The sequence below is a fragment of the Struthio camelus genome, chromosome 6, assembly GCF_040807025.1.
Source record: "Struthio camelus isolate bStrCam1 chromosome 6, bStrCam1.hap1, whole genome shotgun sequence".
NCBI classification, from domain to species: domain Eukaryota; kingdom Metazoa; phylum Chordata; class Aves; order Struthioniformes; family Struthionidae; genus Struthio; species Struthio camelus.
This window is the reverse complement of record NC_090947.1, coordinates 48,998,984-49,064,297: the sequence shown is the minus strand read 5'-3', so window position 1 is coordinate 49,064,297 and position 65,314 is coordinate 48,998,984.

The window sequence follows — 65,314 nt, the reverse complement described above, 5'->3', positions numbered from 1 at the left end:
TGTCGGGGAGGCGTGAGGGGAGAAAAAGGGCGGTGAAAAGTGTGCGGGGAGGGCGCGGGAGGGGTTTTTGGGGGAAACCGGAAGTGGTCGGTCGGAAGCAGGAAGTGGGATTCTGCAACCGGAAGTGGGGTGGAAAGGAGCGGGGGGGTGTCGAGGAGGCGTGAGGGGAGAAAAAGGGCGGTGAAAAGTGTGCGGGGAGGGCGCGGGAGGGGTTTTTGGGGGAAACCGGAAGTGGTCGGTGGGAGGCCGGAAGTGGGAGTGGGCAACCGGAAGTGGGGTGGAAAGGAGCGGGAGGGTGGCGGGGAGGCGTGAGGGGAGAAAAAGGGCGGTGAAAAGTGTGCGGGGAGGTCGCGGGAGTCGGTTTTGGGGGAAACCGGAAGTGGTGGGTGGGAGGCCGGAAGTGGGATTCGGCAACCGGAAGTGGGGTGGAAAGGAGCGGGGGGGTGTCGGGGAGGCGTGAGGGGAGAAAAAGGGCGGTGAAAAGTGTGCGGGGAGGTCGCGGGAGGGGTTTTTGGGGGAAACCGGAAGTGGTCGGTGGGAGGCCGGAAGTGGGATTCGGAAACCGGAAGTGGGGTGGAAAGGAGCGGGGGGGTGTCGGGGAGGCGTGAGGGGAGAAAAAGGGCGGTGAAAAGTGTGCGGGGAGGTCGCGGGAGGGGTTTTTGGGGGAAACCGGAAGTGGTCGGTGGGAGGCCGGAAGTGGGATTCTGCAACCGGAAGTGGGGTGGAAAGGAGCGGGAGGGTGGCGGGGAGGCGTGAGGGGAGAAAAAGGGCGGTGAAAAGTGTGCGGGGAGGTCGCGGGAGTCGGTTTTGGGGGAAACCGGAAGTGGTGGGTGGGAGGCCGGAAGTGGGATTCGGCAACCGGAAGTGGGGTGGAAAGGAGCGGGGGGGTGTCGGGGAGGCGTGAGGGGAGAAAAAGGGCGGTGAAAAGTGTGCGGGGAGGTCGCGGGAGGGGTTTTTGGGGGAAACCGGAAGTGGTCGGTGGGAGGCCGGAAGTGGGATTCGGAAACTGGAAGTGGGGTGGAAAGGAGCGGGGGGGTGTCGGGGAGGCGTGAGGGGAGAAAAAGGGCGGTGAAAAGTGTGCGGGGAGGTCGCGGGAGGGGTTTTTGGGGGAAACCGGAAGTGGTCGGTGGGAGGCCGGAAGTGGGATTCGGCAACCGGAAGTGGGGTGGAAAGGAGCGGGGGGGTGGCGGGGAGGCGTGAGGGGAGAAAAAGGGCGGTGAAAAGTGTGCGGGGAGGTCGCGGGAGTCGGTTTTGGGGGAAACCGGAAGTGGTCGGTGGGAGGCCGGAAGTGGGATTCTGCAACCGGAAGTGGGGTGGAAAGGAGCGGGGGGGTGTCGAGGAGGCGTGAGGGGAGAAAAAGGGCGCTGAAAAGTGTGCGGGGAGGTCGCGGGAGGGGTTTTTGGGGGAAACCGGAAGTGGTGGGTGGGAGGCCGGAAGTGGGATTCGGCAACCGGAAGTGGGGTGGAAAGGAGCGGGGGGGTGTCGAGGAGGCGTGAGGGGAGAAAAAGGGCGCTGAAAAGTGTGCGGGGAGGTCGCGGGAGGGGTTTTTGGGGGAAACCGGAAGTGGTCGGTGGGAGGCCGGAAGTGGGATTCTGCAACCGGAAGTGGGGTGGAAAGGAGCGGGGGAGGCGCGGGGAGGCGTGAGGGGAGAAAAAGGGCGGTGAAAAGTGTGTGGGGAGGTCGCGGGAGTCGGTTTTGGGGGAAACCGGAAGTGGTCGGTCGGAAGCCGGAAGTGGGATTCGGCAACCGGAAGTGGGGTGGAAAGGAGCGGGGGGGTGTCGAGGAGGCGTGAGGGGAGAAAAAGGGCGGTGAAAAGTGTGCGGGGAGGTCGCGGGAGGGGTTTTTGGGGGAAACCGGAAGTGGTCGGTGGGAGGCCGGAAGTGGTATTCGGCAACCGGAAGTGGGGTGGAAAGGAGCGGGGGGGTGTCGGGGAGGCGTGAGGGGAGAAAAAGGGCGGTGAAAAGTGTGCGGGGAGGGCGCGGGAGGGGTTTTTGGGGGAAACCGGAAGTGGTCGGTGGGAGGCCGGAAGTGGGAGTGGGCAACCGGAAGTGGGGTGGAAAGGAGCGGGAGGGTGGCGGGGAGGCGTGAGGGGAGAAAAAGGGCGGTGAAAAGTGTGCGGGGAGGTCGCGGGAGTCGGTTTTGGGGGAAACCGGAAGTGGTCGGTCGGAAGCCGGAAGTGGGATTCTGCAACCGGAAGTGGGGTGGAAAGGAGCGGGGGGGTGTCGAGGAGGCGTGAGGGGAGAAAAAGGGCGGTGAAAAGTGTGCGGGGAGGTCGCGGGAGGGGTTTTTGGGGGAAACCGGAAGTGGTCGGTGGGAGGCCGGAAGTGGGATTCTGCAACCGGAAGTGGGGTGGAAAGGAGCGGGGGGGTGTCGGGGAGGCGTGAGGGGAGAAAAAGGGCGGTGAAAAGTGTGCGGGGAGGTCGCGGGAGGGGTTTTTGGGGGAAACCGGAAGTGGTCGGTGGGAGGCCGGAAGTGGTATTCGGCAACCGGAAGTGGGGTGGAAAGGAGCGTGGGGGTGTCGGGGAGGCGTGAGGGGAGAAAAAGGGCGGTGAAAAGTGTGCGGGGAGGTCGCGGGAGGGGTTTTTGGGGGAAACCGGAAGTGGTCGGTGGGAGGCCGGAAGTGGGATTCGTAAACCGGAAGTGGGGTGGAAAGGAGCGGGGGGGTGGCGGGGAGGCGTGAGGGGAGAAAAAGGGCGGTGAAAAGTGTGCGGGGAGGGCGCGGGAGGGGTTTTTGGGGGAAACCGGAAGTGGTGGGTGGGAAGCCGGAAGTGGGATTCGGAAACCGGAAGTGGGGTGGAAAGGAGCGGGGGGGTGGCGGGGAGGCGTGAGGGGAGAAAAAGGGCGGTGAAAAGTGTGCGGGGAGGTCGCGGGAGGGGTTTTTGGGGGAAACCGGAAGTGGTCGGTGGGAGGCCGGAAGTGGGATTCGTAAACCGGAAGTGGGGTGGAAAGGAGCGGGGGGGTGGCGGGGAGGCGTGAGGGGAGAAAAAGGGCGGTGAAAAGTGTGCGGGGAGGTCGCGGGAGGGGTTTTTGGGGGAAACCGGAAGTGGTCGGTGGGAGGCCGGAAGTGGGATTCGGAAACCGGAAGTGGGGTGGAAAGGAGCGGGGGGGTGTCGGGGAGGCGTGAGGGGAGAAAAAGGGCGGTGAAAAGTGTGCGGGGAGGTCGCGGGAGGGGTTTTTGGGGGAAACCGGAAGTGGTGGGTGGGAGGCCGGAAGTGGGATTCGGAAACCGGAAGTGGGGTGGAAAGGAGCGGGGGGGTGTCGGGGAGGCGTGAGGGGAGAAAAAAGGCGGTGAAAAGTGTGCGGGGAGGTCGCGGGAGGGGTTTTTGGGGGAAACCGGAAGTGGTCGGTGGGAGGCCGGAAGTGGGATTCGTAAACCGGAAGTGGGGTGGAAAGGAGCGGGGGGGTGGCGGGGAGGCGTGAGGGGAGAAAAAAGGCGGTGAAAAGTGTGCGGGGAGGTCGCGGGAGGGGTTTTTGGGGGAAACCGGAAGTGGTCGGTGGGAGGCCGGAAGTGGGATTCGGAAACCGGAAGTGGGGTGGAAAGGAGCGGGGGGGTGACGGGGAGGCGTGAGGGGAGAAAAAGGGCGGTGAAAAGTGTGCGGGGAGGTCGCGGGAGGGGTTTTTGGGGGAAACCGGAAGTGGTCGGTGGGAGGCCGGAAGTGGGATTCGGAAACCGGAAGTGGGGTGGAAAGGAGCGGGGGGGTGTCGGGGAGGCGTGAGGGGAGAAAAAGGGCGGTGAAAAGTGTGCGGGGAGGGCGCGGGAGGGGTTTTTGGGGGAAACCGGAAGTGGTCGGTGGGAGGCCGGAAGTGGGATTCGTAAACCGGAAGTGGGGTGGAAAGGAGCGGGGGGGTGTCGGGGAGGCGTGAGGGGAGAAAAAGGGCGGTGAAAAGTGTGCGGGGAGGGCGCGGGAGGGGTTTTTGGGGGAAACCGGAAGTGGTCGGTGGGAGGCCGGAAGTGGGATTCTGCAACCGGAAGTGGGGTGGAAAGGAGCGGGGGGGTGTCGGGGAGGCGTGAGGGGAGAAAAAGGGCGGTGAAAAGTGTGCGGGGAGGTCGCGGGAGGGGTTTTTGGGGGAAACCGGAAGTGGTGGGTGGGAGGCCGGAAGTGGGATTCGTAAACCGGAAGTGGGGTGGAAAGGAGCGGGGGGGTGTCGGGGAGGCGTGAGGGGAGAAAAAGGGCGGTGAAAAGTGTGCGGGGAGGTCGCGGGAGGGGTTTTTGGGGGAAACCGGAAGTGGTCGGTGGGAGGCCGGAAGTGGGATTCTGCAACCGGAAGTGGGGTGGAAAGGAGCGGGGGGGTGTCGGGGAGGCGTGAGGGGAGAAAAAGGGCGGTGAAAAGTGTGCGGGGAGGGCGCGGGAGGGGTTTTTTGGGGAAACCGGAAGTGGTCGGTGGGAGGCCGGAAGTGGGATTCGGCAACCGGAAGTGGGGTGGAAAGGAGCGGGGGGGTGTCGGGGAGGCGTGAGGGGAGAAAAAGGGCGGTGAAAAGTGTGCGGGGAGGTCGCGGGAGGGGTTTTTGGGGGAAACCGGAAGTGGTCGGTGGGAGGCCGGAAGTGGGATTCTGCAACCGGAAGTGGGGTGGAAAGGAGCGGGGGGGTGTCGAGGAGGCGTGAGGGGAGAAAAAGGGCGGTGAAAAGTGTGCGGGGAGGTCGCGGGAGGGGTTTTTGGGGGAAACCGGAAGTGGTCGGTGGGAGGCCGGAAGTGGGATTCGGCAACCGGAAGTGGGGTGGAAAGGAGCGGGGGGGTGTCGAGGAGGCGTGAGGGGAGAAAAAGGGCGCTGAAAAGTGTGCGGGGAGGTCGCGGGAGGGGTTTTTGGGGGAAACCGGAAGTGGTCGGTGGGAGGCCGGAAGTGGGATTCTGCAACCGGAAGTGGGGTGGAAAGGAGCGGGGGAGGCGCGGGGAGGCGTGAGGGGAGAAAAAGGGCGGTGAAAAGTGTGTGGGGAGGTCGCGGGAGTCGGTTTTGGGGGAAACCGGAAGTGGTCGGTCGGAAGCCGGAAGTGGGATTCGGCAACCGGAAGTGGGGTGGAAAGGAGCGGGGGGGTGTCGAGGAGGCGTGAGGGGAGAAAAAGGGCGGTGAAAAGTGTGCGGGGAGGTCGCGGGAGGGGTTTTTGGGGGAAACCGGAAGTGGTCGGTGGGAGGCCGGAAGTGGTATTCGGCAACCGGAAGTGGGGTGGAAAGGAGCGGGGGGGTGTCGGGGAGGCGTGAGGGGAGAAAAAGGGCGGTGAAAAGTGTGCGGGGAGGGCGCGGGAGGGGTTTTTGGGGGAAACCGGAAGTGGTCGGTGGGAGGCCGGAAGTGGGAGTGGGCAACCGGAAGTGGGGTGGAAAGGAGCGGGAGGGTGGCGGGGAGGCGTGAGGGGAGAAAAAGGGCGGTGAAAAGTGTGCGGGGAGGTCGCGGGAGTCGGTTTTGGGGGAAACCGGAAGTGGTCGGTCGGAAGCCGGAAGTGGGATTCTGCAACCGGAAGTGGGGTGGAAAGGAGCGGGGGGGTGTCGAGGAGGCGTGAGGGGAGAAAAAGGGCGGTGAAAAGTGTGCGGGGAGGTCGCGGGAGGGGTTTTTGGGGGAAACCGGAAGTGGTCGGTGGGAGGCCGGAAGTGGGATTCTGCAACCGGAAGTGGGGTGGAAAGGAGCGGGGGGGTGTCGGGGAGGCGTGAGGGGAGAAAAAAGGCGGTGAAAAGTGTGCGGGGAGGGCGCGGGAGGGGTTTTTGGGGGAAACCGGAAGTGGTCGGTGGGAGGCCGGAAGTGGTATTCGGCAACCGGAAGTGGGGTGGAAAGGAGCGTGGGGGTGTCGGGGAGGCGTGAGGGGAGAAAAAGGGCGGTGAAAAGTGTGCGGGGAGGTCGCGGGAGGGGTTTTTGGGGGAAACCGGAAGTGGTCGGTGGGAGGCCGGAAGTGGGATTCGTAAACCGGAAGTGGGGTGGAAAGGAGCGGGGGGGTGTCGGGGAGGCGTGAGGGGAGAAAAAGGGCGGTGAAAAGTGTGCGGGGAGGGCGCGGGAGGGGTTTTTGGGGGAAACCGGAAGTGGTGGGTGGGAAGCCGGAAGTGGGATTCGGAAACCGGAAGTGGGGTGGAAAGGAGCGGGGGGGTGGCGGGGAGGCGTGAGGGGAGAAAAAGGGCGGTGAAAAGTGTGCGGGGAGGTCGCGGGAGGGGTTTTTGGGGGAAACCGGAAGTGGTCGGTGGGAGGCCGGAAGTGGGATTCGTAAACCGGAAGTGGGGTGGAAAGGAGCGGGGGGGTGGCGGGGAGGCGTGAGGGGAGAAAAAGGGCGGTGAAAAGTGTGCGGGGAGGTCGCGGGAGGGGTTTTTGGGGGAAACCGGAAGTGGTCGGTGGGAGGCCGGAAGTGGGATTCGGAAACCGGAAGTGGGGTGGAAAGGAGCGGGGGGGTGTCGGGGAGGCGTGAGGGGAGAAAAAGGGCGGTGAAAAGTGTGCGGGGAGGTCGCGGGAGGGGTTTTTGGGGGAAACCGGAAGTGGTGGGTGGGAGGCCGGAAGTGGGATTCGGAAACCGGAAGTGGGGTGGAAAGGAGCGGGGGGGTGTCGGGGAGGCGTGAGGGGAGAAAAAAGGCGGTGAAAAGTGTGCGGGGAGGTCGCGGGAGGGGTTTTTGGGGGAAACCGGAAGTGGTCGGTGGGAGGCCGGAAGTGGGATTCGTAAACCGGAAGTGGGGTGGAAAGGAGCGGGGGGGTGGCGGGGAGGCGTGAGGGGAGAAAAAGGGCGGTGAAAAGTGTGCGGGGAGGTCGCGGGAGGGGTTTTTGGGGGAAACCGGAAGTGGTCGGTGGGAGGCCGGAAGTGGGATTCGTAAACCGGAAGTGGGGTGGAAAGGAGCGGGGGGGTGGCGGGGAGGCGTGAGGGGAGAAAAAGGGCGGTGAAAAGTGTGCGGGGAGGTCGCGGGAGGGGTTTTTGGGGGAAACCGGAAGTGGTGGGTGGGAGGCCGGAAGTGGGATTCGGAAACCGGAAGTGGGGTGGAAAGGAGCGGGGGGGTGTCGGGGAGGCGTGAGGGGAGAAAAAAGGCGGTGAAAAGTGTGCGGGGAGGTCGCGGGAGTCGGTTTTTGGGGGAAACCGGAAGTGGTCGGTGGGAGGCCGGAAGTGGGATTCGGAAACCGGAAGTGGGGTGGAAAGGAGCGGGGGGGTGACGGGGAGGCGTGAGGGGAGAAAAAGGGCGGTGAAAAGTGTGCGGGGAGGTCGCGGGAGGGGTTTTTGGGGGAAACCGGAAGTGGTCGGTGGGAGGCCGGAAGTGGGATTCGTAAACCGGAAGTGGGGTGGAAAGGAGCGGGGGGGTGTCGGGGAGGCGTGAGGGGAGAAAAAGGGCGGTGAAAAGTGTGCGGGGAGGGCGCGGGAGGGGTTTTTGGGGGAAACCGGAAGTGGTCGGTGGGAGGCCGGAAGTGGGATTCGTAAACCGGAAGTGGGGTGGAAAGGAGCGGGGGAGGCGCGGGGAGGCGTGAGGGGAGAAAAAGGGCGGTGAAAAGTGTGCGGGGAGGTCGCGGGAGTCGGTTTTGGGGGAAACCGGAAGTGGTCGGTCGGAAGCCGGAAGTGGGATTCTGCAACCGGAAGTGGGGTGGAAAGGAGCGGGGGGGTGTCGAGGAGGCGTGAGGGGAGAAAAAGGGCGGTGAAAAGTGTGCGGGGAGGTCGCGGGAGGGGTTTTTGGGGGAAACCGGAAGTGGTCGGTGGGAGGCCGGAAGTGGGATTCTGCAACCGGAAGTGGGGTGGAAAGGAGCGGGGGGGTGTCGGGGAGGCGTGAGGGGAGAAAAAGGGCGGTGAAAAGTGTGCGGGGAGGGCGCGGGAGGGGTTTTTGGGGGAAACCGGAAGTGGTCGGTGGGAGGCCGGAAGTGGTATTCGGCAACCGGAAGTGGGGTGGAAAGGAGCGTGGGGGTGTCGGGGAGGCGTGAGGGGAGAAAAAGGGCGGTGAAAAGTGTGCGGGGAGGTCGCGGGAGGGGTTTTTGGGGGAAACCGGAAGTGGTCGGTGGGAGGCCGGAAGTGGGATTCGGAAACCGGAAGTGGGGTGGAAAGGAGCGGGGGGGTGTCGGGGAGGCGTGAGGGGAGAAAAAGGGCGGTGAAAAGTGTGCGGGGAGGTCGCGGGAGGGGTTTTTGGGGGAAACCGGAAGTGGTGGGTGGGAGGCCGGAAGTGGGATTCGTAAACCGGAAGTGGGGTGGAAAGGAGCGGGGGGGTGTCGGGGAGGCGTGAGGGGAGAAAAAGGGCGGTGAAAAGTGTGCGGGGAGGGCGCGGGAGGGGTTTTTGGGGGAAACCGGAAGTGGCCGGTGGGAGGCCGGAAGTGGGATTCGTAAACCGGAAGTGGGGTGGAAAGGAGCGGGGGGGTGTCGGGGAGGCGTGAGGGGAGAAAAAGGGCGGTGAAAAGTGTGCGGGGAGGGCGCGGGAGGGGTTTTTGGGGGAAACCGGAAGTGGTCGGTGGGAGGCCGGAAGTGGGATTCGGAAACCGGAAGTGGGGTGGAAAGGAGCGGGGGGGTGTCGGGGAGGCGTGAGGGGAGAAAAAGGGCGGTGAAAAGTGTGCGGGGAGGTCGCGGGAGGGGTTTTTGGGGGAAACCGGAAGTGGTGGGTGGGAGGCCGGAAGTGGGATTCGTAAACCGGAAGTGGGGTGGAAAGGAGCGGGGGGGTGTCGGGGAGGCGTGAGGGGAGAAAAAGGGCGGTGAAAAGTGTGCGGGGAGGGCGCGGGAGGGGTTTTTGGGGGAAACCGGAAGTGGTCGGTGGGAGGCCGGAAGTGGGATTCGGCAACCGGAAGTGGGGTGGAAAGGAGCGGGGGGGTGTCGGGGAGGCGTGAGGGGAGAAAAAGGGCGGTGAAAAGTGTGCGGGGAGGTCGCGGGAGGGGTTTTTGGGGGAAACCGGAAGTGGTGGGTGGGAGGCCGGAAGTGGGATTCGTAAACCGGAAGTGGGGTGGAAAGGAGCGGGGGGGTGTCGGGGAGGCGTGAGGGGAGAAAAAGGGCGGTGAAAAGTGTGCGGGGAGGGCGCGGGAGGGGTTTTTGGGGGAAACCGGAAGTGGTCGGTGGGAGGCCGGAAGTGGGATTCGGCAACCGGAAGTGGGGTGGAAAGGAGCGGGGGGGTGTCGAGGAGGCGTGAGGGGAGAAAAAGGGCGGTGAAAAGTGTGCGGGGAGGTCGCGGGAGTCGGTTTTGGGGGAAACCGGAAGTGGTCGGTCGGAAGCCGGAAGTGGGATTCGGCAACCGGAAGTGGGGTGGAAAGGAGCGGGGGGGTGTCGAGGAGGCGTGAGGGGAGAAAAAGGGCGGTGAAAAGTGTGCGGGGAGGGCGCGGGAGGGGTTTTTGGGGGAAACCGGAAGTGGTCGGTGGGAGGCCGGAAGTGGGATTCGTAAACCGGAAGTGGGGTGGAAAGGAGCGGGGGGGTGTCGGGGAGGCGTGAGGGGAGAAAAAGGGCGGTGAAAAGTGTGCGGGGAGGTCGCGGGAGGGGTTTTTGGGGGAAACCGGAAGTGGTCGGTGGGAGGCCGGAAGTGGTATTCGGCAACCGGAAGTGGGGTGGAAAGGAGCGGGGGGGTGGCGGGGAGGCGTGAGGGGAGAAAAAGGGCGGTGAAAAGTGTGCGGGGAGGTCGCGGGAGGGGTTTTTGGGGGAAACCGGAAGTGGTCGGTGGGAGGCCGGAAGTGGGATTCGTAAACCGGAAGTGGGGTGGAAAGGAGCGGGGGGGTGTCGGGGAGGCGTGAGGGGAGAAAAAGGGCGGTGAAAAGTGTGCGGGGAGGTCGCGGGAGGGGTTTTTGGGGGAAACCGGAAGTGGTCGTTGGGAGGCCGGAAGTGGGATTCGGAAACCGGAAGTGGGGTGGAAAGGAGCGGGGGGGTGTCGGGGAGGCGTGAGGGGAGAAAAAGGGCGGTGAAAAGTGTGCGGGGAGGTCGCGGGAGGGGTTTTTGGGGGAAACCGGAAGTGGTCGGTGGGAGGCCGGAAGTGGGATTCGGCAACCGGAAGTGGGGTGGAAAGGAGCGGGGGGGTGGCGGGGAGGCGTGAGGGGAGAAAAAGGGCGGTGAAAAGTGTGCGGGGAGGTCGCGGGAGTCGGTTTTGGGGGAAACCGGAAGTGGTCGGTGGGAGGCCGGAAGTGGGATTCGGCAACCGGAAGTGGGGTGGAAAGGAGCGGGGGGGTGTCGAGGAGGCGTGAGGGGAGAAAAAGGGCGGTGAAAAGTGTGCGGGGAGGGCGCGGGAGGGGTTTTTGGGGGAAACCGGAAGTGGTCGGTGGGAGGCCGGAAGTGGGATTCTGCAACCGGAAGTGGGGTGGAAAGGAGCGTGGGGGTGTCGGGGAGGCGTGAGGGGAGAAAAAGGGCGGTGAAAAGTGTGCGGGGAGGGCGCGGGAGGGGTTTTTGGGGGAAACCGGAAGTGGTCGGTGGGAGGCCGGAAGTGGGATTCTGCAACCGGAAGTGGGGTGGAAAGGAGCGGGAGGGTGTCGGGGAGGCGTGAGGGGAGAAAAAGGGCGGTGAAAAGTGTGCGGGGAGGTCGCGGGAGTCGGTTTTGGGGGAAACCGGAAGTGGTGGGTGGGAGGCCGGAAGTGGGATTCGGCAACCGGAAGTGGGGTGGAAAGGAGCGGGGGGGTGTCGGGGAGGCGTGAGGGGAGAAAAAGGGCGGTGAAAAGTGTGCGGGGAGGTCGCGGGAGGGGTTTTTGGGGGAAACCGGAAGTGGTCGGTGGGAGGCCGGAAGTGGGATTCGGAAACCGGAAGTGGGGTGGAAAGGAGCGGGGGGGTGTCGGGGAGGCGTGAGGGGAGAAAAAGGGCGGTGAAAAGTGTGCGGGGAGGTCGCGGGAGGGGTTTTTGGGGGAAACCGGAAGTGGTCGGTGGGAGGCCGGAAGTGGGATTCGGCAACCGGAAGTGGGGTGGAAAGGAGCGGGGGGGTGGCGGGGAGGCGTGAGGGGAGAAAAAGGGCGGTGAAAAGTGTGCGGGGAGGTCGCGGGAGTCGGTTTTGGGGGAAACCGGAAGTGGTCGGTGGGAGGCCGGAAGTGGGATTCGGCAACCGGAAGTGGGGTGGAAAGGAGCGGGGGGGTGTCGGGGAGGCGTGAGGGGAGAAAAAGGGCGGTGAAAAGTGTGCGGGGAGGGCGCGGGAGGGGTTTTTGGGGGAAACCGGAAGTGGTCGGTGGGAGGCCGGAAGTGGGATTCGGCAACCGGAAGTGGGGTGGAAAGGAGCGGGGGAGGCGCGGGGAGGCGTGAGGGGAGAAAAAGGGCGGTGAAAAGTGTGCGGGGAGGTCGCGGGAGTCGGTTTTGGGGGAACCGGAAGTGGTCGGTCGGAAGCCGGAAGTGGGATTCGGCAACCGGAAGTGGGGTGGAAAGGAGCGGGGGGGTGTCGAGGAGGCGTGAGGGGAGAAAAAGGGCGGTGAAAAGTGTGCGGGGAGGTCGCGGGAGGGGTTTTTGGGGGAAACCGGAAGTGGTCGGTGGGAGGCCGGAAGTGGGATTCGTAAACCGGAAGTGGGGTGGAAAGGAGCGGGGGGGTGGCGGGGAGGCGTGAGGGGAGAAAAAGGGCGGTGAAAAGTGTGCGGGGAGGGCGCGGGAGGGGTTTTTGGGGGAAACCGGAAGTGGCCGGTGGGAGGCCGGAAGTGGGATTCGTAAACCGGAAGTGGGGTGGAAAGGAGCGGGGGGGTGTCGGGGAGGCGTGAGGGGAGAAAAAGGGCGGTGAAAAGTGTGCGGGGAGGGCGCGGGAGGGGTTTTTGGGGGAAACCGGAAGTGGTCGGTGGGAGGCCGGAAGTGGGATTCGGAAACCGGAAGTGGGGTGGAAAGGAGCGGGGGGGTGTCGGGGAGGCGTGAGGGGAGAAAAAGGGCGGTGAAAAGTGTGCGGGGAGGTCGCGGGAGGGGTTTTTGGGGGAAACCGGAAGTGGTGGGTGGGAGGCCGGAAGTGGGATTCGTAAACCGGAAGTGGGGTGGAAAGGAGCGGGGGGGTGTCGGGGAGGCGTGAGGGGAGAAAAAGGGCGGTGAAAAGTGTGCGGGGAGGGCGCGGGAGGGGTTTTTGGGGGAAACCGGAAGTGGTCGGTGGGAGGCCGGAAGTGGGATTCGGCAACCGGAAGTGGGGTGGAAAGGAGCGGGGGGGTGTCGGGGAGGCGTGAGGGGAGAAAAAGGGCGGTGAAAAGTGTGCGGGGAGGTCGCGGGAGGGGTTTTTGGGGGAAACCGGAAGTGGTGGGTGGGAGGCCGGAAGTGGGATTCGTAAACCGGAAGTGGGGTGGAAAGGAGCGGGGGGGTGTCGGGGAGGCGTGAGGGGAGAAAAAGGGCGGTGAAAAGTGTGCGGGGAGGGCGCGGGAGGGGTTTTTGGGGGAAACCGGAAGTGGTCGGTGGGAGGCCGGAAGTGGGATTCGGCAACCGGAAGTGGGGTGGAAAGGAGCGGGGGGGTGTCGAGGAGGCGTGAGGGGAGAAAAAGGGCGGTGAAAAGTGTGCGGGGAGGTCGCGGGAGTCGGTTTTGGGGGAAACCGGAAGTGGTCGGTCGGAAGCCGGAAGTGGGATTCGGCAACCGGAAGTGGGGTGGAAAGGAGCGGGGGGGTGTCGAGGAGGCGTGAGGGGAGAAAAAGGGCGGTGAAAAGTGTGCGGGGAGGGCGCGGGAGGGGTTTTTGGGGGAAACCGGAAGTGGTCGGTGGGAGGCCGGAAGTGGGATTCGTAAACCGGAAGTGGGGTGGAAAGGAGCGGGGGGGTGTCGGGGAGGCGTGAGGGGAGAAAAAGGGCGGTGAAAAGTGTGCGGGGAGGTCGCGGGAGGGGTTTTTGGGGGAAACCGGAAGTGGTCGGTGGGAGGCCGGAAGTGGTATTCGGCAACCGGAAGTGGGGTGGAAAGGAGCGGGGGGGTGGCGGGGAGGCGTGAGGGGAGAAAAAGGGCGGTGAAAAGTGTGCGGGGAGGTCGCGGGAGGGGTTTTTGGGGGAAACCGGAAGTGGTCGGTGGGAGGCCGGAAGTGGGATTCGTAAACCGGAAGTGGGGTGGAAAGGAGCGGGGGGGTGTCGGGGAGGCGTGAGGGGAGAAAAAGGGCGGTGAAAAGTGTGCGGGGAGGTCGCGGGAGGGGTTTTTGGGGGAAACCGGAAGTGGTCGTTGGGAGGCCGGAAGTGGGATTCGGAAACCGGAAGTGGGGTGGAAAGGAGCGGGGGGGTGTCGGGGAGGCGTGAGGGGAGAAAAAGGGCGGTGAAAAGTGTGCGGGGAGGTCGCGGGAGGGGTTTTTGGGGGAAACCGGAAGTGGTCGGTGGGAGGCCGGAAGTGGGATTCGGCAACCGGAAGTGGGGTGGAAAGGAGCGGGGGGGTGGCGGGGAGGCGTGAGGGGAGAAAAAGGGCGGTGAAAAGTGTGCGGGGAGGTCGCGGGAGTCGGTTTTGGGGGAAACCGGAAGTGGTCGGTGGGAGGCCGGAAGTGGGATTCGGCAACCGGAAGTGGGGTGGAAAGGAGCGGGGGGGTGTCGAGGAGGCGTGAGGGGAGAAAAAGGGCGGTGAAAAGTGTGCGGGGAGGGCGCGGGAGGGGTTTTTGGGGGAAACCGGAAGTGGTCGGTGGGAGGCCGGAAGTGGGATTCTGCAACCGGAAGTGGGGTGGAAAGGAGCGTGGGGGTGTCGGGGAGGCGTGAGGGGAGAAAAAGGGCGGTGAAAAGTGTGCGGGGAGGGCGCGGGAGGGGTTTTTGGGGGAAACCGGAAGTGGTCGGTGGGAGGCCGGAAGTGGGATTCTGCAACCGGAAGTGGGGTGGAAAGGAGCGGGAGGGTGTCGGGGAGGCGTGAGGGGAGAAAAAGGGCGGTGAAAAGTGTGCGGGGAGGTCGCGGGAGTCGGTTTTGGGGGAAACCGGAAGTGGTGGGTGGGAGGCCGGAAGTGGGATTCGGCAACCGGAAGTGGGGTGGAAAGGAGCGGGGGGGTGTCGGGGAGGCGTGAGGGGAGAAAAAGGGCGGTGAAAAGTGTGCGGGGAGGTCGCGGGAGGGGTTTTTGGGGGAAACCGGAAGTGGTCGGTGGGAGGCCGGAAGTGGGATTCGGAAACCGGAAGTGGGGTGGAAAGGAGCGGGGGGGTGTCGGGGAGGCGTGAGGGGAGAAAAAGGGCGGTGAAAAGTGTGCGGGGAGGTCGCGGGAGGGGTTTTTGGGGGAAACCGGAAGTGGTCGGTGGGAGGCCGGAAGTGGGATTCGGCAACCGGAAGTGGGGTGGAAAGGAGCGGGGGGGTGGCGGGGAGGCGTGAGGGGAGAAAAAGGGCGGTGAAAAGTGTGCGGGGAGGTCGCGGGAGTCGGTTTTGGGGGAAACCGGAAGTGGTCGGTGGGAGGCCGGAAGTGGGATTCGGCAACCGGAAGTGGGGTGGAAAGGAGCGGGGGGGTGTCGGGGAGGCGTGAGGGGAGAAAAAGGGCGGTGAAAAGTGTGCGGGGAGGGCGCGGGAGGGGTTTTTGGGGGAAACCGGAAGTGGTCGGTGGGAGGCCGGAAGTGGGATTCGGCAACCGGAAGTGGGGTGGAAAGGAGCGGGGGAGGCGCGGGGAGGCGTGAGGGGAGAAAAAGGGCGGTGAAAAGTGTGCGGGGAGGTCGCGGGAGTCGGTTTTGGGGGAACCGGAAGTGGTCGGTCGGAAGCCGGAAGTGGGATTCGGCAACCGGAAGTGGGGTGGAAAGGAGCGGGGGGGTGTCGAGGAGGCGTGAGGGGAGAAAAAGGGCGGTGAAAAGTGTGCGGGGAGGTCGCGGGAGGGGTTTTTGGGGGAAACCGGAAGTGGTCGGTGGGAGGCCGGAAGTGGGATTCGTAAACCGGAAGTGGGGTGGAAAGGAGCGGGGGGGTGGCGGGGAGGCGTGAGGGGAGAAAAAGGGCGGTGAAAAGTGTGCGGGGAGGGCGCGGGAGGGGTTTTTGGGGGAAACCGGAAGTGGTCGGTGGGAGGCCGGAAGTGGGATTCGTAAACCGGAAGTGGGGTGGAAAGGAGCGGGGGGGTGGCGGGGAGGCGTGAGGGGAGAAAAAGGGCGGTGAAAAGTGTGCGGGGAGGTCGCGGGAGGGGTTTTTGGGGGAAACCGGAAGTGGTCGTTGGGAGGCCGGAAGTGGGATTCGGAAACCGGAAGTGGGGTGGAAAGGAGCGGGGGGGTGTCGGGGAGGCGTGAGGGGAGAAAAAGGGCGGTGAAAAGTGTGCGGGGAGGTCGCGGGAGGGGTTTTTGGGGGAAACCGGAAGTGGTCGGTGGGAGGCCGGAAGTGGGATTCGGCAACCGGAAGTGGGGTGGAAAGGAGCGGGGGGGTGGCGGGGAGGCGTGAGGGGAGAAAAAGGGCGGTGAAAAGTGTGCGGGGAGGTCGCGGGAGTCGGTTTTGGGGGAAACCGGAAGTGGTCGGTGGGAGGCCGGAAGTGGGATTCGGCAACCGGAAGTGGGGTGGAAAGGAGCGGGGGGGTGTCGAGGAGGCGTGAGGGGAGAAAAAGGGCGGTGAAAAGTGTGCGGGGAGGGCGCGGGAGGGGTTTTTGGGGGAAACCGGAAGTGGTCGGTGGGAGGCCGGAAGTGGGATTCTGCAACCGGAAGTGGGGTGGAAAGGAGCGTGGGGGTGTCGGGGAGGCGTGAGGGGAGAAAAAGGGCGGTGAAAAGTGTGCGGGGAGGGCGCGGGAGGGGTTTTTGGGGGAAACCGGAAGTGGTCGGTGGGAGGCCGGAAGTGGGATTCTGCAACCGGAAGTGGGGTGGAAAGGAGCGGGAGGGTGGCGGGGAGGCGTGAGGGGAGAAAAAGGGCGGTGAAAAGTGTGCGGGGAGGTCGCGGGAGTCGGTTTTGGGGGAAACCGGAAGTGGTCGGTGGGAGGCCGGAAGTGGGATTCGGAAACCGGAAGTGGGGTGGAAAGGAGCGGGGGGGTGTCGGGGAGGCGTGAGGGGAGAAAAAGGGCGGTGAAAAGTGTGCGGGGAGGTCGCGGGAGGGGTTTTTGGGGGAAACCGGAAGTGGTCGGTGGGAGGCCGGAAGTGGGATTCGGAAACCGGAAGTGGGGTGGAAAGGAGCGGGGGGGTGTCGGGGAGGCGTGAGGGGAGAAAAAGGGCGGTGAAAAGTGTGCGGGGAGGTCGCGGGAGGGGTTTTTGGGGGAAACCGGAAGTGGTCGGTGGGAGGCCGGAAGTGGGATTCGGCAACCGGAAGTGGGGTGGAAAGGAGCGGGGGGGTGGCGGGGAGGCGTGAGGGGAGAAAAAGGGCGGTGAAAAGTGTGCGGGGAGGTCGCGGGAGTCGGTTTTGGGGGAAACCGGAAGTGGTCGGTGGGAGGCCGGAAGTGGGATTCTGCAACCGGAAGTGGGGTGGAAAGGAGCGGGGGGGTGTCGAGGAGGCGTGAGGGGAGAAAAAGGGCGCTGAAAAGTGTGCGGGGAGGTCGCGGGAGGGTTTTTTGGGGGAAACCGGAAGTGGTCGGTGGGAGGCCGGAAGTGGGATTCGGCAACCGGAAGTGGGGTGGAAAGGAGCGGGGGGGTGTCGAGGAGGCGTGAGGGGAGAAAAAGGGCGCTGAAAAGTGTGCGGGGAGGTCGCGGGAGGGGTTTTTGGGGGAAACCGGAAGTGGTCGGTGGGAGGCCGGAAGTGGGATTCGTAAACCGGAAGTGGGGTGGAAAGGAGCGGGGGAGGCGCGGGGAGGCGTGAGGGGAGAAAAAGGGCGGTGAAAAGTGTGTGGGGAGGTCGCGGGAGTCGGTTTTGGGGGAAACCGGAAGTGGTCGGTCGGAAGCCGGAAGTGGGATTCGGCAACCGGAAGTGGGGTGGAAAGGAGCGGGGGGGTGTCGAGGAGGCGTGAGGGGAGAAAAAGGGCGGTGAAAAGTGTGCGGGGAGGTCGCGGGAGGGGTTTTTGGGGGAAACCGGAAGTGGTCGGTCGGAAGCCGGAAGTGGGATTCTGCAACCGGAAGTGGGGTGGAAAGGAGCGGGGGGGTGTCGGGGAGGCGTGAGGGGAGAAAAAGGGCGGTGAAAAGTGTGCGGGGAGGGCGCGGGAGGGGTTTTTGGGGGAAACCGGAAGTGGTCGGTGGGAGGCCGGAAGTGGGATTCGGCAACCGGAAGTGGGGTGGAAAGGAGCGGGGGGGTGTCGGGGAGGCGTGAGGGGAGAAAAAGGGCGGTGAAAAGTGTGCGGGGAGGTCGCGGGAGGGGTTTTTGGGGGAAACCGGAAGTGGTGGGTGGGAGGCCGGAAGTGGGATTCGTAAACCGGAAGTGGGGTGGAAAGGAGCGGGGGGGTGTCGGGGAGGCGTGAGGGGAGAAAAAGGGCGGTGAAAAGTGTGCGGGGAGGGCGCGGGAGGGGTTTTTGGGGGAAACCGGAAGTGGTCGGTGGGAGGCCGGAAGTGGGATTCGGCAACCGGAAGTGGGGTGGAAAGGAGCGGGGGGGTGGCGGGGAGGCGTGAGGGGAGAAAAAGGGCGGTGAAAAGTGTGCGGGGAGGTCGCGGGAGTCGGTTTTGGGGGAAACCGGAAGTGGTCGGTCGGAAGCCGGAAGTGGGATTCGGCAACCGGAAGTGGGGTGGAAAGGAGCGGGGGGGTGTCGAGGAGGCGTGAGGGGAGAAAAAGGGCGGTGAAAAGTGTGCGGGGAGGTCGCGGGAGGGGTTTTTGGGGGAAACCGGAAGTGGTCGGTGGGAGGCCGGAAGTGGGATTCGGAAACCGGAAGTGGGGTGGAAAGGAGCGGGGGGGTGTCGGGGAGGCGTGAGGGGAGAAAAAAGGCGGTGAAAAGTGTGCGGGGAGGTCGCGGGAGGGGTTTTTGGGGGAAACCGGAAGTGGTCGGTGGGAGGCCGGAAGTGGGATTCGGAAACCGGAAGTGGGGTGGAAAGGAGCGGGGGGGTGACGGGGAGGCGTGAGGGGAGAAAAAGGGCGGTGAAAAGTGTGCGGGGAGTGCGCGGGAGGGGTTTTTGGGGGAAACCGGAAGTGGTGGGTGGGAGGCCGGAAGTGGTATTCGTAAACGGGAAGTGGTGTGGAAAGGAGCGGGGGGGTGTCGGGGAGGCGTGAGGGGAGAAAAAGGGCGGTGAAAAGTGTGCGGGGAGGTCGCGGGAGGGGTTTTTGGGGGAAACCGGAAGTGGTGGGTGGGAGGCCGGAAGTGGGATTCGGCAACCGGAAGTGGGGTGGAAAGGAGCGTGGGGGTGTCGGGGAGGCGTGAGGGGAGAAAAAGGGCGGTGAAAAGTGTGCGGGGAGGTCGCGGGAGGGGTTTTTGGGGGAAACCGGAAGTGGTCGGTGGGAGGCCGGAAGTGGGATTCTGCAACCGGAAGTGGGGTGGAAAGGAGCGGGAGGGTGGCGGGGAGGCGTGAGGGGAGAAAAAGGGCGGTGAAAAGTGTGCGGGGAGGTCGCGGGAGTCGGTTTTGGGGGAAACCGGAAGTGGTGGGTGGGAGGCCGGAAGTGGGATTCGGAAACCGGAAGTGGGGTGGAAAGGAGCGGGGGGGTGTCGGGGAGGCGTGAGGGGAGAAAAAGGGCGGTGAAAAGTGTGCGGGGAGGTCGCGGGAGGGGTTTTTGGGGGAAACCGGAAGTGGCCGGTGGGAGGCCGGAAGTGGGATTCGTAAACCGGAAGTGGGGTGGAAAGGAGCGGGGGGGTGTCGGGGAGGCGTGAGGGGAGAAAAAGGGCGGTGAAAAGTGTGCGGGGAGGGCGCGGGAGGGGTTTTTGGGGGAAACCGGAAGTGGTGGGTGGGAGGCCGGAAGTGGGATTCGGAAACCGGAAGTGGGGTGGAAAGGAGCGGGGGGGTGTCGGGGAGGCGTGAGGGGAGAAAAAGGGCGGTGAAAAGTGTGCGGGGAGGTCGCGGGAGGGGTTTTTGGGGGAAACCGGAAGTGGTGGGTGGGAGGCCGGAAGTGGGATTCGTAAACCGGAAGTGGGGTGGAAAGGAGCGGGGGGGTGTCGGGGAGGCGTGAGGGGAGAAAAAGGGCGGTGAAAAGTGTGCGGGGAGGGCGCGGGAGGGGTTTTTGGGGGAAACCGGAAGTGGTCGGTGGGAGGCCGGAAGTGGGATTCGGCAACCGGAAGTGGGGTGGAAAGGAGCGGGGGGGTGTCGGGGAGGCGTGAGGGGAGAAAAAGGGCGGTGAAAAGTGTGCGGGGAGGTCGCGGGAGGGGTTTTTGGGGGAAACCGGAAGTGGTGGGTGGGAGGCCGGAAGTGGGATTCGTAAACCGGAAGTGGGGTGGAAAGGAGCGGGGGGGTGTCGGGGAGGCGTGAGGGGAGAAAAAGGGCGGTGAAAAGTGTGCGGGGAGGGCGCGGGAGGGGTTTTTGGGGGAAACCGGAAGTGGTCGGTGGGAGGCCGGAAGTGGGATTCGGCAACCGGAAGTGGGGTGGAAAGGAGCGGGGGGGTGGCGGGGAGGCGTGAGGGGAGAAAAAGGGCGGTGAAAAGTGTGCGGGGAGGTCGCGGGAGTCGGTTTTGGGGGAAACCGGAAGTGGTCGGTCGGAAGCCGGAAGTGGGATTCGGCAACCGGAAGTGGGGTGGAAAGGAGCGGGGGGGTGTCGAGGAGGCGTGAGGGGAGAAAAAGGGCGGTGAAAAGTGTGCGGGGAGGTCGCGGGAGGGGTTTTTGGGGGAAACCGGAAGTGGTCGGTGGGAGGCCGGAAGTGGGATTCGTAAACCGGAAGTGGGGTGGAAAGGAGCGGGGGGGTGTCGGGGAGGCGTGAGGGGAGAAAAAGGGCGGTGAAAAGTGTGCGGGGAGGTCGCGGGAGGGGTTTTTGGGGGAAACCGGAAGTGGTCGGTGGGAGGCCGGAAGTGGTATTCGGCAACCGGAAGTGGGGTGGAAAGGAGCGGGGGGGTGGCGGGGAGGCGTGAGGGGAGAAAAAGGGCGGTGAAAAGTGTGCGGGGAGGTCGCGGGAGGGGTTTTTGGGGGAAACCGGAAGTGGTCGGTGGGAGGCCGGAAGTGGGATTCGTAAACCGGAAGTGGGGTGGAAAGGAGCGGGGGGGTGTCGGGGAGGCGTGAGGGGAGAAAAAGGGCGGTGAAAAGTGTGCGGGGAGGTCGCGGGAGGGGTTTTTGGGGGAAACCGGAAGTGGTCGTTGGGAGGCCGGAAGTGGGATTCGGAAACCGGAAGTGGGGTGGAAAGGAGCGGGGGGGTGTCGGGGAGGCGTGAGGGGAGAAAAAGGGCGGTGAAAAGTGTGCGGGGAGGTCGCGGGAGGGGTTTTTGGGGGAAACCGGAAGTGGTCGGTGGGAGGCCGGAAGTGGGATTCGGCAACCGGAAGTGGGGTGGAAAGGAGCGGGGGGGTGGCGGGGAGGCGTGAGGGGAGAAAAAGGGCGGTGAAAAGTGTGCGGGGAGGTCGCGGGAGTCGGTTTTGGGGGAAACCGGAAGTGGTCGGTGGGAGGCCGGAAGTGGGATTCGGCAACCGGAAGTGGGGTGGAAAGGAGCGGGGGGGTGTCGAGGAGGCGTGAGGGGAGAAAAAGGGCGGTGAAAAGTGTGCGGGGAGGTCGCGGGAGGGGTTTTTGGGGGAAACCGGAAGTGGTCGGTGGGAGGCCGGAAGTGGGATTCTGCAACCGGAAGTGGGGTGGAAAGGAGCGTGGGGGTGTCGGGGAGGCGTGAGGGGAGAAAAAGGGCGGTGAAAAGTGTGCGGGGAGGGCGCGGGAGGGGTTTTTGGGGGAAACCGGAAGTGGTCGGTGGGAGGCCGGAAGTGGGATTCTGCAACCGGAAGTGGGGTGGAAAGGAGCGGGGGGGTGTCGGGGAGGCGTGAGGGGAGAAAAAGGGCGGTGAAAAGTGTGCGGGGAGGGCGCGGGAGTCGGTTTTGGGGGAAACCGGAAGTGGTGGGTGGGAGGCCGGAAGTGGGATTCGGCAACCGGAAGTGGGGTGGAAAGGAGCGGGGGGGTGTCGGGGAGGCGTGAGGGGAGAAAAAGGGCGGTGAAAAGTGTGCGGGGAGGTCGCGGGAGGGGTTTTTGGGGGAAACCGGAAGTGGTCGGTGGGAGGCCGGAAGTGGGATTCGGAAACCGGAAGTGGGGTGGAAAGGAGCGGGGGGGTGTCGGGGAGGCGTGAGGGGAGAAAAAGGGCGGTGAAAAGTGTGCGGGGAGGTCGCGGGAGGGGTTTTTGGGGGAAACCGGAAGTGGTCGGTGGGAGGCCGGAAGTGGGATTCGGCAACCGGAAGTGGGGTGGAAAGGAGCGGGGGGGTGGCGGGGAGGCGTGAGGGGAGAAAAAGGGCGGTGAAAAGTGTGCGGGGAGGTCGCGGGAGTCGGTTTTGGGGGAAACCGGAAGTGGTCGGTGGGAGGCCGGAAGTGGGATTCTGCAACCGGAAGTGGGGTGGAAAGGAGCGGGGGGGTGTCGAGGAGGCGTGAGGGGAGAAAAAGGGCGGTGAAAAGTGTGCGGGGAGGTCGCGGGAGGGGTTTTTGGGGGAAACCGGAAGTGGTCGGTGGGAGGCCGGAAGTGGGATTCGGCAACCGGAAGTGGGGTGGAAAGGAGCGGGGGGGTGTCGAGGAGGCGTGAGGGGAGAAAAAGGGCGCTGAAAAGTGTGCGGGGAGGTCGCGGGAGGGGTTTTTGGGGGAAACCGGAAGTGGTCGGTGGGAGGCCGGAAGTGGGATTCTGCAACCGGAAGTGGGGTGGAAAGGAGCGGGGGAGGCGCGGGGAGGCGTGAGGGGAGAAAAAGGGCGGTGAAAAGTGTGTGGGGAGGTCGCGGGAGTCGGTTTTGGGGGAAACCGGAAGTGGTCGGTCGGAAGCCGGAAGTGGGATTCGGCAACCGGAAGTGGGGTGGAAAGGAGCGGGGGGGTGTCGAGGAGGCGTGAGGGGAGAAAAAGGGCGGTGAAAAGTGTGCGGGGAGGTCGCGGGAGGGGTTTTTGGGGGAAACCGGAAGTGGTCGGTGGGAGGCCGGAAGTGGTATTCGGCAACCGGAAGTGGGGTGGAAAGGAGCGGGGGGGTGTCGGGGAGGCGTGAGGGGAGAAAAAGGGCGGTGAAAAGTGTGCGGGGAGGGCGCGGGAGGGGTTTTTGGGGGAAACCGGAAGTGGTCGGTGGGAGGCCGGAAGTGGGAGTGGGCAACCGGAAGTGGGGTGGAAAGGAGCGGGAGGGTGGCGGGGAGGCGTGAGGGGAGAAAAAGGGCGGTGAAAAGTGTGCGGGGAGGTCGCGGGAGTCGGTTTTGGGGGAAACCGGAAGTGGTCGGTCGGAAGCCGGAAGTGGGATTCTGCAACCGGAAGTGGGGTGGAAAGGAGCGGGGGGGTGTCGAGGAGGCGTGAGGGGAGAAAAAGGGCGGTGAAAAGTGTGCGGGGAGGTCGCGGGAGGGGTTTTTGGGGGAAACCGGAAGTGGTCGGTGGGAGGCCGGAAGTGGGATTCTGCAACCGGAAGTGGGGTGGAAAGGAGCGGGGGGGTGTCGGGGAGGCGTGAGGGGAGAAAAAGGGCGGTGAAAAGTGTGCGGGGAGGGCGCGGGAGGGGTTTTTGGGGGAAACCGGAAGTGGTCGGTGGGAGGCCGGAAGTGGTATTCGGCAACCGGAAGTGGGGTGGAAAGGAGCGTGGGGGTGTCGGGGAGGCGTGAGGGGAGAAAAAGGGCGGTGAAAAGTGTGCGGGGAGGGCGCGGGAGGGGTTTTTGGGGGAAACCGGAAGTGGTCGGTGGGAGGCCGGAAGTGGGATTCGTAAACCGGAAGTGGGGTGGAAAGGAGCGGGGGGGTGGCGGGGAGGCGTGAGGGGAGAAAAAGGGCGGTGAAAAGTGTGCGGGGAGGGCGCGGGAGGGGTTTTTGGGGGAAACCGGAAGTGGTGGGTGGGAAGCCGGAAGTGGGATTCGGAAACCGGAAGTGGGGTGGAAAGGAGCGGGGGGGTGGCGGGGAGGCGTGAGGGGAGAAAAAGGGCGGTGAAAAGTGTGCGGGGAGGTCGCGGGAGGGGTTTTTGGGGGAAACCGGAAGTGGTCGGTGGGAGGCCGGAAGTGGGATTCGTAAACCGGAAGTGGGGTGGAAAGGAGCGGGGGGGTGGCGGGGAGGCGTGAGGGGAGAAAAAGGGCGGTGAAAAGTGTGCGGGGAGGTCGCGGGAGGGGTTTTTGGGGGAAACCGGAAGTGGTCGGTGGGAGGCCGGAAGTGGGATTCGGAAACCGGAAGTGGGGTGGAAAGGAGCGGGGGGGTGTCGGGGAGGCGTGAGGGGAGAAAAAGGGCGGTGAAAAGTGTGCGGGGAGGTCGCGGGAGGGGTTTTTGGGGGAAACCGGAAGTGGTGGGTGGGAGGCCGGAAGTGGGATTCGGAAACCGGAAGTGGGGTGGAAAGGAGCGGGGGGGTGTCGGGGAGGCGTGAGGGGAGAAAAAAGGCGGTGAAAAGTGTGCGGGGAGGTCGCGGGAGGGGTTTTTGGGGGAAACCGGAAGTGGTCGGTGGGAGGCCGGAAGTGGGATTCGTAAACCGGAAGTGGGGTGGAAAGGAGCGGGGGGGTGGCGGGGAGGCGTGAGGGGAGAAAAAGGGCGGTGAAAAGTGTGCGGGGAGGTCGCGGGAGGGGTTTTTGGGGGAAACCGGAAGTGGTCGGTGGGAGGCCGGAAGTGGGATTCGTAAACCGGAAGTGGGGTGGAAAGGAGCGGGGGGGTGTCGGGGAGGCGTGAGGGGAGAAAAAGGGCGGTGAAAAGTGTGCGGGGAGGTCGCGGGAGGGGTTTTTGGGGGAAACCGGAAGTGGTCGGTGGGAGGCCGGAAGTGGGATTCGGAAACCGGAAGTGGGGTGGAAAGGAGCGGGGGGGTGTCGGGGAGGCGTGAGGGGAGAAAAAAGGCGGTGAAAAGTGTGCGGGGAGGTCGCGGGAGTCGGTTTTTGGGGGAAACCGGAAGTGGTCGGTGGGAGGCCGGAAGTGGGATTCGGAAACCGGAAGTGGGGTGGAAAGGAGCGGGGGGGTGACGGGGAGGCGTGAGGGGAGAAAAAGGGCGGTGAAAAGTGTGCGGGGAGGTCGCGGGAGGGGTTTTTGGGGGAAACCGGAAGTGGTCGGTGGGAGGCCGGAAGTGGGATTCGTAAACCGGAAGTGGGGTGGAAAGGAGCGGGGGGGTGTCGGGGAGGCGTGAGGGGAGAAAAAGGGCGGTGAAAAGTGTGCGGGGAGGTCGCGGGAGGGGTTTTTGGGGGAAACCGGAAGTGGTCGGTGGGAGGCCGGAAGTGGGATTCGTAAACCGGAAGTGGGGTGGAAAGGAGCGGGGGAGGCGCGGGGAGGCGTGAGGGGAGAAAAAGGGCGGTGAAAAGTGTGCGGGGAGGTCGCGGGAGTCGGTTTTGGGGGAAACCGGAAGTGGTCGGTCGGAAGCCGGAAGTGGGATTCTGCAACCGGAAGTGGGGTGGAAAGGAGCGGGGGGGTGTCGAGGAGGCGTGAGGGGAGAAAAAGGGCGGTGAAAAGTGTGCGGGGAGGTCGCGGGAGGGGTTTTTGGGGGAAACCGGAAGTGGTCGGTGGGAGGCCGGAAGTGGGATTCTGCAACCGGAAGTGGGGTGGAAAGGAGCGGGGGGGTGTCGGGGAGGCGTGAGGGGAGAAAAAGGGCGGTGAAAAGTGTGCGGGGAGGGCGCGGGAGGGGTTTTTGGGGGAAACCGGAAGTGGTCGGTGGGAGGCCGGAAGTGGTATTCGGCAACCGGAAGTGGGGTGGAAAGGAGCGTGGGGGTGTCGGGGAGGCGTGAGGGGAGAAAAAGGGCGGTGAAAAGTGTGCGGGGAGGTCGCGGGAGGGGTTTTTGGGGGAAACCGGAAGTGGTCGGTGGGAGGCCGGAAGTGGGATTCTGCAACCGGAAGTGGGGTGGAAAGGAGCGGGGGGGTGTCGGGGAGGCGTGAGGGGAGAAAAAGGGCGGTGAAAAGTGTGCGGGGAGGGCGCGGGAGGGGTTTTTGGGGGAAACCGGAAGTGGTCGGTGGGAGGCCGGAAGTGGGATTCGGCAACCGGAAGTGGGGTGGAAAGGAGCGGGGGGGTGTCGGGGAGGCGTGAGGGGAGAAAAAGGGCGGTGAAAAGTGTGCGGGGAGGTCGCGGGAGGGGTTTTTGGGGGAAACCGGAAGTGGTCGGTGGGAGGCCGGAAGTGGGATTCGGCAACCGGAAGTGGGGTGGAAAGGAGCGGGGGGGTGTCGGGGAGGCGTGAGGGGAGAAAAAGGGCGGTGAAAAGTGTGCGGGGAGGGCGCGGGAGGGGTTTTTGGGGGAAACCGGAAGTGGTCGGTGGGAGGCCGGAAGTGGGATTCGGCAACCGGAAGTGGGGTGGAAAGGAGCGGGGGGGTGGCGGGGAGGCGTGAGGGGAGAAAAAGGGCGGTGAAAAGTGTGCGGGGAGGTCGCGGGAGTCGGTTTTGGGGGAACCGGAAGTGGTCGGTCGGAAGCCGGAAGTGGGATTCGGCAACCGGAAGTGGGGTGGAAAGGAGCGGGGGGGTGTCGAGGAGGCGTGAGGGGAGAAAAAGGGCGGTGAAAAGTGTGCGGGGAGGTCGCGGGAGGGGTTTTTGGGGGAAACCGGAAGTGGTCGGTGGGAGGCCGGAAGTGGGATTCGTAAACCGGAAGTGGGGTGGAAAGGAGCGGGGGGGTGTCGGGGAGGCGTGAGGGGAGAAAAAGGGCGGTGAAAAGTGTGCGGGGAGGGCGCGGGAGGGGTTTTTGGGGGAAACCGGAAGTGGTCGGTGGGAGGCCGGAAGTGGGATTCGTAAACCGGAAGTGGGGTGGAAAGGAGCGGGGGGGTGGCGGGGAGGCGTGAGGGGAGAAAAAGGGCGGTGAAAAGTGTGCGGGGAGGTCGCGGGAGGGGTTTTTGGGGGAAACCGGAAGTGGTCGTTGGGAGGCCGGAAGTGGGATTCTGCAACCGGAAGTGGGGTGGAAAGGAGCGTGGGGGTGTCGGGGAGGCGTGAGGGGAGAAAAAGGGCGGTGAAAAGTGTGCGGGGAGGGCGCGGGAGGGGTTTTTGGGGGAAACCGGAAGTGGTCGGTGGGAGGCCGGAAGTGGGATTCTGCAACCGGAAGTGGGGTGGAAAGGAGCGGGAGGGTGGCGGGGAGGCGTGAGGGGAGAAAAAGGGCGGTGAAAAGTGTGCGGGGAGGTCGCGGGAGTCGGTTTTGGGGGAAACCGGAAGTGGTGGGTGGGAGGCCGGAAGTGGGATTCGGAAACCGGAAGTGGGGTGGAAAGGAGCGGGGGGGTGTCGGGGAGGCGTGAGGGGAGAAAAAGGGCGGTGAAAAGTGTGCGGGGAGGTCGCGGGAGGGGTTTTTGGGGGAAACCGGAAGTGGTCGGTGGGAGGCCGGAAGTGGGATTCGGAAACCGGAAGTGGGGTGGAAAGGAGCGGGGGGGTGTCGGGGAGGCGTGAGGGGAGAAAAAGGGCGGTGAAAAGTGTGCGGGGAGGTCGCGGGAGGGGTTTTTGGGGGAAACCGGAAGTGGTCGGTGGGAGGCCGGAAGTGGGATTCGGCAACCGGAAGTGGGGTGGAAAGGAGCGGGGGGGTGTCGGGGAGGCGTGAGGGGAGAAAAAGGGCGGTGAAAAGTGTGCGGGGAGGTCGCGGGAGTCGGTTTTGGGGGAAACCGGAAGTGGTCGGTGGGAGGCCGGAAGTGGGATTCTGCAACCGGAAGTGGGGTGGAAAGGAGCGGGGGGGTGTCGAGGAGGCGTGAGGGGAGAAAAAGGGCGCTGAAAAGTGTGCGGGGAGGTCGCGGGAGGGGTTTTTGGGGGAAACCGGAAGTGGTCGGTGGGAGGCCGGAAGTGGGATTCGGCAACCGGAAGTGGGGTGGAAAGGAGCGGGGGGGTGTCGAGGAGGCGTGAGGGGAGAAAAAGGGCGCTGAAAAGTGTGCGGGGAGGTCGCGGGAGGGGTTTTTGGGGGAAACCGGAAGTGGTCGGTGGGAGGCCGGAAGTGGGATTCGTAAACCGGAAGTGGGGTGGAAAGGAGCGGGGGAGGCGCGGGGAGGCGTGAGGGGAGAAAAAGGGCGGTGAAAAGTGTGTGGGGAGGTCGCGGGAGTCGGTTTTGGGGGAAACCGGAAGTGGTCGGTCGGAAGCCGGAAGTGGGATTCGGCAACCGGAAGTGGGGTGGAAAGGAGCGGGGGGGTGTCGAGGAGGCGTGAGGGGAGAAAAAGGGCGGTGAAAAGTGTGCGGGGAGGTCGCGGGAGGGGTTTTTGGGGGAAACCGGAAGTGGTCGGTGGGAGGCCGGAAGTGGTATTCGGCAACCGGAAGTGGGGTGGAAAGGAGCGGGGGGGTGTCGGGGAGGCGTGAGGGGAGAAAAAGGGCGGTGAAAAGTGTGCGGGGAGGGCGCGGGAGGGGTTTTTGGGGGAAACCGGAAGTGGTCGGTGGGAGGCCGGAAGTGGGAGTGGGCAACCGGAAGTGGGGTGGAAAGGAGCGGGAGGGTGGCGGGGAGGCGTGAGGGGAGAAAAAGGGCGGTGAAAAGTGTGCGGGGAGGTCGCGGGAGTCGGTTTTGGGGGAAACCGGAAGTGGTCGGTCGGAAGCCGGAAGTGGGATTCTGCAACCGGAAGTGGGGTGGAAAGGAGCGGGGGGGTGTCGAGGAGGCGTGAGGGGAGAAAAAGGGCGGTGAAAAGTGTGCGGGGAGGTCGCGGGAGGGGTTTTTGGGGGAAACCGGAAGTGGTCGGTGGGAGGCCGGAAGTGGGATTCTGCAACCGGAAGTGGGGTGGAAAGGAGCGGGGGGGTGTCGGGGAGGCGTGAGGGGAGAAAAAGGGCGGTGAAAAGTGTGCGGGGAGGGCGCGGGAGGGGTTTTTGGGGGAAACCGGAAGTGGTCGGTGGGAGGCCGGAAGTGGGATTCGGCAACCGGAAGTGGGGTGGAAAGGAGCGGGGGGGTGGCGGGGAGGCGTGAGGGGAGAAAAAGGGCGGTGAAAAGTGTGCGGGGAGGTCGCGGGAGGGGTTTTTGGGGGAAACCGGAAGTGGTCGGTGGGAGGCCGGAAGTGGGATTCGTAAACCGGAAGTGGGGTGGAAAGGAGCGGGGGGGTGGCGGGGAGGCGTGAGGGGAGAAAAAGGGCGGTGAAAAGTGTGCGGGGAGGGCGCGGGAGGGGTTTTTGGGGGAAACCGGAAGTGGTGGGTGGGAAGCCGGAAGTGGGATTCGGAAACCGGAAGTGGGGTGGAAAGGAGCGGGGGGGTGGCGGGGAGGCGTGAGGGGAGAAAAAGGGCGGTGAAAAGTGTGCGGGGAGGTCGCGGGAGGGGTTTTTGGGGGAAACCGGAAGTGGTCGGTGGGAGGCCGGAAGTGGGATTCGTAAACCGGAAGTGGGGTGGAAAGGAGCGGGGGGGTGGCGGGGAGGCGTGAGGGGAGAAAAAGGGCGGTGAAAAGTGTGCGGGGAGGTCGCGGGAGGGGTTTTTGGGGGAAACCGGAAGTGGTCGGTGGGAGGCCGGAAGTGGGATTCGGAAACCGGAAGTGGGGTGGAAAGGAGCGGGGGGGTGGCGGGGAGGCGTGAGGGGAGAAAAAGGGCGGTGAAAAGTGTGCGGGGAGGTCGCGGGAGGGGTTTTTGGGGGAAACCGGAAGTGGTGGGTGGGAGGCCGGAAGTGGGATTCGGAAACCGGAAGTGGGGTGGAAAGGAGCGGGGGGGTGTCGGGGAGGCGTGAGGGGAGAAAAAAGGCGGTGAAAAGTGTGCGGGGAGGTCGCGGGAGGGGTTTTTGGGGGAAACCGGAAGTGGTCGGTGGGAGGCCGGAAGTGGGATTCGTAAACCGGAAGTGGGGTGGAAAGGAGCGGGGGGGTGGCGGGGAGGCGTGAGGGGAGAAAAAGGGCGGTGAAAAGTGTGCGGGGAGGTCGCGGGAGGGGTTTTTGGGGGAAACCGGAAGTGGTCGGTGGGAGGCCGGAAGTGGGATTCGTAAACCGGAAGTGGGGTGGAAAGGAGCGGGGGGGTGGCGGGGAGGCGTGAGGGGAGAAAAAGGGCGGTGAAAAGTGTGCGGGGAGGTCGCGGGAGGGGTTTTTGGGGGAAACCGGAAGTGGTGGGTGGGAGGCCGGAAGTGGTATTCGGAAACCGGAAGTGGGGTGGAAAGGAGCGGGGGGGTGTCGGGGAGGCGTGAGGGGAGAAAAAAGGCGGTGAAAAGTGTGCGGGGAGGTCGCGGGAGGGGTTTTTGGGGGAAACCGGAAGTGGTGGGTGGGAGGCCGGAAGTGGGATTCGGAAACCGGAAGTGGGGTGGAAAGGAGCGGGGGGGTGACGGGGAGGCGTGAGGGGAGAAAAAGGGCGGTGAAAAGTGTGCGGGGAGGTCGCGGGAGGGGTTTTTGGGGGAAACCGGAAGTGGTCGGTGGGAGGCCGGAAGTGGGATTCGTAAACCGGAAGTGGGGTGGAAAGGAGCGGGGGGGTGTCGGGGAGGCGTGAGGGGAGAAAAAGGGCGGTGAAAAGTGTGCGGGGAGGGCGCGGGAGGGGTTTTTGGGGGAAACCGGAAGTGGTCGGTGGGAGGCCGGAAGTGGGATTCGTAAACCGGAAGTGGGGTGGAAAGGAGCGGGGGGGTGTCGGGGAGGCGTGAGGGGAGAAAAAGGGCGGTGAAAAGTGTGCGGGGAGGGCGCGGGAGGGGTTTTTGGGGGAAACCGGAAGTGGTCGGTGGGAGGCCGGAAGTGGGATTCTGCAACCGGAAGTGGGGTGGAAAGGAGCGGGGGGGTGTCGGGGAGGCGTGAGGGGAGAAAAAGGGCGGTGAAAAGTGTGCGGGGAGGTCGCGGGAGGGGTTTTTGGGGGAAACCGGAAGTGGTGGGTGGGAGGCCGGAAGTGGGATTCGTAAACCGGAAGTGGGGTGGAAAGGAGCGGGGGGGTGTCGGGGAGGCGTGAGGGGAGAAAAAGGGCGGTGAAAAGTGTGCGGGGAGGTCGCGGGAGGGGTTTTTGGGGGAAACCGGAAGTGGTCGGTGGGAGGCCGGAAGTGGGATTCTGCAACCGGAAGTGGGGTGGAAAGGAGCGGGGGGGTGTCGGGGAGGCGTGAGGGGAGAAAAAGGGCGGTGAAAAGTGTGCGGGGAGGGCGCGGGAGGGGTTTTTGGGGGAAACCGGAAGTGGTCGGTGGGAGGCCGGAAGTGGGATTCGGCAACCGGAAGTGGGGTGGAAAGGAGCGGGGGGGTGTCGGGGAGGCGTGAGGGGAGAAAAAGGGCGGTGAAAAGTGTGCGGGGAGGTCGCGGGAGGGGTTTTTGGGGGAAACCGGAAGTGGTCGGTGGGAGGCCGGAAGTGGGATTCGGCAACCGGAAGTGGGGTGGAAAGGAGCGGGGGGGTGTCGGGGAGGCGTGAGGGGAGAAAAAGGGCGGTGAAAAGTGTGCGGGGAGGGCGCGGGAGGGGTTTTTGGGGGAAACCGGAAGTGGTCGGTGGGAGGCCGGAAGTGGGATTCGGCAACCGGAAGTGGGGTGGAAAGGAGCGGGGGGGTGGCGGGGAGGCGTGAGGGGAGAAAAAGGGCGGTGAAAAGTGTGCGGGGAGGTCGCGGGAGTCGGTTTTGGGGGAACCGGAAGTGGTCGGTCGGAAGCCGGAAGTGGGATTCGGCAACCGGAAGTGGGGTGGAAAGGAGCGGGGGGGTGTCGAGGAGGCGTGAGGGGAGAAAAAGGGCGGTGAAAAGTGTGCGGGGAGGTCGCGGGAGGGGTTTTTGGGGGAAACCGGAAGTGGTCGGTGGGAGGCCGGAAGTGGGATTCGTAAACCGGAAGTGGGGTGGAAAGGAGCGGGGGGGTGTCGGGGAGGCGTGAGGGGAGAAAAAGGGCGGTGAAAAGTGTGCGGGGAGGGCGCGGGAGGGGTTTTTGGGGGAAACCGGAAGTGGTCGGTGGGAGGCCGGAAGTGGGATTCGTAAACCGGAAGTGGGGTGGAAAGGAGCGGGGGGGTGTCGGGGAGGCGTGAGGGGAGAAAAAGGGCGGTGAAAAGTGTGCGGGGAGGTCGCGGGAGGGGTTTTTGGGGGAAACCGGAAGTGGTCGTTGGGAGGCCGGAAGTGGGATTCGGAAACCGGAAGTGGGGTGGAAAGGAGCGGGGGGGTGTCGGGGAGGCGTGAGGGGAGAAAAAGGGCGGTGAAAAGTGTGCGGGGAGGTCGCGGGAGGGGTTTTTGGGGGAAACCGGAAGTGGTCGGTGGGAGGCCGGAAGTGGGATTCGGCAACCGGAAGTGGGGTGGAAAGGAGCGGGGGGGTGGCGGGGAGGCGTGAGGGGAGAAAAAGGGCGGTGAAAAGTGTGCGGGGAGGTCGCGGGAGTCGGTTTTGGGGGAAACCGGAAGTGGTCGGTGGGAGGCCGGAAGTGGGATTCGGCAACCGGAAGTGGGGTGGAAAGGAGCGGGGGGGTGTCGAGGAGGCGTGAGGGGAGAAAAAGGGCGGTGAAAAGTGTGCGGGGAGGGCGCGGGAGGGGTTTTTGGGGGAAACCGGAAGTGGTCGGTGGGAGGCCGGAAGTGGGATTCTGCAACCGGAAGTGGGGTGGAAAGGAGCGTGGGGGTGTCGGGGAGGCGTGAGGGGAGAAAAAGGGCGGTGAAAAGTGTGCGGGGAGGGCGCGGGAGGGGTTTTTGGGGGAAACCGGAAGTGGTCGGTGGGAGGCCGGAAGTGGGATTCTGCAACCGGAAGTGGGGTGGAAAGGAGCGGGAGGGTGGCGGGGAGGCGTGAGGGGAGAAAAAGGGCGGTGAAAAGTGTGCGGGGAGGTCGCGGGAGTCGGTTTTGGGGGAAACCGGAAGTGGTGGGTGGGAGGCCGGAAGTGGGATTCGGAAACCGGAAGTGGGGTGGAAAGGAGCGGGGGGGTGTCGGGGAGGCGTGAGGGGAGAAAAAGGGCGGTGAAAAGTGTGCGGGGAGGGCGCGGGAGGGGTTTTTGGGGGAAACCGGAAGTGGTCGGTGGGAGGCCGGAAGTGGGATTCGGAAACCGGAAGTGGGGTGGAAAGGAGCGGGGGGGTGTCGGGGAGGCGTGAGGGGAGAAAAAGGGCGGTGAAAAGTGTGCGGGGAGGTCGCGGGAGGGGTTTTTGGGGGAAACCGGAAGTGGTCGGTGGGAGGCCGGAAGTGGGATTCGGCAACCGGAAGTGGGGTGGAAAGGAGCGGGGGGGTGGCGGGGAGGCGTGAGGGGAGAAAAAGGGCGGTGAAAAGTGTGCGGGGAGGTCGCGGGAGTCGGTTTTGGGGGAAACCGGAAGTGGTCGGTGGGAGGCCGGAAGTGGGATTCGGCAACCGGAAGTGGGGTGGAAAGGAGCGGGGGGGTGTCGAGGAGGCGTGAGGGGAGAAAAAGGGCGGTGAAAAGTGTGCGGGGAGGTCGCGGGAGGGGTTTTTGGGGGAAACCGGAAGTGGTCGGTGGGAGGCCGGAAGTGGGATTCGGCAACCGGAAGTGGGGTGGAAAGGAGCGGGGGGGTGTCGAGGAGGCGTGAGGGGAGAAAAAGGGCGCTGAAAAGTGTGCGGGGAGGTCGCGGGAGGGGTTTTTGGGGGAAACCGGAAGTGGTCGGTGGGAGGCCGGAAGTGGGATTCTGCAACCGGAAGTGGGGTGGAAAGGAGCGGGGGAGGCGCGGGGAGGCGTGAGGGGAGAAAAAGGGCGGTGAAAAGTGTGTGGGGAGGTCGCGGGAGTCGGTTTTGGGGGAAACCGGAAGTGGTCGGTCGGAAGCCGGAAGTGGGATTCGGCAACCGGAAGTGGGGTGGAAAGGAGCGGGGGGGTGTCGAGGAGGCGTGAGGGGAGAAAAAGGGCGGTGAAAAGTGTGCGGGGAGGTCGCGGGAGGGGTTTTGGGGGGAAACCGGAAGTGGTCGGTGGGAGGCCGGAAGTGGTATTCGGCAACCGGAAGTGGGGTGGAAAGGAGCGGGGGGGTGTCGGGGAGGCGTGAGGGGAGAAAAAGGGCGGTGAAAAGTGTGCGGGGAGGGCGCGGGAGGGGTTTTTGGGGGAAACCGGAAGTGGTCGGTGGGAGGCCGGAAGTGGGAGTGGGCAACCGGAAGTGGGGTGGAAAGGAGCGGGAGGGTGGCGGGGAGGCGTGAGGGGAGAAAAAGGGCGGTGAAAAGTGTGCGGGGAGGTCGCGGGAGTCGGTTTTGGGGGAAACCGGAAGTGGTCGGTCGGAAGCCGGAAGTGGGATTCTGCAACCGGAAGTGGGGTGGAAAGGAGCGGGGGGGTGTCGAGGAGGCGTGAGGGGAGAAAAAGGGCGGTGAAAAGTGTGCGGGGAGGTCGCGGGAGGGGTTTTTGGGGGAAACCGGAAGTGGTCGGTGGGAGGCCGGAAGTGGGATTCTGCAACCGGAAGTGGGGTGGAAAGGAGCGGGGGGGTGTCGGGGAGGCGTGAGGGGAGAAAAAGGGCGGTGAAAAGTGTGCGGGGAGGGCGCGGGAGGGGTTTTTGGGGGAAACCGGAAGTGGTCGGTGGGAGGCCGGAAGTGGGATTCTGCAACCGGAAGTGGGGTGGAAAGGAGCGGGGGGGTGGCGGGGAGGCGTGAGGGGAGAAAAAGGGCGGTGAAAAGTGTGCGGGGAGGTCGCGGGAGGGGTTTTTGGGGGAAACCGGAAGTGGTCGGTGGGAGGCCGGAAGTGGGATTCGTAAACCGGAAGTGGGGTGGAAAGGAGCGGGGGGGTGGCGGGGAGGCGTGAGGGGAGAAAAAGGGCGGTGAAAAGTGTGCGGGGAGGGCGCGGGAGGGGTTTTTGGGGGAAACCGGAAGTGGTGGGTGGGAAGCCGGAAGTGGGATTCGGAAACCGGAAGTGGGGTGGAAAGGAGCGGGGGGGTGGCGGGGAGGCGTGAGGGGAGAAAAAGGGCGGTGAAAAGTGTGCGGGGAGGTCGCGGGAGGGGTTTTTGGGGGAAACCGGAAGTGGTCGGTGGGAGGCCGGAAGTGGGATTCGTAAACCGGAAGTGGGGTGGAAAGGAGCGGGGGGGTGGCGGGGAGGCGTGAGGGGAGAAAAAGGGCGGTGAAAAGTGTGCGGGGAGGTCGCGGGAGGGGTTTTTGGGGGAAACCGGAAGTGGTCGGTGGGAGGCCGGAAGTGGGATTCGGAAACCGGAAGTGGGGTGGAAAGGAGCGGGGGGGTGGCGGGGAGGCGTGAGGGGAGAAAAAGGGCGGTGAAAAGTGTGCGGGGAGGTCGCGGGAGGGGTTTTTGGGGGAAACCGGAAGTGGTGGGTGGGAGGCCGGAAGTGGGATTCGGAAACCGGAAGTGGGGTGGAAAGGAGCGGGGGGGTGTCGGGGAGGCGTGAGGGGAGAAAAAAGGCGGTGAAAAGTGTGCGGGGAGGTCGCGGGAGGGGTTTTTGGGGGAAACCGGAAGTGGTCGGTGGGAGGCCGGAAGTGGGATTCGGCAACCGGAAGTGGGGTGGAAAGGAGCGGGGGGGTGACGGGGAGGCGTGAGGGGAGAAAAAGGGCGGTGAAAAGTGTGCGGGGAGTGCGCGGGAGGGGTTTTTGGGGGAAACCGGAAGTGGTCGGTGGGAGGCCGGAAGTGGGATTCGGAAACCGGAAGTGGGGTGGAAAGGAGCGGGGGGGTGTCGGGGAGGCGTGAGGGGAGAAAAAGGGCGGTGAAAAGTGTGCGGGGAGGGCGCGGGAGGGGTTTTTGGGGGAAACCGGAAGTGGTCGGTGGGAGGCCGGAAGTGGGATTCTGCAACCGGAAGTGGGGTGGAAAGGAGCGGGGGGGTGTCGGGGAGGCGTGAGGGGAGAAAAAGGGCGGTGAAAAGTGTGCGGGGAGGGCGCGGGAGGGGTTTTTGGGGGAAACCGGAAGTGGTCGGTGGGAGGCCGGAAGTGGGATTCTGCAACCGGAAGTGGGGTGGAAAGGAGCGGGGGGGTGTCGGGGAGGCGTGAGGGGAGAAAAAGGGCGGTGAAAAGTGTGCGGGGAGGTCGCGGGAGGGGTTTTTGGGGGAAACCGGAAGTGGTGGGTGGGAGGCCGGAAGTGGGATTCGTAAACCGGAAGTGGGGTGGAAAGGAGCGGGGGGGTGTCGGGGAGGCGTGAGGGGAGAAAAAGGGCGGTGAAAAGTGTGCGGGGAGGTCGCGGGAGGGGTTTTTGGGGGAAACCGGAAGTGGTCGGTGGGAGGCCGGAAGTGGGATTCTGCAACCGGAAGTGGGGTGGAAAGGAGCGGGGGGGTGTCGGGGAGGCGTGAGGGGAGAAAAAGGGCGGTGAAAAGTGTGCGGGGAGGGCGCGGGAGGGGTTTTTGGGGGAAACCGGAAGTGGTCGGTGGGAGGCCGGAAGTGGGATTCGGCAACCGGAAGTGGGGTGGAAAGGAGCGGGGGGGTGTCGGGGAGGCGTGAGGGGAGAAAAAGGGCGGTGAAAAGTGTGCGGGGAGGTCGCGGGAGGGGTTTTTGGGGGAAACCGGAAGTGGTCGGTGGGAGGCCGGAAGTGGGATTCGGCAACCGGAAGTGGGGTGGAAAGGAGCGGGGGGGTGTCGGGGAGGCGTGAGGGGAGAAAAAGGGCGGTGAAAAGTGTGCGGGGAGGGCGCGGGAGGGGTTTTTGGGGGAAACCGGAAGTGGTCGGTGGGAGGCCGGAAGTGGGATTCGGCAACCGGAAGTGGGGTGGAAAGGAGCGGGGGGGTGGCGGGGAGGCGTGAGGGGAGAAAAAGGGCGGTGAAAAGTGTGCGGGGAGGTCGCGGGAGTCGGTTTTGGGGGAACCGGAAGTGGTCGGTCGGAAGCCGGAAGTGGGATTCGGCAACCGGAAGTGGGGTGGAAAGGAGCGGGGGGGTGTCGGGGAGGCGTGAGGGGAGAAAAAGGGCGGTGAAAAGTGTGCGGGGAGGTCGCGGGAGGGGTTTTTGGGGGAAACCGGAAGTGGTCGGTGGGAGGCCGGAAGTGGGATTCGTAAACCGGAAGTGGGGTGGAAAGGAGCGGGGGGGTGTCGGGGAGGCGTGAGGGGAGAAAAAGGGCGGTGAAAAGTGTGCGGGGAGGGCGCGGGAGGGGTTTTTGGGGGAAACCGGAAGTGGTGGGTGGGAGGCCGGAAGTGGGATTCGGCAACCGGAAGTGGGGTGGAAAGGAGCGGGGGGGTGGCGGGGAGGCGTGAGGGGAGAAAAAGGGCGGTGAAAAGTGTGCGGGGAGGTCGCGGGAGGGGTTTTTGGGGGAAACCGGAAGTGGTGGGTGGGAGGCCGGAAGTGGGATTCGTAAACCGGAAGTGGGGTGGAAAGGAGCGGGGGGGTGTCGGGGAGGCGTGAGGGGAGAAAAAGGGCGGTGAAAAGTGTGCGGGGAGGGCGCGGGAGGGGTTTTTGGGGGAAACCGGAAGTGGTCGGTGGGAGGCCGGAAGTGGGATTCGGAAACCGGAAGTGGGGTGGAAAGGAGCGGGGGGGTGTCGGGGAGGCGTGAGGGGAGAAAAAGGGCGGTGAAAAGTGTGCGGGGAGGGCGCGGGAGGGGTTTTTGGGGGAAACCGGAAGTGGTCGGTGGGAGGCCGGAAGTGGGAGTGGGCAACCGGAAGTGGGGTGGAAAGGAGCGGGAGGGTGTCGGGGAGGCGTGAGGGGAGAAAAAGGGCGGTGAAAAGTGTGCGGGGAGGTCGCGGGAGTCGGTTTTGGGGGAAACCGGAAGTGGTCGGTCGGAAGCCGGAAGTGGGATTCGTAAACCGGAAGTGGGGTGGAAAGGAGCGGGGGGGTGTCGAGGAGGCGTGAGGGGAGAAAAAGGGCGGTGAAAAGTGTGCGGGGAGGGCGCGGGAGGGGTTTTTGGGGGAAACCGGAAGTGGTCGGTGGGAGGCCGGAAGTGGGATTCTGCAACCGGAAGTGGGGTGGAAAGGAGCGGGGGGGTGACGGGGAGGCGTGAGGGGAGAAAAAGGGCGGTGAAAAGTGTGCGGGGAGGGCGCGGGAGGGGTTTTTGGGGGAAACCGGAAGTGGCCGGTGGGAGGCCGGAAGTGGGATTCTGCAACCGGAAGTGGGGTGGAAAGGAGCGGGGGGGTGTCGGGGAGGCGTGAGGGGAGAAAAAGGGCGGTGAAAAGTGTGCGGGGAGGGCGCGGGAGGGGTTTTTGGGGGAAACCGGAAGTGGTGGGTGGGAGGCCGGAAGTGGGATTCGTAAACCGGAAGTGGGGTGGAAAGGAGCGGGGGGGTGTCGGGGAGGCGTGAGGGGAGAAAAAGGGCGGTGAAAAGTGTGCGGGGAGGGCGCGGGAGGGGTTTTTGGGGGAAACCGGAAGTGGTCGGTGGGAGGCCGGAAGTGGGATTCTGCAACCGGAAGTGGGGTGGAAAGGAGCGGGGGGGTGGCGGGGAGGCGTGAGGGGAGAAAAAGGGCGGTGAAAAGTGTGCGGGGAGGGCGCGGGAGGGGTTTTTGGGGGAAACCGGAAGTGGTCGGTGGGAGGCCGGAAGTGGGATTCTGCAACCGGAAGTGGGGTGGAAAGGAGCGGGGGGGTGGCGGGGAGGCGTGAGGGGAGAAAAAGGGCGGTGAAAAGTGTGCGGGGAGGGCGCGGGAGGGGTTTTTGGGGGAAACCGGAAGTGGTGGGTGGGAGGCCGGAAGTGGGATTCTGCAACCGGAAGTGGGGTGGAAAGGAGCGGGGGGGTGTCGGGGAGGCGTGAGGGGAGAAAAAGGGCGGTGAAAAGTGTGCGGGGAGGTCGCGGGAGGGGTTTTTGGGGGAAACCGGAAGTGGTGGGTGGGAGGCCGGAAGTGGGATTCGTAAACCGGAAGTGGGGTGGAAAGGAGCGGGGGGGTGTCGGGGAGGCGTGAGGGGAGAAAAAGGGCGGTGAAAAGTGTGCGGGGAGGTCGCGGGAGGGGTTTTTGGGGGAAACCGGAAGTGGTCGGTGGGAGGCCGGAAGTGGGATTCTGCAACCGGAAGTGGGGTGGAAAGCAGCGGGGGGGTGTCGGGGAGGCGTGAGGGGAGAAAAAGGGCGGTGAAAAGTGTGCGGGGAGGGCGCGGGAGGGGTTTTTGGGGGAAACCGGAAGTGGTCGGTGGGAGGCCGGAAGTGGGATTCGGCAACCGGAAGTGGGGTGGAAAGGAGCGGGGGGGTGGCGGGGAGGCGTGAGGGGAGAAAAAGGGCGGTGAAAAGTGTGCGGGGAGGTCGCGGGAGGGGTTTTTGGGGGAAACCGGAAGTGGTCGGTGGGAGGCCGGAAGTGGGATTCGTAAACCGGAAGTGGGGTGGAAAGGAGCGGGGGGGTGTCGGGGAGGCGTGAGGGGAGAAAAAGGGCGGTGAAAAGTGTGCGGGGAGGGCGCGGGAGGGGTTTTTGGGGGAAACCGGAAGTGGTCGGTGGGAGGCCGGAAGTGGGATTCGGCAACCGGAAGTGGGGTGGAAAGGAGCGGGGGGGTGGCGGGGAGGCGTGAGGGGAGAAAAAGGGCGGTGAAAAGTGTGCGGGGAGGTCGCGGGAGTCGGTTTTGGGGGAAACCGGAAGTGGTCGGTCGGAAGCCGGAAGTGGGATTCGGCAACCGGAAGTGGGGTGGAAAGGAGCGGGGGGGTGTCGAGGAGGCGTGAGGGGAGAAAAAGGGCGGTGAAAAGTGTGCGGGGAGGTCGCGGGAGGGGTTTTTGGGGGAAACCGGAAGTGGTCGGTGGGAGGCCGGAAGTGGGATTCTGCAACCGGAAGTGGGGTGGAAAGGAGCGGGGGGGTGTCGGGGAGGCGTGAGGGGAGAAAAAGGGCGGTGAAAAGTGTGCGGGGAGGGCGCGGGAGGGGTTTTTGGGGGAAACCGGAAGTGGTCGGTGGGAGGCCGGAAGTGGGATTCGGCAACCGGAAGTGGGGTGGAAAGGAGCGGGGGGGTGTCGGGGAGGCGTGAGGGGAGAAAAAGGGCGGTGAAAAGTGTGCGGGGAGGTCGCGGGAGGGGTTTTTGGGGGAAACCGGAAGTGGTCGGTGGGAGGCCGGAAGTGGGATTCGTAAACCGGAAGTGGGGTGGAAAGGAGCGGGGGGGTGTCGGGGAGGCGTGAGGGGAGAAAAAGGGCGGTGAAAAGTGTGCGGGGAGGTCGCGGGAGGGGTTTTTGGGGGAAACCGGAAGTGGTCGGTGGGAGGCCGGAAGTGGGATTCGGAAACCGGAAGTGGGGTGGAAAGGAGCGTGGGGGTGTCGGGGAGGCGTGAGGGGAGAAAAAGGGCGGTGAAAAGTGTGCGGGGAGGGCGCGGGAGGGGTTTTTGGGGGAAACCGGAAGTGGTCGGTGGGAGGCCGGAAGTGGGAGTGGGCAACCGGAAGTGGGGTGGAAAGGAGCGGGAGGGTGTCGGGGAGGCGTGAGGGGAGAAAAAGGGCGGTGAAAAGTGTGCGGGGAGGTCGCGGGAGTCGGTTTTGGGGGAAACCGGAAGTGGTCGGTCGGAAGCCGGAAGTGGGATTCGGCAACCGGAAGTGGGGTGGAAAGGAGCGGGGGGGTGTCGGGGAGGCGTGAGGGGAGAAAAAGGGCGGTGAAAAGTGTGCGGGGAGGGCGCGGGGGGGGTTTTTGGGGGAAACCGGAAGTGGTCGGTGGGAGGCCGGAAGTGGGAGTGGGCAACCGGAAGTGGGGTGGAAAGGAGCGGGAGGGTGGCGGGGAGGCGTGAGGGGAGAAAAAGGGCGGTGAAAAGTGTGCGGGGAGGTCGCGGGAGTCGTTTTTGGGGGAAACCGGAAGTGGTCGGTCGGAAGCCGGAAGTGGGATTCGGCAACCGGAAGTGGGGTGGAAAGGAGCGGGGGGGTGTCGGGGAGGCGTGAGGGGAGAAAAAGGGCGGTGAAAAGTGTGCGGGGAGGTCGCGGGAGGGGTTTTTGGGGGAAACCGGAAGTGGTCGGTCGGAAGCCGGAAGTGGGATTCGGCAACCGGAAGTGGGGTGGAAAGGAGCGGGGGGGTGTCGGGGAGGCGTGAGGGGAGAAAAAGGGCGGTGAAAAGTGTGCGGGGAGGGCGCGGGAGGGGTTTTTGGGGGAAACCGGAAGTGGTCGGTGGGAGGCCGGAAGTGGGATTCGGAAACCGGAAGTGGGGTGGAAAGGAGCGGGGGGGTGTCGGGGAGGCGTGAGGGGAGAAAAAGGGCGGTGAAAAGTGTGCGGGGAGGTCGCGGGAGGGGTTTTTGGGGGAAACCGGAAGTGGTGGGTGGGAGGCCGGAAGTGGGATTCTGCAACCGGAAGTGGGGTGGAAAGGAGCGGGGGGGTGTCGGGGAGGCGTGAGGGGAGAAAAAGGGCGGTGAAAAGTGTGCGGGGAGGTCGCGGGAGGGGTTTTTGGGGGAAACCGGAAGTGGTGGGTGGGAGGCCGGAAGTGGGATTCGTAAACCGGAAGTGGGGTGGAAAGGAGCGGGGGGGTGTCGGGGAGGCGTGAGGGGAGAAAAAGGGCGGTGAAAAGTGTGCGGGGAGGTCGCGGGAGGGGTTTTTGGGGGAAACCGGAAGTGGTCGGTGGGAGGCCGGAAGTGGGATTCTGCAACCGGAAGTGGGATGGAAAGGAGCGGGGGGGTGTCGGGGAGGCGTGAGGGGAGAAAAAGGGCGGTGAAAAGTGTGCGGGGAGGTCGCGGGAGGGGTTTTTGGGGGAAACCGGAAGTGGTCGGTGGGAGGCCGGAAGTGGGATTCTGCAACCGGAAGTGGGGTGGAAAGGAGCGTGGGTGTATCGGGGAGGCGTGAGGGGAGAAAAAGGGCGGTGAAAAGTGTGCGGGGAGGTCGCGGGAGTCGGTTTTGGGGGAAACCGGAAGTGGTCGGTCGGAAGCCGGAAGTGGGATTCGGCAACCGGAAGTGGGGTGGAAAGGAGCGGGGGGGTGTCGGGGAGGCGTGAGGGGAGAAAAAGGGCGGTGAAAAGTGTGCGGGGAGGTCGCGGGAGGGGTTTTTGGGGGAAACCGGAAGTGGTCGGTGGGAGGCCGGAAGTGGGATTCGGAAACCGGAAGTGGGGTGGAAAGGAGCGGGGGGGTGTCGGGGAGGCGTGAGGGGAGAAAAAGGGCGGTGAAAAGTGTGCGGGGAGGTCGCGGGAGGGGTTTTTGGGGGAAACCGGAAGTGGTCGGTGGGAGGCCGGAAGTGGGATTCTGCAACCGGAAGTGGGGTGGAAAGGAGCGGGGGGGTGTCGGGGAGGCGTGAGGGGAGAAAAAGGGCGGTGAAAAGTGTGCGGGGAGGGCGCGGGAGGGGTTTTTGGGGGAAACCGGAAGTGGTGGGTGGGAGGCCGGAAGTGGGATTCTGCACCCGGAAGTGGGGTGGAAAGGAGCGGGAGGGTGGCGGGGAGGCGTGAGGGGAGAAAAAGGGCGGTGAAAAGTGTGCGGGGAGGTCGCGGGAGTCGGTTTTGGGGGAAACCGGAAGTGGTCGGTCGGAAGCCGGAAGTGGGATTCGTAAACCGGAAGTGGGGTGGAAAGGAGCGGGGGGGTGTCGGGGAGGCGTGAGGGGAGAAAAAGGGCGGTGAAAAGTGTGCGGGGAGGGCGCGGGAGGGGTTTTTGGGGGAAACCGGAAGTGGTCGGTGGGAGGCCGGAAGTGGGATTCTGCAACCGGAAGTGGGGTGGAAAGGAGCGTGGGGGTGACGGGGAGGCGTGAGGGGAGAAAAAGGGCGGTGAAAAGTGTGCGGGGAGGGCGCGGGAGGGGTTTTTGGGGGAAACCGGAAGTGGTCGGTCGGAAGCCGGAAGTGGGATTCGGCAACCGGAAGTGGGGTGGAAAGGAGCGGGGGGGTGTCGGGGAGGCGTGAGGGGAGAAAAAGGGCGGTGAAAAGTGTGCGGGGAGGTCGCGGGAGGGGTTTTTGGGGGAAACCGGAAGTGGTCGGTGGGAGGCCGGAAGTGGGATTCGGCAACCGGAAGTGGGGTGGAAAGGAGCGGGGGGGTGTCGGGGAGGCGTGAGGGGAGAAAAAGGGCGGTGAAAAGTGTGCGGGGAGGGCGCGGGAGGGGTTTTTGGGGGAAACCGGAAGTGGTCGGTGGGAGGCCGGAAGTGGGATTCTGCAACCGGAAGTGGGGTGGAAAGGAGCGGGAGGGTGGCGGGGAGGCGTGAGGGGAGAAAAAGGGCGGTGAAAAGTGTGCGGGGAGGTCGAGGGAGTCGGTTTTGGGGGAAACCGGAAGTGGTCGGTCGGAAGCCGGAAGTGGGATTCGGCAACCGGAAGTGGGGTGGAAAGGAGCGGGGGGGTGTCGAGGAGGCGTGAGGGGAGAAAAAGGGCGGTGAAAAGTGTGCGGGGAGGTCGCGGGAGGGGTTTTTGGGGGAAACCGGAAGTGGTCGGTGGGAGGCCGGAAGTGGGATTCGTAAACCGGAAGTGGGGTGGAAAGGAGCGGGGGGGTGTCGGGGAGGCGTGAGGGGAGAAAAAGGGCGGTGAAAAGTGTGCGGGGAGGTCGCGGGAGGGGTTTTTGGGGGAAACCGGAAGTGGTCGGTGGGAGGCCGGCAGTGGGATTCGGCAACCGGAAGTGGGGTGGAAAGGAGCGGGGGGGTGTCGAGGAGGCGTGAGGGGAGAAAAAGGGCGGTGAAAAGTGTGCGGGGAGGTCGCGGGAGGGGTTTTTGGGGGAAACCGGAAGTGGCCGGTGGGAGGCCGGAAGTGGGATTCGTAAACCGGAAGTGGGGTGGAAAGGAGCGGGGGGGTGTCGGGGAGGCGTGAGGGGAGAAAAAGGGCGGTGAAAAGTGTGCGGGGAGGTCGCGGGAGGGGTTTTTGGGGGAAACCGGAAGTGGTCGGTGGGAGGCCGGCAGTGGGATTCGGCAACCGGAAGTGGGGTGGAAAGGAGCGGGGGGGTGTCGAGGAGGCGTGAGGGGAGAAAAAGGGCGGTGAAAAGTGTGCGGGGAGGTCGCGGGAGGGGTTTTTGGGGGAAACCGGAAGTGGTCGGTGGGAGGCCGGAAGTGGGATTCGGAAACCGGAAGTGGGGTGGAAAGGAGCGGGGGAGGCGCGGGGAGGCGTGAGGGGAGAAAAAGGGCGGTGAAAAGTGTGCGGGGAGGGCGCGGGAGCGGGTTTTGGGGGGAACCGGAAGTGGTCGGTGGGAGGCCGGAAGTGGGATTCGTAAACCGGAAGTGGGGTGGAAAGGAGCGGGGGAGGCGCGGGGAGGCGTGAGGGGAGAAAAAGGGCGGTGAAAAGTGTGCGGGGAGGGCGCGGGAGGGGTTTTTGGGGGAAACCGGAAGTGGTCGGTGGGAGGCCGGAAGTGGGATTCGGCAACCGGAAGTGGGGTGGAAAGGAGCGGGGGGGTGGCGGGGAGGCGTGAGGGGAGAAAAAGGGCGGTGAAAAGTGTGCGGGGAGGTCGCGGGAGTCGGTTTTGGGGGAACCGGAAGTGGTCGGTCGGAAGCCGGAAGTGGGATTCGGCAACCGGAAGTGGGGTGGAAAGGAGCGGGGGGGTGTCGAGGAGGCGTGAGGGGAGAAAAAGGGCGGTGAAAAGTGTGCGGGGAGGTCGCGGGAGGGGTTTTTGGGGGAAACCGGAAGTGGTCGGTGGGAGGCCGGAAGTGGGATTCGTAAACCGGAAGTGGGGTGGAAAGGAGCGGGGGGGTGTCGGGGAGGCGTGAGGGGAGAAAAAGGGCGGTGAAAAGTGTGCGGGGAGGGCGCGGGAGGGGTTTTTGGGGGAAACCGGAAGTGGTCGGTGGGAGGCCGGAAGTGGGATTCGTAAACCGGAAGTGGGGTGGAAAGGAGCGGGGGGGTGTCGGGGAGGCGTGAGGGGAGAAAAAGGGCGGTGAAAAGTGTGCGGGGAGGTCGCGGGAGGGGTTTTTGGGGGAAACCGGAAGTGGTCGTTGGGAGGCCGGAAGTGGGATTCGGAAACCGGAAGTGGGGTGGAAAGGAGCGGGGGGGTGTCGGGGAGGCGTGAGGGGAGAAAAAGGGCGGTGAAAAGTGTGCGGGGAGGTCGCGGGAGGGGTTTTTGGGGGAAACCGGAAGTGGTCGGTGGGAGGCCGGAAGTGGGATTCGGCAACCGGAAGTGGGGTGGAAAGGAGCGGGGGGGTGGCGGGGAGGCGTGAGGGGAGAAAAAGGGCGGTGAAAAGTGTGCGGGGAGGTCGCGGGAGTCGGTTTTGGGGGAAACCGGAAGTGGTCGGTGGGAGGCCGGAAGTGGGATTCGGCAACCGGAAGTGGGGTGGAAAGGAGCGGGGGGGTGTCGAGGAGGCGTGAGGGGAGAAAAAGGGCGGTGAAAAGTGTGCGGGGAGGGCGCGGGAGGGGTTTTTGGGGGAAACCGGAAGTGGTCGGTGGGAGGCCGGAAGTGGGATTCTGCAACCGGAAGTGGGGTGGAAAGGAGCGTGGGGGTGTCGGGGAGGCGTGAGGGGAGAAAAAGGGCGGTGAAAAGTGTGCGGGGAGGGCGCGGGAGGGGTTTTTGGGGGAAACCGGAAGTGGTCGGTGGGAGGCCGGAAGTGGGATTCTGCAACCGGAAGTGGGGTGGAAAGGAGCGGGAGGGTGGCGGGGAGGCGTGAGGGGAGAAAAAGGGCGGTGAAAAGTGTGCGGGGAGGTCGCGGGAGTCGGTTTTGGGGGAAACCGGAAGTGGTGGGTGGGAGGCCGGAAGTGGGATTCGGAAACCGGAAGTGGGGTGGAAAGGAGCGGGGGGGTGTCGGGGAGGCGTGAGGGGAGAAAAAGGGCGGTGAAAAGTGTGCGGGGAGGGCGCGGGAGGGGTTTTTGGGGGAAACCGGAAGTGGTCGGTGGGAGGCCGGAAGTGGGATTCGGAAACCGGAAGTGGGGTGGAAAGGAGCGGGGGGGTGTCGGGGAGGCGTGAGGGGAGAAAAAGGGCGGTGAAAAGTGTGCGGGGAGGTCGCGGGAGGGGTTTTTGGGGGAAACCGGAAGTGGTCGGTGGGAGGCCGGAAGTGGGATTCGGCAACCGGAAGTGGGGTGGAAAGGAGCGGGGGGGTGGCGGGGAGGCGTGAGGGGAGAAAAAGGGCGGTGAAAAGTGTGCGGGGAGGTCGCGGGAGTCGGTTTTGGGGGAAACCGGAAGTGGTCGGTGGGAGGCCGGAAGTGGGATTCGGCAACCGGAAGTGGGGTGGAAAGGAGCGGGGGGGTGTCGAGGAGGCGTGAGGGGAGAAAAAGGGCGGTGAAAAGTGTGCGGGGAGGTCGCGGGAGGGGTTTTTGGGGGAAACCGGAAGTGGTCGGTGGGAGGCCGGAAGTGGGATTCGGCAACCGGAAGTGGGGTGGAAAGGAGCGGGGGGGTGTCGAGGAGGCGTGAGGGGAGAAAAAGGGCGCTGAAAAGTGTGCGGGGAGGTCGCGGGAGGGGTTTTTGGGGGAAACCGGAAGTGGTCGGTGGGAGGCCGGAAGTGGGATTCTGCAACCGGAAGTGGGGTGGAAAGGAGCGGGGGAGGCGCGGGGAGGCGTGAGGGGAGAAAAAGGGCGGTGAAAAGTGTGTGGGGAGGTCGCGGGAGTCGGTTTTGGGGGAAACCGGAAGTGGTCGGTCGGAAGCCGGAAGTGGGATTCGGCAACCGGAAGTGGGGTGGAAAGGAGCGGGGGGGTGTCGAGGAGGCGTGAGGGGAGAAAAAGGGCGGTGAAAAGTGTGCGGGGAGGTCGCGGGAGGGGTTTTGGGGGGAAACCGGAAGTGGTCGGTGGGAGGCCGGAAGTGGTATTCGGCAACCGGAAGTGGGGTGGAAAGGAGCGGGGGGGTGTCGGGGAGGCGTGAGGGGAGAAAAAGGGCGGTGAAAAGTGTGCGGGGAGGGCGCGGGAGGGGTTTTTGGGGGAAACCGGAAGTGGTCGGTGGGAGGCCGGAAGTGGGAGTGGGCAACCGGAAGTGGGGTGGAAAGGAGCGGGAGGGTGGCGGGGAGGCGTGAGGGGAGAAAAAGGGCGGTGAAAAGTGTGCGGGGAGGTCGCGGGAGTCGGTTTTGGGGGAAACCGGAAGTGGTCGGTCGGAAGCCGGAAGTGGGATTCTGCAACCGGAAGTGGGGTGGAAAGGAGCGGGGGGGTGTCGAGGAGGCGTGAGGGGAGAAAAAGGGCGGTGAAAAGTGTGCGGGGAGGTCGCGGGAGGGGTTTTTGGGGGAAACCGGAAGTGGTCGGTGGGAGGCCGGAAGTGGGATTCTGCAACCGGAAGTGGGGTGGAAAGGAGCGGGGGGGTGTCGGGGAGGCGTGAGGGGAGAAAAAGGGCGGTGAAAAGTGTGCGGGGAGGGCGCGGGAGGGGTTTTTGGGGGAAACCGGAAGTGGTCGGTGGGAGGCCGGAAGTGGGATTCTGCAACCGGAAGTGGGGTGGAAAGGAGCGGGGGGGTGGCGGGGAGGCGTGAGGGGAGAAAAAGGGCGGTGAAAAGTGTGCGGGGAGGTCGCGGGAGGGGTTTTTGGGGGAAACCGGAAGTGGTCGGTGGGAGGCCGGAAGTGGGATTCGTAAACCGGAAGTGGGGTGGAAAGGAGCGGGGGGGTGGCGGGGAGGCGTGAGGGGAGAAAAAGGGCGGTGAAAAGTGTGCGGGGAGGGCGCGGGAGGGGTTTTTGGGGGAAACCGGAAGTGGTGGGTGGGAAGCCGGAAGTGGGATTCGGAAACCGGAAGTGGGGTGGAAAGGAGCGGGGGGGTGGCGGGGAGGCGTGAGGGGAGAAAAAGGGCGGTGAAAAGTGTGCGGGGAGGTCGCGGGAGGGGTTTTTGGGGGAAACCGGAAGTGGTCGGTGGGAGGCCGGAAGTGGGATTCGTAAACCGGAAGTGGGGTGGAAAGGAGCGGGGGGGTGGCGGGGAGGCGTGAGGGGAGAAAAAGGGCGGTGAAAAGTGTGCGGGGAGGTCGCGGGAGGGGTTTTTGGGGGAAACCGGAAGTGGTCGGTGGGAGGCCGGAAGTGGGATTCGGAAACCGGAAGTGGGGTGGAAAGGAGCGGGGGGGTGGCGGGGAGGCGTGAGGGGAGAAAAAGGGCGGTGAAAAGTGTGCGGGGAGGTCGCGGGAGGGGTTTTTGGGGGAAACCGGAAGTGGTGGGTGGGAGGCCGGAAGTGGGATTCGGAAACCGGAAGTGGGGTGGAAAGGAGCGGGGGGGTGTCGGGGAGGCGTGAGGGGAGAAAAAGGGCGGTGAAAAGTGTGCGGGGAGGGCGCGGGAGGGGTTTTTGGGGGAAACCGGAAGTGGTCGGTGGGAGGCCGGAAGTGGGATTCTGCAACCGGAAGTGGGGTGGAAAGGAGCGGGGGGGTGTCGGGGAGGCGTGAGGGGAGAAAAAGGGCGGTGAAAAGTGTGCGGGGAGGGCGCGGGAGGGGTTTTTGGGGGAAACCGGAAGTGGTCGGTGGGAGGCCGGAAGTGGGAGTGGGCAACCGGAAGTGGGGTGGAAAGGAGCGGGGGGGTGTCGGGGAGGCGTGAGGGGAGAAAAAGGGCGGTGAAAAGTGTGCGGGGAGGTCGCGGGAGTCGGTTTTGGGGGAAACCGGAAGTGGTCGGTCGGAAGCCGGAAGTGGGATTCGTAAACCGGAAGTGGGGTGGAAAGGAGCGGGGGGGTGTCGAGGAGGCGTGAGGGGAGAAAAAGGGCGGTGAAAAGTGTGCGGGGAGGGCGCGGGAGGGGTTTTTGGGGGAAACCGGAAGTGGTCGGTGGGAGGCCGGAAGTGGGATTCTGCAACCGGAAGTGGGGTGGAAAGGAGCGGGGGGGTGACGGGGAGGCGTGAGGGGAGAAAAAGGGCGGTGAAAAGTGTGCGGGGAGGGCGCGGGAGGGGTTTTTGGGGGAAACCGGAAGTGGTGGGTGGGAGGCCGGAAGTGGGATTCGTAAACCGGAAGTGGGGTGGAAAGGAGCGGGGGGGTGTCGGGGAGGCGTGAGGGGAGAAAAAGGGCGGTGAAAAGTGTGCGGGGAGGTCGCGGGAGGGGTTTTTGGGGGAAACCGGAAGTGGTCGGTGGGAGGCCGGAAGTGGTATTCGGCAACCGGAAGTGGGGTGGAAAGGAGCGGGGGGGTGTCGGGGAGGCGTGAGGGGAGAAAAAGGGCGGTGAAAAGTGTGCGGGGAGGGCGCGGGAGGGGTTTTTGGGGGAAACCGGAAGTGGTCGGTGGGAGGCCGGAAGTGGGAGTGGGCAACCGGAAGTGGGGTGGAAAGGAGCGGGAGGGTGTCGGGGAGGCGTGAGGGGAGAAAAAGGGCGGTGAAAAGTGTGCGGGGAGGTCGCGGGAGTCGGTTTTGGGGGAAACCGGAAGTGGTCGGTCGGAAGCCGGAAGTGGGATTCTGCAACCGGAAGTGGGGTGGAAAGGAGCGGGGGGGTGTCGAGGAGGCGTGAGGGGAGAAAAAGGGCGGTGAAAAGTGTGCGGGGAGGTCGCGGGAGGGGTTTTTGGGGGAAACCGGAAGTGGTCGGTGGGAGGCCGGAAGTGGGATTCTGCAACCGGAAGTGGGGTGGAAAGGAGCGGGGGGGTGTCGGGGAGGCGTGAGGGGAGAAAAAGGGCGGTGAAAAGTGTGCGGGGAGGGCGCGGGAGGGGTTTTTGGGGGAAACCGGAAGTGGTCGGTGGGAGGCCGGAAGTGGGATTCGGCAACCGGAAGTGGGGTGGAAAGGAGCGGGGGGGTGGCGGGGAGGCGTGAGGGGAGAAAAAGGGCGGTGAAAAGTGTGCGGGGAGGTCGCGGGAGGGGTTTTTGGGGGAAACCGGAAGTGGTCGGTGGGAGGCCGGAAGTGGGATTCGTAAACCGGAAGTGGGGTGGAAAGGAGCGGGGGGGTGGCGGGGAGGCGTGAGGGGAGAAAAAGGGCGGTGAAAAGTGTGCGGGGAGGGCGCGGGAGGGGTTTTTGGGGGAAACCGGAAGTGGTGGGTGGGAAGCCGGAAGTGGGATTCGGAAACCGGAAGTGGGGTGGAAAGGAGCGGGGGGGTGGCGGGGAGGCGTGAGGGGAGAAAAAGGGCGGTGAAAAGTGTGCGGGGAGGTCGCGGGAGGGGTTTTTGGGGGAAACCGGAAGTGGTCGGTGGGAGGCCGGAAGTGGGATTCGTAAACCGGAAGTGGGGTGGAAAGGAGCGGGGGGGTGGCGGGGAGGCGTGAGGGGAGAAAAAGGGCGGTGAAAAGTGTGCGGGGAGGTCGCGGGAGGGGTTTTTGGGGGAAACCGGAAGTGGTCGGTGGGAGGCCGGAAGTGGGATTCGGAAACCGGAAGTGGGGTGGAAAGGAGCGGGGGGGTGGCGGGGAGGCGTGAGGGGAGAAAAAGGGCGGTGAAAAGTGTGCGGGGAGGTCGCGGGAGGGGTTTTTGGGGGAAACCGGAAGTGGTGGGTGGGAGGCCGGAAGTGGGATTCGGAAACCGGAAGTGGGGTGGAAAGGAGCGGGGGGGTGTCGGGGAGGCGTGAGGGGAGAAAAAAGGCGGTGAAAAGTGTGCGGGGAGGTCGCGGGAGGGGTTTTTGGGGGAAACCGGAAGTGGTCGGTGGGAGGCCGGAAGTGGGATTCGTAAACCGGAAGTGGGGTGGAAAGGAGCGGGGGGGTGGCGGGGAGGCGTGAGGGGAGAAAAAGGGCGGTGAAAAGTGTGCGGGGAGGTCGCGGGAGGGGTTTTTGGGGGAAACCGGAAGTGGTGGGTGGGAGGCCGGAAGTGGGATTCGTAAACCGGAAGTGGGGTGGAAAGGAGCGGGGGGGTGGCGGGGAGGCGTGAGGGGAGAAAAAGGGCGGTGAAAAGTGTGCGGGGAGGTCGCGGGAGGGGTTTTTGGGGGAAACCGGAAGTGGTGGGTGGGAGGCCGGAAGTGGTATTCGGAAACCGGAAGTGGGGTGGAAAGGAGCGGGGGGGTGTCGGGGAGGCGTGAGGGGAGAAAAAAGGCGGTGAAAAGTGTGCGGGGAGGTCGCGGGAGGGGTTTTTGGGGGAAACCGGAAGTGGTGGGTGGGAGGCCGGAAGTGGGATTCGGCAACCGGAAGTGGGGTGGAAAGGAGCGGGGGGGTGACGGGGAGGCGTGAGGGGAGAAAAAGGGCGGTGAAAAGTGTGCGGGGAGGTCGCGGGAGGGGTTTTTGGGGGAAACCGGAAGTGGTCGGTGGGAGGCCGGAAGTGGGATTCGTAAACCGGAAGTGGGGTGGAAAGGAGCGGGGGGGTGTCGGGGAGGCGTGAGGGGAGAAAAAGGGCGGTGAAAAGTGTGCGGGGAGGGCGCGGGAGGGGTTTTTGGGGGAAACCGGAAGTGGTCGGTGGGAGGCCGGAAGTGGGATTCGTAAACCGGAAGTGGGGTGGAAAGGAGCGGGGGGGTGTCGGGGAGGCGTGAGGGGAGAAAAAGGGCGGTGAAAAGTGTGCGGGGAGGTCGCGGGAGGGGTTTTTGGGGGAAACCGGAAGTGGTCGGTGGGAGGCCGGAAGTGGGATTCTGCAACCGGAAGTGGGGTGGAAAGGAGCGGGGGGGTGTCGGGGAGGCGTGAGGGGAGAAAAAGGGCGGTGAAAAGTGTGCGGGGAGGTCGCGGGAGGGGTTTTTGGGGGAAACCGGAAGTGGTGGGTGGGAGGCCGGAAGTGGGATTCGTAAACCGGAAGTGGGGTGGAAAGGAGCGGGGGGGTGTCGGGGAGGCGTGAGGGGAGAAAAAGGGCGGTGAAAAGTGTGCGGGGAGGTCGCGGGAGGGGTTTTTGGGGGAAACCGGAAGTGGTCGGTGGGAGGCCGGAAGTGGGATTCTGCAACCGGAAGTGGGGTGGAAAGGAGCGGGGGGGTGTCGGGGAGGCGTGAGGGGAGAAAAAGGGCGGTGAAAAGTGTGCGGGGAGGGCGCGGGAGGGGTTTTTGGGGGAAACCGGAAGTGGTCGGTGGGAGGCCGGAAGTGGGATTCGGCAACCGGAAGTGGGGTGGAAAGGAGCGGGGGGGTGTCGGGGAGGCGTGAGGGGAGAAAAAGGGCGGTGAAAAGTGTGCGGGGAGGTCGCGGGAGGGGTTTTTGGGGGAAACCGGAAGTGGTCGGTGGGAGGCCGGAAGTGGGATTCGGCAACCGGAAGTGGGGTGGAAAGGAGCGGGGGGGTGTCGGGGAGGCGTGAGGGGAGAAAAAGGGCGGTGAAAAGTGTGCGGGGAGGGCGCGGGAGGGGTTTTTGGGGGAAACCGGAAGTGGTCGGTGGGAGGCCGGAAGTGGGATTCGGCAACCGGAAGTGGGGTGGAAAGGAGCGGGGGGGTGGCGGGGAGGCGTGAGGGGAGAAAAAGGGCGGTGAAAAGTGTGCGGGGAGGTCGCGGGAGTCGGTTTTGGGGGAACCGGAAGTGGTCGGTCGGAAGCCGGAAGTGGGATTCGGCAACCGGAAGTGGGGTGGAAAGGAGCGGGGGGGTGTCGAGGAGGCGTGAGGGGAGAAAAAGGGCGGTGAAAAGTGTGCGGGGAGGTCGCGGGAGGGGTTTTTGGGGGAAACCGGAAGTGGTCGGTGGGAGGCCGGAAGTGGGATTCGTAAACCGGAAGTGGGGTGGAAAGGAGCGGGGGGGTGTCGGGGAGGCGTGAGGGGAGAAAAAGGGCGGTGAAAAGTGTGCGGGGAGGGCGCGGGAGGGGTTTTTGGGGGAAACCGGAAGTGGTCGGTGGGAGGCCGGAAGTGGGATTCGTAAACCGGAAGTGGGGTGGAAAGGAGCGGGGGGGTGTCGGGGAGGCGTGAGGGGAGAAAAAGGGCGGTGAAAAGTGTGCGGGGAGGTCGCGGGAGGGGTTTTTGGGGGAAACCGGAAGTGGTCGTTGGGAGGCCGGAAGTGGGATTCGGAAACCGGAAGTGGGGTGGAAAGGAGCGGGGGGGTGTCGGGGAGGCGTGAGGGGAGAAAAAGGGCGGTGAAAAGTGTGCGGGGAGGTCGCGGGAGGGGTTTTTGGGGGAAACCGGAAGTGGTCGGTGGGAGGCCGGAAGTGGGATTCGGCAACCGGAAGTGGGGTGGAAAGGAGCGGGGGGGTGGCGGGGAGGCGTGAGGGGAGAAAAAGGGCGGTGAAAAGTGTGCGGGGAGGTCGCGGGAGTCGGTTTTGGGGGAAACCGGAAGTGGTCGGTGGGAGGCCGGAAGTGGGATTCGGCAACCGGAAGTGGGGTGGAAAGGAGCGGGGGGGTGTCGAGGAGGCGTGAGGGGAGAAAAAGGGCGGTGAAAAGTGTGCGGGGAGGGCGCGGGAGGGGTTTTTGGGGGAAACCGGAAGTGGTCGTTGGGAGGCCGGAAGTGGGATTCGGAAACCGGAAGTGGGGTGGAAAGGAGCGGGGGGGTGGCGGGGAGGCGTGAGGGGAGAAAAAGGGCGGTGAAAAGTGTGCGGGGAGGTCGCGGGAGGGGTTTTTGGGGGAAACCGGAAGTGGTCGGTGGGAGGCCGGAAGTGGGATTCGGCAACCGGAAGTGGGGTGGAAAGGAGCGGGGGGGTGGCGGGGAGGCGTGAGGGGAGAAAAAGGGCGGTGAAAAGTGTGCGGGGAGGTCGCGGGAGTCGGTTTTGGGGGAAACCGGAAGTGGTCGGTGGGAGGCCGGAAGTGGGATTCGGCAACCGGAAGTGGGGTGGAAAGGAGCGGGGGGGTGTCGAGGAGGCGTGAGGGGAGAAAAAGGGCGGTGAAAAGTGTGCGGGGAGGGCGCGGGAGGGGTTTTTGGGGGAAACCGGAAGTGGTCGGTGGGAGGCCGGAAGTGGGATTCTGCAACCGGAAGTGGGGTGGAAAGGAGCGTGGGGGTGTCGGGGAGGCGTGAGGGGAGAAAAAGGGCGGTGAAAAGTGTGCGGGGAGGGCGCGGGAGGGGTTTTTGGGGGAAACCGGAAGTGGTCGGTGGGAGGCCGGAAGTGGGATTCTGCAACCGGAAGTGGGGTGGAAAGGAGCGGGAGGGTGGCGGGGAGGCGTGAGGGGAGAAAAAGGGCGGTGAAAAGTGTGCGGGGAGGTCGCGGGAGTCGGTTTTGGGGGAAACCGGAAGTGGTGGGTGGGAGGCCGGAAGTGGGATTCGGAAACCGGAAGTGGGGTGGAAAGGAGCGGGGGGGTGTCGGGGAGGCGTGAGGGGAGAAAAAGGGCGGTGAAAAGTGTGCGGGGAGGTCGCGGGAGGGGTTTTTGGGGGAAACCGGAAGTGGTCGGTGGGAGGCCGGAAGTGGGATTCGGAAACCGGAAGTGGGGTGGAAAGGAGCGGGGGGGTGTCGGGGAGGCGTGAGGGGAGAAAAAGGGCGGTGAAAAGTGTGCGGGGAGGTCGCGGGAGGGGTTTTTGGGGGAAACCGGAAGTGGTCGGTGGGAGGCCGGAAGTGGGATTCGGCAACCGGAAGTGGGGTGGAAAGGAGCGGGGGGGTGGCGGGGAGGCGTGAGGGGAGAAAAAGGGCGGTGAAAAGTGTGCGGGGAGGTCGCGGGAGTCGGTTTTGGGGGAAACCGGAAGTGGTCGGTGGGAGGCCGGAAGTGGGATTCGGCAACCGGAAGTGGGGTGGAAAGGAGCGGGGGGGTGTCGAGGAGGCGTGAGGGGAGAAAAAGGGCGGTGAAAAGTGTGCGGGGAGGTCGCGGGAGGGGTTTTTGGGGGAAACCGGAAGTGGTCGGTGGGAGGCCGGAAGTGGGATTCGGCAACCGGAAGTGGGGTGGAAAGGAGCGGGGGGGTGTCGAGGAGGCGTGAGGGGAGAAAAAGGGCGCTGAAAAGTGTGCGGGGAGGTCGCGGGAGGGGTTTTTGGGGGAAACCGGAAGTGGTCGGTGGGAGGCCGGAAGTGGGATTCTGCAACCGGAAGTGGGGTGGAAAGGAGCGGGGGAGGCGCGGGGAGGCGTGAGGGGAGAAAAAGGGCGGTGAAAAGTGTGTGGGGAGGTCGCGGGAGTCGGTTTTGGGGGAAACCGGAAGTGGTCGGTCGGAAGCCGGAAGTGGGATTCGGCAACCGGAAGTGGGGTGGAAAGGAGCGGGGGGGTGTCGAGGAGGCGTGAGGGGAGAAAAAGGGCGGTGAAAAGTGTGCGGGGAGGTCGCGGGAGGGGTTTTGGGGGGAAACCGGAAGTGGTCGGTGGGAGGCCGGAAGTGGTATTCGGCAACCGGAAGTGGGGTGGAAAGGAGCGGGGGGGTGTCGGGGAGGCGTGAGGGGAGAAAAAGGGCGGTGAAAAGTGTGCGGGGAGGGCGCGGGAGGGGTTTTTGGGGGAAACCGGAAGTGGTCGGTGGGAGGCCGGAAGTGGGAGTGGGCAACCGGAAGTGGGGTGGAAAGGAGCGGGAGGGTGGCGGGGAGGCGTGAGGGGAGAAAAAGGGCGGTGAAAAGTGTGCGGGGAGGTCGCGGGAGTCGGTTTTGGGGGAAACCGGAAGTGGTCGGTCGGAAGCCGGAAGTGGGATTCTGCAACCGGAAGTGGGGTGGAAAGGAGCGGGGGGGTGTCGAGGAGGCGTGAGGGGAGAAAAAGGGCGGTGAAAAGTGTGCGGGGAGGTCGCGGGAGGGGTTTTTGGGGGAAACCGGAAGTGGTCGGTGGGAGGCCGGAAGTGGGATTCTGCAACCGGAAGTGGGGTGGAAAGGAGCGGGGGGGTGTCGGGGAGGCGTGAGGGGAGAAAAAGGGCGGTGAAAAGTGTGCGGGGAGGGCGCGGGAGGGGTTTTTGGGGGAAACCGGAAGTGGTCGGTGGGAGGCCGGAAGTGGGATTCTGCAACCGGAAGTGGGGTGGAAAGGAGCGGGGGGGTGGCGGGGAGGCGTGAGGGGAGAAAAAGGGCGGTGAAAAGTGTGCGGGGAGGTCGCGGGAGGGGTTTTTGGGGGAAACCGGAAGTGGTCGGTGGGAGGCCGGAAGTGGGATTCGTAAACCGGAAGTGGGGTGGAAAGGAGCGGGGGGGTGGCGGGGAGGCGTGAGGGGAGAAAAAGGGCGGTGAAAAGTGTGCGGGGAGGGCGCGGGAGGGGTTTTTGGGGGAAACCGGAAGTGGTGGGTGGGAAGCCGGAAGTGGGATTCGGAAACCGGAAGTGGGGTGGAAAGGAGCGGGGGGGTGGCGGGGAGGCGTGAGGGGAGAAAAAGGGCGGTGAAAAGTGTGCGGGGAGGTCGCGGGAGGGGTTTTTGGGGGAAACCGGAAGTGGTCGGTGGGAGGCCGGAAGTGGGATTCGTAAACCGGAAGTGGGGTGGAAAGGAGCGGGGGGGTGGCGGGGAGGCGTGAGGGGAGAAAAAGGGCGGTGAAAAGTGTGCGGGGAGGTCGCGGGAGGGGTTTTTGGGGGAAACCGGAAGTGGTCGGTGGGAGGCCGGAAGTGGGATTCGGAAACCGGAAGTGGGGTGGAAAGGAGCGGGGGGGTGGCGGGGAGGCGTGAGGGGAGAAAAAGGGCGGTGAAAAGTGTGCGGGGAGGTCGCGGGAGGGGTTTTTGGGGGAAACCGGAAGTGGTGGGTGGGAGGCCGGAAGTGGGATTCGGAAACCGGAAGTGGGGTGGAAAGGAGCGGGGGGGTGTCGGGGAGGCGTGAGGGGAGAAAAAAGGCGGTGAAAAGTGTGCGGGGAGGTCGCGGGAGGGGTTTTTGGGGGAAACCGGAAGTGGTCGGTGGGAGGCCGGAAGTGGGATTCGGCAACCGGAAGTGGGGTGGAAAGGAGCGGGGGGGTGACGGGGAGGCGTGAGGGGAGAAAAAGGGCGGTGAAAAGTGTGCGGGGAGTGCGCGGGAGGGGTTTTTGGGGGAAACCGGAAGTGGTCGGTGGGAGGCCGGAAGTGGGATTCGGAAACCGGAAGTGGGGTGGAAAGGAGCGGGGGGGTGTCGGGGAGGCGTGAGGGGAGAAAAAGGGCGGTGAAAAGTGTGCGGGGAGGGCGCGGGAGGGGTTTTTGGGGGAAACCGGAAGTGGTCGGTGGGAGGCCGGAAGTGGGATTCGTAAACCGGAAGTGGGGTGGAAAGGAGCGGGGGGGTGTCGGGGAGGCGTGAGGGGAGAAAAAGGGCGGTGAAAAGTGTGCGGGGAGGGCGCGGGAGGGGTTTTTGGGGGAAACCGGAAGTGGTCGGTGGGAGGCCGGAAGTGGGATTCTGCAACCGGAAGTGGGGTGGAAAGGAGCGGGGGGGTGTCGGGGAGGCGTGAGGGGAGAAAAAGGGCGGTGAAAAGTGTGCGGGGAGGTCGCGGGAGGGGTTTTTGGGGGAAACCGGAAGTGGTGGGTGGGAGGCCGGAAGTGGGATTCGTAAACCGGAAGTGGGGTGGAAAGGAGCGGGGGGGTGTCGGGGAGGCGTGAGGGGAGAAAAAGGGCGGTGAAAAGTGTGCGGGGAGGTCGCGGGAGGGGTTTTTGGGGGAAACCGGAAGTGGTCGGTGGGAGGCCGGAAGTGGGATTCTGCAACCGGAAGTGGGGTGGAAAGGAGCGGGGGGGTGTCGGGGAGGCGTGAGGGGAGAAAAAGGGCGGTGAAAAGTGTGCGGGGAGGGCGCGGGAGGGGTTTTTGGGGGAAACCGGAAGTGGTCGGTGGGAGGCCGGAAGTGGGATTCGGCAACCGGAAGTGGGGTGGAAAGGAGCGGGGGGGTGGCGGGGAGGCGTGAGGGGAGAAAAAGGGCGGTGAAAAGTGTGCGGGGAGGTCGCGGGAGTCGGTTTTGGGGGAACCGGAAGTGGTCGGTCGGAAGCCGGAAGTGGGATTCGGCAACCGGAAGTGGGGTGGAAAGGAGCGGGGGGGTGTCGAGGAGGCGTGAGGGGAGAAAAAGGGCGGTGAAAAGTGTGCGGGGAGGTCGCGGGAGGGGTTTTTGGGGGAAACCGGAAGTGGTCGGTGGGAGGCCGGAAGTGGGATTCGTAAACCGGAAGTGGGGTGGAAAGGAGCGGGGGGGTGTCGGGGAGGCGTGAGGGGAGAAAAAGGGCGGTGAAAAGTGTGCGGGGAGGGCGCGGGAGGGGTTTTTGGGGGAAACCGGAAGTGGTCGGTGGGAGGCCGGAAGTGGGATTCGGCAACCGGAAGTGGGGTGGAAAGGAGCGGGGGGGTGGCGGGGAGGCGTGAGGGGAGAAAAAGGGCGGTGAAAAGTGTGCGGGGAGGTCGCGGGAGGGGTTTTTGGGGGAAACCGGAAGTGGTGGGTGGGAGGCCGGAAGTGGGATTCGTAAACCGGAAGTGGGGTGGAAAGGAGCGGGGGGGTGTCGGGGAGGCGTGAGGGGAGAAAAAGGGCGGTGAAAAGTGTGCGGGGAGGGCGCGGGAGGGGTTTTTGGGGGAAACCGGAAGTGGTCGGTGGGAGGCCGGAAGTGGGATTCGGAAACCGGAAGTGGGGTGGAAAGGAGCGGGGGGGTGTCGGGGAGGCGTGAGGGGAGAAAAAGGGCGGTGAAAAGTGTGCGGGGAGGGCGCGGGAGGGGTTTTTGGGGGAAACCGGAAGTGGTCGGTGGGAGGCCGGAAGTGGGAGTGGGCAACCGGAAGTGGGGTGGAAAGGAGCGGGAGGGTGTCGGGGAGGCGTGAGGGGAGAAAAAGGGCGGTGAAAAGTGTGCGGGGAGGTCGCGGGAGTCGGTTTTGGGGGAAACCGGAAGTGGTCGGTCGGAAGCCGGAAGTGGGATTCGTAAACCGGAAGTGGGGTGGAAAGGAGCGGGGGGGTGTCGAGGAGGCGTGAGGGGAGAAAAAGGGCGGTGAAAAGTGTGCGGGGAGGGCGCGGGAGGGGTTTTTGGGGGAAACCGGAAGTGGTCGGTGGGAGGCCGGAAGTGGGATTCTGCAACCGGAAGTGGGGTGGAAAGGAGCGGGGGGGTGACGGGGAGGCGTGAGGGGAGAAAAAGGGCGGTGAAAAGTGTGCGGGGAGGGCGCGGGAGGGGTTTTTGGGGGAAACCGGAAGTGGCCGGTGGGAGGCCGGAAGTGGGATTCTGCAACCGGAAGTGGGGTGGAAAGGAGCGGGGGGGTGTCGGGGAGGCGTGAGGGGAGAAAAAGGGCGGTGAAAAGTGTGCGGGGAGGGCGCGGGAGGGGTTTTTGGGGGAAACCGGAAGTGGTGGGTGGGAGGCCGGAAGTGGGATTCGTAAACCGGAAGTGGGGTGGAAAGGAGCGGGGGGGTGTCGGGGAGGCGTGAGGGGAGAAAAAGGGCGGTGAAAAGTGTGCGGGGAGGGCGCGGGAGGGGTTTTTGGGGGAAACCGGAAGTGGTCGGTGGGAGGCCGGAAGTGGGATTCTGCAACCGGAAGTGGGGTGGAAAGGAGCGGGGGGGTGGCGGGGAGGCGTGAGGGGAGAAAAAGGGCGGTGAAAAGTGTGCGGGGAGGGCGCGGGAGGGGTTTTTGGGGGAAACCGGAAGTGGTCGGTGGGAGGCCGGAAGTGGGATTCTGCAACCGGAAGTGGGGTGGAAAGGAGCGGGGGGGTGGCGGGGAGGCGTGAGGGGAGAAAAAGGGCGGTGAAAAGTGTGCGGGGAGGGCGCGGGAGGGGTTTTTGGGGGAAACCGGAAGTGGTGGGTGGGAGGCCGGAAGTGGGATTCTGCAACCGGAAGTGGGGTGGAAAGGAGCGGGGGGGTGTCGGGGAGGCGTGAGGGGAGAAAAAGGGCGGTGAAAAGTGTGCGGGGAGGTCGCGGGAGGGGTTTTTGGGGGAAACCGGAAGTGGTGGGTGGGAAGCCGGAAGTGGGATTCGTAAACCGGAAGTGGGGTGGAAAGGAGCGGGGGGGTGTCGGGGAGGCGTGAGGGGAGAAAAAGGGCGGTGAAAAGTGTGCGGGGAGGTCGCGGGAGGGGTTTTTGGGGGAAACCGGAAGTGGTCGGTGGGAGGCCGGAAGTGGGATTCTGCAACCGGAAGTGGGGTGGAAAGCAGCGGGGGGGTGTCGGGGAGGCGTGAGGGGAGAAAAAGGGCGGTGAAAAGTGTGCGGGGAGGGCGCGGGAGGGGTTTTTGGGGGAAACCGGAAGTGGTCGGTGGGAGGCCGGAAGTGGGATTCGGCAACCGGAAGTGGGGTGGAAAGGAGCGGGGGGGTGGCGGGGAGGCGTGAGGGGAGAAAAAGGGCGGTGAAAAGTGTGCGGGGAGGTCGCGGGAGGGGTTTTTGGGGGAAACCGGAAGTGGTCGGTGGGAGGCCGGAAGTGGGATTCGTAAACCGGAAGTGGGGTGGAAAGGAGCGGGGGGGTGTCGGGGAGGCGTGAGGGGAGAAAAAGGGCGGTGAAAAGTGTGCGGGGAGGGCGCGGGAGGGGTTTTTGGGGGAAACCGGAAGTGGTCGGTGGGAGGCCGGAAGTGGGATTCGGCAACCGGAAGTGGGGTGGAAAGGAGCGGGGGGGTGGCGGGGAGGCGTGAGGGGAGAAAAAGGGCGGTGAAAAGTGTGCGGGGAGGTCGCGGGAGTCGGTTTTGGGGGAAACCGGAAGTGGTCGGTCGGAAGCCGGAAGTGGGATTCGGCAACCGGAAGTGGGGTGGAAAGGAGCGGGGGGGTGTCGAGGAGGCGTGAGGGGAGAAAAAGGGCGGTGAAAAGTGTGCGGGGAGGTCGCGGGAGGGGTTTTTGGGGGAAACCGGAAGTGGTCGGTGGGAGGCCGGAAGTGGGATTCTGCAACCGGAAGTGGGGTGGAAAGGAGCGGGGGGGTGTCGGGGAGGCGTGAGGGGAGAAAAAGGGCGGTGAAAAGTGTGCGGGGAGGGCGCGGGAGGGGTTTTTGGGGGAAACCGGAAGTGGTCGGTGGGAGGCCGGAAGTGGGATTCGGCAACCGGAAGTGGGGTGGAAAGGAGCGGGGGGGTGTCGGGGAGGCGTGAGGGGAGAAAAAGGGCGGTGAAAAGTGTGCGGGGAGGTCGCGGGAGGGGTTTTTGGGGGAAACCGGAAGTGGTCGGTGGGAGGCCGGAAGTGGGATTCGTAAACCGGAAGTGGGGTGGAAAGGAGCGGGGGGGTGTCGGGGAGGCGTGAGGGGAGAAAAAGGGCGGTGAAAAGTGTGCGGGGAGGTCGCGGGAGGGGTTTTTGGGGGAAACCGGAAGTGGTCGGTGGGAGGCCGGAAGTGGGATTCGGAAACCGGAAGTGGGGTGGAAAGGAGCGTGGGGGTGTCGGGGAGGCGTGAGGGGAGAAAAAGGGCGGTGAAAAGTGTGCGGGGAGGGCGCGGGAGGGGTTTTTGGGGGAAACCGGAAGTGGTCGGTGGGAGGCCGGAAGTGGGAGTGGGCAACCGGAAGTGGGGTGGAAAGGAGCGGGAGGGTGTCGGGGAGGCGTGAGGGGAGAAAAAGGGCGGTGAAAAGTGTGCGGGGAGGTCGCGGGAGTCGGTTTTGGGGGAAACCGGAAGTGGTCGGTCGGAAGCCGGAAGTGGGATTCGGCAACCGGAAGTGGGGTGGAAAGGAGCGGGGGGGTGTCGGGGAGGCGTGAGGGGAGAAAAAGGGCGGTGAAAAGTGTGCGGGGAGGGCGCGGGGGGGGTTTTTGGGGGAAACCGGAAGTGGTCGGTGGGAGGCCGGAAGTGGGAGTGGGCAACCGGAAGTGGGGTGGAAAGGAGCGGGAGGGTGGCGGGGAGGCGTGAGGGGAGAAAAAGGGCGGTGAAAAGTGTGCGGGGAGGTCGCGGGAGTCGTTTTTGGGGGAAACCGGAAGTGGTCGGTCGGAAGCCGGAAGTGGGATTCGGCAACCGGAAGTGGGGTGGAAAGGAGCGGGGGGGTGTCGGGGAGGCGTGAGGGGAGAAAAAGGGCGGTGAAAAGTGTGCGGGGAGGTCGCGGGAGGGGTTTTTGGGGGAAACCGGAAGTGGTCGGTCGGAAGCCGGAAGTGGGATTCGGCAACCGGAAGTGGGGTGGAAAGGAGCGGGGGGGTGTCGGGGAGGCGTGAGGGGAGAAAAAGGGCGGTGAAAAGTGTGCGGGGAGGGCGCGGGAGGGGTTTTTGGGGGAAACCGGAAGTGGTCGGTGGGAGGCCGGAAGTGGGATTCGGAAACCGGAAGTGGGGTGGAAAGGAGCGGGGGGGTGTCGGGGAGGCGTGAGGGGAGAAAAAGGGCGGTGAAAAGTGTGCGGGGAGGTCGCGGGAGGGGTTTTTGGGGGAAACCGGAAGTGGTGGGTGGGAGGCCGGAAGTGGGATTCTGCAACCGGAAGTGGGGTGGAAAGGAGCGGGGGGGTGTCGGGGAGGCGTGAGGGGAGAAAAAGGGCGGTGAAAAGTGTGCGGGGAGGGCGCGGGAGGGGTTTTTGGGGGAAACCGGAAGTGGTGGGTGGGAGGCCGGAAGTGGGATTCGGAAACCGGAAGTGGGGTGGAAAGGAGCGGGGGGGTGTCGGGGAGGCGTGAGGGGAGAAAAAGGGCGGTGAAAAGTGTGCGGGGAGGTCGCGGGAGGGGTTTTTGGGGGAAACCGGAAGTGGTCGGTGGGAGGCCGGAAGTGGGATTCTGCAACCGGAAGTGGGATGGAAAGGAGCGGGGGGGTGTCGGGGAGGCGTGAGGGGAGAAAAAGGGCGGTGAAAAGTGTGCGGGGAGGTCGCGGGAGGGGTTTTTGGGGGAAACCGGAAGTGGTCGGTGGGAGGCCGGAAGTGGGATTCTGCAACCGGAAGTGGGGTGGAAAGGAGCGTGGGTGTATCGGGGAGGCGTGAGGGGAGAAAAAGGGCGGTGAAAAGTGTGCGGGGAGGTCGCGGGAGTCGGTTTTGGGGGAAACCGGAAGTGGTCGGTCGGAAGCCGGAAGTGGGATTCGGCAACCGGAAGTGGGGTGGAAAGGAGCGGGGGGGTGTCGGGGAGGCGTGAGGGGAGAAAAAGGGCGGTGAAAAGTGTGCGGGGAGGTCGCGGGAGGGGTTTTTGGGGGAAACCGGAAGTGGTCGGTGGGAGGCCGGAAGTGGGATTCGGAAACCGGAAGTGGGGTGGAAAGGAGCGGGGGGGTGTCGGGGAGGCGTGAGGGGAGAAAAAGGGCGGTGAAAAGTGTGCGGGGAGGTCGCGGGAGGGGTTTTTGGGGGAAACCGGAAGTGGTGGGTGGGAGGCCGGAAGTGGGATTCTGCAACCGGAAGTGGGGTGGAAAGGAGCGGGGGGGTGTCGGGGAGGCGTGAGGGGAGAAAAAGGGCGGTGAAAAGTGTGCGGGGAGGGCGCGGGAGGGGTTTTTGGGGGAAACCGGAAGTGGTGGGTGGGAGGCCGGAAGTGGGATTCTGCACCCGGAAGTGGGGTGGAAAGGAGCGGGAGGGTGTCGGGGAGGCGTGAGGGGAGAAAAAGGGCGGTGAAAAGTGTGCGGGGAGGTCGCGGGAGTCGGTTTTGGGGGAAACCGGAAGTGGTCGGTCGGAAGCCGGAAGTGGGATTCGTAAACCGGAAGTGGGGTGGAAAGGAGCGGGGGGGTGTCGGGGAGGCGTGAGGGGAGAAAAAGGGCGGTGAAAAGTGTGCGGGGAGGGCGCGGGAGGGGTTTTTGGGGGAAACCGGAAGTGGTCGGTGGGAGGCCGGAAGTGGGATTCTGCAAGCGGAAGTGGGGTGGAAAGGAGCGTGGGGGTGACGGGGAGGCGTGAGGGGAGAAAAAGGGCGGTGAAAAGTGTGCGGGGAGGGCGCGGGAGGGGTTTTTGGGGGAAACCGGAAGTGGTCGGTCGGAAGCCGGAAGTGGGATTCGGCAACCGGAAGTGGGGTGGAAAGGAGCGGGGGGGTGTCGGGGAGGCGTGAGGGGAGAAAAAGGGCGGTGAAAAGTGTGCGGGGAGGTCGCGGGAGGGGTTTTTGGGGGAAACCGGAAGTGGTCGGTGGGAGGCCGGAAGTGGGATTCGGCAACCGGAAGTGGGGTGGAAAGGAGCGGGGGGGTGTCGGGGAGGCGTGAGGGGAGAAAAAGGGCGGTGAAAAGTGTGCGGGGAGGGCGCGGGAGGGGTTTTTGGGGGAAACCGGAAGTGGTCGGTGGGAGGCCGGAAGTGGGATTCTGCAACCGGAAGTGGGGTGGAAAGGAGCGGGAGGGTGGCGGGGAGGCGTGAGGGGAGAAAAAGGGCGGTGAAAAGTGTGCGGGGAGGTCGAGGGAGTCGGTTTTGGGGGAAACCGGAAGTGGTCGGTCGGAAGCCGGAAGTGGGATTCGGCAACCGGAAGTGGGGTGGAAAGGAGCGGGGGGGTGTCGAGGAGGCGTGAGGGGAGAAAAAGGGCGGTGAAAAGTGTGCGGGGAGGTCGCGGGAGGGGTTTTTGGGGGAAACCGGAAGTGGTCGGTGGGAGGCCGGAAGTGGGATTCGTAAACCGGAAGTGGGGTGGAAAGGAGCGGGGGGGTGTCGGGGAGGCGTGAGGGGAGAAAAAGGGCGGTGAAAAGTGTGCGGGGAGGTCGCGGGAGGGGTTTTTGGGGGAAACCGGAAGTGGTCGGTGGGAGGCCGGCAGTGGGATTCGGCAACCGGAAGTGGGGTGGAAAGGAGCGGGGGGGTGTCGAGGAGGCGTGAGGGGAGAAAAAGGGCGGTGAAAAGTGTGCGGGGAGGTCGCGGGAGGGGTTTTTGGGGGAAACCGGAAGTGGTCGGTGGGAGGCCGGAAGTGGGATTCGTAAACCGGAAGTGGGGTGGAAAGGAGCGGGGGAGGCGCGGGGAGGCGTGAGGGGAGAAAAAGGGCGGTGAAAAGTGTGCGGGGAGGGCGCGGGAGCGGGTTTTGGGGGGAACCGGAAGTGGTCGGTGGGAGGCCGGAAGTGGGATTCGTAAACCGGAAGTGGGGTGGAAAGGAGCGGGGGAGGCGCGGGGAGGCGTGAGGGGAGAAAAAGGGCGGTGAAAAGTGTGCGGGGAGGGCGCGGGAGCGGGTTTTGGGGGGAACCGGAAGTGGTCGGTGGGAGGCCGGAAGTGGTATTCGTAAACCGGAAGTGGGGTGGAAAGGAGCGGGGGGGTGTCGGGGAGGCGTGAGGGGAGAAAAAAGGCGGTGAAAAGTGTGCGGGGAGGGCGCGGGAGCGGGTTTTGGGGGGAACCGGAAGTGGTCTGTGGGAGGCCGGAAGTGGGATTCGGCAACCGGAAGTGGGGTGGAAAGGAGCGGGGGGGTGTCGGGGAGGCGTGAGGGGAGAAAAAGGGCGGTGAAAAGTGTGCGGGGAGGGCGCGGGAGGGGTTTTTGGGGGAAACCGGAAGTGGTCGGTGGGAGGCCGGAAGTGGGATTCTGCAACCGGAAGTGGGGTGGAAAGGAGCGGGGGGGTGTCGGGGAGGCGTGAGGGGAGAAAAAGGGCGGTGAAAAGTGTGCGGGGAGGGCGCGGGAGGGGTTTTTGGGGGAAACCGGAAGTGGTCGGTGGGAGGCCGGAAGTGGGAGTGGGCAACCGGAAGTGGGGTGGAAAGGAGCGGGGGGGTGTCGGGGAGGCGTGAGGGGAGAAAAAGGGCGGTGAAAAGTGTGCGGGGAGGTCGCGGGAGTCGGTTTTGGGGGAAACCGGAAGTGGTCGGTCGGAAGCCGGAAGTGGGATTCGTAAACCGGAAGTGGGGTGGAAAGGAGCGGGGGGGTGTCGAGGAGGCGTGAGGGGAGAAAAAGGGCGGTGAAAAGTGTGCGGGGAGGGCGCGGGAGGGGTTTTTGGGGGAAACCGGAAGTGGTCGGTGGGAGGCCGGAAGTGGGATTCTGCAACCGGAAGTGGGGTGGAAAGGAGCGGGGGGGTGACGGGGAGGCGTGAGGGGAGAAAAAGGGCGGTGAAAAGTGTGCGGGGAGGGCGCGGGAGGGGTTTTTGGGGGAAACCGGAAGTGGTGGGTGGGAGGCCGGAAGTGGGATTCGTAAACCGGAAGTGGGGTGGAAAGGAGCGGGGGGGTGTCGGGGAGGCGTGAGGGGAGAAAAAGGGCGGTGAAAAGTGTGCGGGGAGGTCGCGGGAGGGGTTTTTGGGGGAAACCGGAAGTGGTGGGTGGGAGGCCGGAAGTGGGATTCTGCAACCGGAAGTGGGGTGGAAAGGAGCGGGGGGGTGTCGGGGAGGCGTGAGGGGAGAAAAAGGGCGGTGAAAAGTGTGCGGGGAGGGCGCGGGAGGGGTTTTTGGGGGAAACCGGAAGTGGTCGGTGGGAGGCCGGAAGTGGGATTCGGAAACCGGAAGTGGGGTGGAAAGGAGCGGGGGGGTGGCGGGGAGGCGTGAGGGGAGAAAAAGGGCGGTGAAAAGTGTGCGGGGAGGGCGCGGGAGGGGTTTTTGGGGGAAACCGGAAGTGGTGGGTGGGAGGCCGGAAGTGGGATTCGGAAACCGGAAGTGGGGTGGAAAGGAGCGGGGGGGTGGCGGGGAGGCGTGAGGGGAGAAAAAGGGCGGTGAAAAGTGTGCGGGGAGGTCGCGGGAGGGGTTTTTGGGGGAAACCGGAAGTGGTCGGTGGGAGGCCGGAAGTGGGATTCGTAAACCGGAAGTGGGGTGGAAAGGAGCGGGGGGGTGTCGGGGAGGCGTGAGGGGAGAAAAAGGGCGGTGAAAAGTGTGCGGGGAGGTCGCGGGAGGGGTTTTTGGGGGAAACCGGAAGTGGTCGGTGGGAGGCCGGAAGTGGGATTCGGAAACCGGAAGTGGGGTGGAAAGGAGCGGGGGGGTGTCGGGGAGGCGTGAGGGGAGAAAAAGGGCGGTGAAAAGTGTGCGGGGAGGGCGCGGGAGGGGTTTTTGGGGGAAACCGGAAGTGGTCGGTGGGAGGCCGGAAGTGGGATTCGGCAACCGGAAGTGGGGTGGAAAGGAGCGGGAGAGGCGCGGGGAGGCGTGAGGGGAGAAAAAGGGCGGTGAAAAGTGTGCGGGGAGGTCGCGGGAGGGGTTTTTGGGGGAAACCGGAAGTGGTGGGTGGGAGGCCGGAAGTGGGATTCGTAAACCGGAAGTGGGGTGGAAAGGAGCGGGGGGGTGTCGGGGAGGCGTGAGGGGAGAAAAAGGGCGGTGAAAAGTGTGCGGGGAGGTCGCGGGAGGGGTTTTTGGGGGAAACCGGAAGTGGTCGGTGGGAGGCCGGCAGTGGGATTCGGCAACCGGAAGTGGGGTGGAAAGGAGCGGGGGGGTGTCGAGGAGGCGTGAGGGGAGAAAAAGGGCGGTGAAAAGTGTGCGGGGAGGTCGCGGGAGGGGTTTTTGGGGGAAACCGGAAGTGGTCGGTGGGAGGCCGGAAGTGGGATTCGTAAACCGGAAGTGGGGTGGAAAGGAGCGGGGGAGGCGCGGGGAGGCGTGAGGGGAGAAAAAGGGCGGTGAAAAGTGTGCGGGGAGGGCGCGGGAGCGGGTTTTGGGGGGAACCGGAAGTGGTCGGTGGGAGGCCGGAAGTGGGATTCGTAAACCGGAAGTGGGGTGGAAAGGAGCGGGGGAGGCGCGGGGAGGCGTGAGGGGAGAAAAAGGGCGGTGAAAAGTGTGCGGGGAGGGCGCGGGAGCGGGTTTTGGGGGGAACCGGAAGTGGTCGGTGGGAGGCCGGAAGTGGTATTCGTAAACCGGAAGTGGGGTGGAAAGGAGCGGGGGGGTGTCGGGGAGGCGTGAGGGGAGAAAAAAGGCGGTGAAAAGTGTGCGGGGAGGGCGCGGGAGCGGGTTTTGGGGGGAACCGGAAGTGGTCTGTGGGAGGCCGGAAGTGGGATTCGGCAACCGGAAGTGGGGTGGAAAGGAGCGGGGGGGTGTCGGGGAGGCGTGAGGGGAGAAAAAGGGCGGTGAAAAGTGTGCGGGGAGGGCGCGGGAGGGGTTTTTGGGGGAAACCGGAAGTGGTCGGTGGGAGGCCGGAAGTGGGATTCGGAAACCGGAAGTGGGGTGGAAAGGAGCGGGGGGGTGTCGGGGAGGCGTGAGGGGAGAAAAAGGGCGGTGAAAAGTGTGCGGGGAGGGCGCGGGAGGGGTTTTTGGGGGAAACCGGAAGTGGTCGGTGGGAGGCCGGAAGTGGGAGTGGGCAACCGGAAGTGGGGTGGAAAGGAGCGGGAGGGTGTCGGGGAGGCGTGAGGGGAGAAAAAGGGCGGTGAAAAGTGTGCGGGGAGG